This window comes from Eleutherodactylus coqui, chromosome 4 (genome assembly GCF_035609145.1).
Source record: "Eleutherodactylus coqui strain aEleCoq1 chromosome 4, aEleCoq1.hap1, whole genome shotgun sequence".
NCBI classification, from domain to species: domain Eukaryota; kingdom Metazoa; phylum Chordata; class Amphibia; order Anura; family Eleutherodactylidae; genus Eleutherodactylus; species Eleutherodactylus coqui.
Genome location: NC_089840.1, coordinates 23,567,832 through 23,639,920, shown reverse-complemented (window position 1 = coordinate 23,639,920; position 72,089 = coordinate 23,567,832).

Genomic DNA, 72,089 nt, shown 5'->3' with positions numbered 1-72,089 from the left:
AGTCATAACTTTATGATATTGTTTTTAAAACAAGCAGCACATCTGCTATCTTGCATAGCAAAAGCCTTGGTAGCTCTACAGCTATTCCTTGAAGCAGGCCCGTGCTGGAGTGTTGTCTTCACCTGACATAATTTTCACTTGTACAATTTATGACATTACTTTTAAAGCAAGCATCACACCTGTTGTCTTGATCTAGGAGACCTTATGTGGGCCTTCTCTTGTTTTCAGTGACAACCTTGTGCCATGATTGACCCCTACAAGACTGTACACTATTTTGACCATTTTTGGGGAGGAGCATAATGTTCCATAGATATGTTGCTGTATTCCTATGTAACTTGGAGGGCTTTGACTGAATTGGGTACCTTTATGAAGGGCAAATTAGTGAACCTGATTTTTACTCCCATTGACTTTAATGGGAGTCGGAATCGACCGTCCTGATTCACAGTGACTCTCATGGAATCAGCCTGATCCAGACACAAACCGATTATTCCACTAATCACTCATCACTAGTGTCAAGGGGCCACTGATATGTCTTTGGCTTTGACTACAAAAAATGGACATAAAACAATGAAATTTCACAGTTATTCTACATAGTCCCCTCGGATATCAGTGCACTTCTGACTGTAATGTTGCAACTTTTTCAACCAATCTAGAAACTATTCATTTGCATGGACAGCAAACCTGGCATCAGCCGCTGCAATTAGAAATGAGAAAATAGCTGATAGTTTGAGGGTGTCAGATCCGGTTAATAAGGAGGATGATCCCATACCTTGAAGCCTAGTCAGCCAGTTTGCTGTAGATGATGGCCGCTGTGTGGAACGAGGCATTGTCATGCAAGAACACGACACCCTGGGTCAACTTTCTGCATCTTTTTTACTTCAATGCCTCCTTCAATTTATCCAGAAGTGTTGTGTAATACAATAGTAGACCCCTTTGGAATATAGTCCACAGAAAGTATCCCATCTTTATCCCAATAGACAAACACCATCACATTGGATGATGACTGCTCTCTGAACTTCTTTGAACGTAGGGAATCACTATGTCTCCGTTCCTTTGACTGTTCCTTTGACTCAGGATCGTACATAAAAATCCTCATCTTATCCATTGTCACCAGTCAGGACAAGACAGCATCAACATTCTGCTGAACATGCTGCAGAATTCCCCAGCAGGCTTGCTCTCAGGCACGCTTTTAATCTGCTGACAAACATTGGCACTTGGTAGACACCTTCATCTTGTCCAAATGATTGTGAATTACGAACCCAACCCCTTTCTTGAAATGTTCAGAGCCTTGGCTATCGTCTTAGCAGAAATTCAGCAGTCCTACAGAATCACTTTATGGATAGCATCTATGATTTCTAGATTGGTCACTACTGGAGGTAGTGAATACTCTTCATCATTGAATGACCGGTTTTAAATTTGGTACCCAGTTTTTCACTGTGGAGTATGAAGAGCACCTGTTGCCTAATGGTTGTACCATGTCACCATGAATGTCTTTGACCAATATCCATTTCAGAAGCAGGAACTTCATTGATGTGTCTACCCTGTGCCAGTCACCATACAGATACCTTCACTCTGTACCAGTCCCTACCCTCTCCGCAGTGCTGCACCGCTCCATATCTCCCCCTTTATCTCCATCACCATACTCTCCTTGTTTTGCTAATAATTTCAGACTAAATTCCTCTGTAATCCGGACTTCATACTCCCACTCTCCAAGACTTATCCCAAGCTGCACCAGTTCTTTGGAATACGCTACCCTAGACAATCGGGTTAATCTCCAATATCCATAGTTTTTGTGAGCTCTAACAACACATCTCTCTAGGGAGGTGTATGACACCCCCTAATCTAAGTCTTCTCCATTTACCTTTTTTCTACATTCTCCCTCAGAACACAACCCCCTCATTCAGCAGTATCCCCCACACCTCATACACCTTAGTACACCTTATATCTGTACATGCACAGATTTATATAAATTACACCTATTTATAGAAAATATGGCCAACCATTGTACAGAAGAAGCACTGATACCTCTTATCTACCCATATTTCCGCATAGATTATAAACTCTTGTGTTAATTTTATATCCTCATAGACTGTAAGCTCTTGTGCCCCCCTATTTCCTCATAGACTGTAAGCTCTTGTGTCCCCTATTTCCTCATAGACTGTAAGCTCTTGTGCCTCCTATTTCCTCATAGACTGTAAGCTCTTGTGTCCCCCTATTTCCTCATAGATTGTAAGCTCTTGTGTCAACTATATATCCTCATAGACTGTAAGCTCTTGTGCCCCCCCCTATTTCTTCATAGACTGTAAGCTCTTGTGTCTCCTCTATTTCCTCATAGATTGTAAGCTCTTGTGTCCCCCTATTTTCCCATAGACTGTAAGCTCTTGTGTCCCCCTATTTCCTCATAGATTGTAAGCTCTTGTGTCAACTATATATCCTCATAGACTGTAAGCTCTTGTGCCCCCCCTATTTCTTCATAGACTGTAAGCTCTTGTGTCCCCCTATTTCCTCATAGACTATAAGCTCTTGTGTCTCCTCTATTTCCTCATGGATTGTAAGCTCTTGTGTCCCCCTATTTCCTCATAGACTGTAAGCTCTTGTGCCCCCCTTTTTCCTCATAGATTGTAAGCTCTTGTGTCCCCCTATCTTCTCATAGACTGTAATCACTTGTGCCCCCCTATTTCCTCATAGAGTGTAAGCTCTTGTGTCCCCCCCCTCTTCCCTCATAGAGTGTAAGCTATTGTGTCATCTCTATTCTCTCATAGAATATATACTCTTGCCCCCCCCCTATTTCTTCATAGACTGTAAGCTCTTGTATCACCTCTATTTCTTCATAGACTGTAAACTCTTGTGTCCCCCTATTTCCTCATTGATTAATAACTCTTGTGTTCCCCTTTTTTCCTCATAGACTGTAAGCTCTTGTGTCCCTCTATCTTCTCACAGATTATTTCTTGTGCCCTCCTATTTCTCATAGAGTGTAAGCTCTTGTGTCATCTCTATTCCCTCATAGAATATATGCTCTTGCCCCCCCTATTTTTTCATAGATTGTAAGCTCTTGTGTCTCCTCTATGTCTTTATAGACTGTAAGCTCTTGTGTCCCCCTATTTCCTCATAGATGGTAAGCTCTTATGTCCCCCTATTTCCTCATAGATTGTAAGCTCTTATGTCCCCTATTTACTCATAGATTGTAAGCTCTTATGTCCCCCTATTTCTTCATAGATTGTAAGCTCTTATGTCCCCCTATTTCCTCATAGATTGTAAGCTCTTATGTCCCCCTATTTCCTCATAGATTGTAAGCTCTTATGTCCCCCTATTTCTTCATAAATTGTAAGCTCTTATGTTCCCCTATTTCCTCATAGATTGTAAGCTCTTGTGTCTCCTCTATGTCTTTATAAACTGTAAGCTTTTGTGTCCCCCTATTTCCTCATGGATGGTAAGCTCTTGTGTCCCCCTATTTCCTCATAGATGGTAAGCTCTTATGTCCCCCTATTTCCTCATAGACTGTAAGCTCTTATGTCCCCCTATTTCCTCATAGATGGTAAGCTCTTATGTCCCCCTATTTCCTCATAGATTGTAAGCTCTTCTGAGCAGGGCCCTCACTTCTAATGATCCCTGTCATATGGAGAATATTAAAATCCCAGAACTTTCTATACAATCCCCTTCCCTTAACTAATGATGGAAATTGAAATGGATATTTTAGCCCCATTCAAGCAGAGTTAGTGACCCTCCTCCACTTAATGCAGTGCACTTATGAAAAATGCATGGTCCAGGGTTGCGCCAATGTCAGAGAATTATTTATTTTTTCCCTAAAACAAAAGCCCCCGCTGCTTGCGTTAATTAAGGACGGCTGCAGTCTCCTTTGTGATATGTTTATCCTCGCAATAGAAAAGTCTTCAGTGACTTCTTTCTAACACTCTTCTTTCATCTTTATACAATGTATCGCTCGCTACACTGAATGCTAAATACTACTTTTTTTTCATATGACTGATGGCGGAGAAGTCGTGGCATTAGCAGTTGAATATATGTCTTTAAGCTTATGATTTCCAGCAGAAATTGTATTTTCTTCGTCCCCGATTCTATAGAAGACTCTCCCTACCCCCTTTCAGAAAAAAAGATGCTCGGCTTTGTACTGCTTTGCAATTCTATGAGAGCCAGGAGGCAGTAGGACCCGGTATCCTATCACAGGCACTGAGCAAGCTGCTGCATGGCTCTATTTGTATTCAATGGCTTGTGCTCTCTGCATTAATAGTAATACAGATAACGGGTCACAATTCTGCACCGAAGAAAGGATTTGAATTCGGCTGGACAGATACCGGGAAGAAACCTCTTTACTGATCTCCTAACAAAGTCTCGAACCTCCGGTGCTGTCATTTTGTCCCTAAAGCCAAAAAAAAAAGAGAGAAAGGTCTTGCTGTGTGCGAAAGTTGCATGCGTTTCCATGTGAATAATGGAACTGACAGACTTGTGAAAGCAATATCATCTCGCAAGGTAAGTTCCCGGACAGACAAGTGTTTGATTTATGTGCACACACCTGAGGTTATGGGATCGTCAACATTTCATTGCAACTACTTTCATAGCCTTAGGGAAGGAAATCCACTCTAATGTTAGAATAATTTTGTTTTCGCCGTCTACTTGTGTCAAATTGTTGAATTGTCTTTGATAGAAATCAAGTTGGATCGCAAGAAAAATAGCGTGTTTTGTACCTGGATTGGAGGTTTCGCTTTGGTGGCGTTTAACTTTTGCCATGCATGTGCTTTATCTTCCTATGATTTGTTTGTGCATCAAGTACAGATGTAGCAAACATTAACTTGACACAGAATGTGCTATAACTTACCTGCAATGTGCTACAATGTTGCAACATGAGTTTAGATTTGCAGTCACGTTAGGGATTGCTTCATCTGTGTATCGTATTATGTTTACAAACAGTCTTATGTAAAACAACAAGTAACACATCAGTGGAGTGTTCTGCTTGATACTTTGTTACATCTCACATGGTTATATCTAACCTGCATAGGAGAAGAACTTTGGACAGCTCTATAGAGAGAGCTTACAACCTCCTTGTTTATTGTATCAGCCCAAGTACAATGAGCTTTGTCAGATGCAGCAGACCTGAGTTTGTCATTTTGCACAACTTGTAAGGGACTTTTCACACAAAGGTGCAGCTTAATCTACTGCTCCATAGACTGTAATGTATAAATGAAGATTTTGGTGCAGAATTTTCTGCGTCTTTAAGTGCGTCTTGCAGAGATGTTCCGCACGTGTGAAAGGTCCCTTACCATCTTACGCTTCTAAGATTTTTGCAAAGGGCTGCAAGGAAAATCTACTGCATCATCACTAATCCAGCCTGGTAGAGATACAGTAGATGAGCAAATTCAGCTCAGCTACATCTGTATGTCAAGAAGCGTCTTGATGCATTGATCATGGCATTGATCTAGTTAAGAGCAGTCGCCTCCCACCATTGTATTTTTGGTAATGGGTCTTCTAAGCAGTAAATGCCCTTACAATTGATATACTCCACCAGTTTATTAAGAAGATCTATAGAGAGCTCCTTATTTAAAGGGGACTGCATAGCAATGAGATATCCAGTCTTCTATTAGGGCTCATTCACACGAGTATATGTGTTTTCATTCCGTTACATACACAGTGTTTTTCCTGCATGCGTATTTGGCGCATATGTTTTTTTGTGGGTTTTTTTGTGCATGTATTCACTGCCTCTTTTTTCATTTTCGTTAAAAAAAAAAAGCGCGAGAAGGCCGAGCATGCAAAAAAAAACACAGTACATACACATGCAACTGCATATTTGCTGCATTTTTATGCAATCCATTGATTTTAATTGACAATTTCAGTCCGTGATGCCGACCAAAATAAAGCATGCAGAGATTTTAAATTTTTTTTACGTGCGTAAAAGTGCATGTCTGAATACCCCAATGCAAATCGACGGGATTTATGGTATTTTTTAGGGCTCCCTCAGACAACCATATTTGCGCGCGCATAATTTTCCTATGCAATACGCAGAGACTAGAACCCATTGATTTCAATAGGCTCATTCTCATTGCCATATTATGCACAGACATTTATCAAGCCCGGAAAAAAATAGGACCTGCTCTATTTTCCTGCACATCCAGGGCCCCGTAGAAGTCTGTGGGTGGTGCACAAATACATGCGCAACATGTAAGAACATGTGCAATATGCTGTGCAATTCAGTGAAAAAAAGAACATTAGGATCTCATTAGGCTAAATAGCCTTTTAAATGAGGGGGGGGGGAGGGAGTCACGCAAATACGAACAGGCCTGGCTTGTGCAAAAAGTACAATATTATGCGCCGATACGCGTGCAAATCAAAGTCGTTCTCTGTGTAAATATGTTGTGCTGAAGTGAGCGTAATTGCACATTCAGTCATCTGAAGCCGCCTTTACATGTATAATATGGATCGAAACTCCACCCGTGTGAATGAGCCCCAGGGTTCCCTTCCACATGCAGTAAAAGCTGCAGAAATCTCCATAGCGTTCAAAGTACAAACCATGTAGAGTAGATTTCAGAAATCTCCTTCACAAGGTACAGAAATTTGCGCAAAAATTTCTGCGATGAATCTGCAGCGTTTTTTAAAAATGCTGCAGATTCTAAATCCACGGCCTGTCTACTCATGTTGTGGATTTCTGCTGCAGCATTCAACCCTTGAAGTAAAAGGACAGAACTTCGCAGCTGTTCCACAAATTCTATACGTGGCCAAATTTGCACCATTTTTCTCGCACGTAGTATTGATGCGTGAGACTCCTGAAAGTGAAAACAAAACTATTGAACTCAATGGTTTAGTTTCATCCCGTTTGGTGACCGTGATTTACACGGACACAAAACGGGACAAAATCACGCCCTTGTGTTAGGGACCTTAATAGGATTGCGCCAATACGCAGTGGGGGCTTCTTCACATGGGCATGCTTCAGTCCCGTTGTTGCGGCCACATCACGGGACAAAACAAAGCCATTGATTTCAATGGTTTCATTTTTATTAGTAGTAATCTTGCCCATTCATAGTATGGCCGAGAAAAGATAGGACTTGCCGTAAGATAAGGGAGGACCTATTTTACCGCAGTTTTTTTTTCAAACTTGTCTGAAGCTGCTTTAATATGGGTGCCGGAGAGACCGCAACTGGGGCCAGATACGCCAAGAGTAAGCACAGTTTTGGGGCTCCTGCAGACAAGCACAGGCGTAGATACGCTCGCAATAGCGCTGTGAAGGAAGCAATATCACACACGTATCCACGCATTTTGCTGCACTTTTCTGTGCTATGGGGCCCATTCACATCGGCATGGAACACAGTCACGCCACCGTGATTGAAAAGGTTGTGCAGCCCAATTAGTCGCCGGTGTTAGCGAATAAGCCGACGAAATCGCACAGTTCAGGTTACAATTTCGTGCGATGGTGCCTTGGGTGCGCAGAAAAGTACAGTAAAATGCGCGAAAACAGCGCAAAAACGCAGAACATCAGGAAACCCATTGAAATCAATGGGATCTAGTCTATGCCTTTTGCGCAAGTGATTTTGTGCGCGCAAAAACTCGTAAAATCGCTTATCTGCAGAACCCTAGGTCTGTGATAACTCTGCGCAAACTACACACGCCTGTGTGAATGAGCCCTCAGACCTGTTCCTACAGATGTAGCAGAGCTAACATTTATGAGCATGGTTTGTACATCACAGCACCCGACTGAATGCAGTAGGTTGACCTGCAGTCCTATGTAAAAGGAAAAGTGACAGACCATGGGGTTGTTCCACGTGACAAACTCAGCTCGAGTGACAATATTTTCTCAGCTACACCTGCATTGCAAGAGTATTTGCTACCATTTAAATAGGAGCGGCGATTAGACGAGCGGTGATTAAACATTAAAATCGATGTGGCGTAGTGGCTCGCCAATCTACGCTTTTTTAGCACTGAGGTTGTGTCGCTTTGTATTCAGAGAGGGAAGCAGCTGCATTGTTAAAATGATTTTGCAAAAAAAAAAAAAAAAGAATGAAAGACTGAACATTAAGGAGAGGAGATTCTGTGTGCAGTGCTTAGAATACCAACTGTGCAATTATCTGCAGTGCTCTCTGGCAGAATGTGAGGCTAACAGGAGACTGCACCTCCTCAACTGTTCTTCATGTCTACTGAGGGAGTCAATAGGAACTCTGCAAGACTTTCATGGTGTACGAATGGATCAGGAGACCTTTGCAGCTCTCTGCGGGGATCTGGACAAGTAGAAAGGGTAATAGAGGCACTCTAGGAATCATTGGTACCTGTAGCTAGGAGATTTTAACCTCTGCAATAATCAGCTGAGACTGTTGGCTTAGAAAATCCTCCTGCTGAGTCTGGATAATGGATCCATCCGGTAGGAGATGGTCAGCGTGATTTTTGCAGAACTCAACTCCTATTTTCTTCGAGCCTCTAGCAGCATGATTAATGGAGAGAGATTGTCTTTAGAAGCCAGGACTCCATACATATCATTGAAAACAAATGTAGCAGAGCTGGGTTTATTTATACTTATTTATTTATTTGTTTTTTTTGTAGATTGAAACCTGCTACATTGTTTCTAAATGTTTTATCATTGGTTTTGCATAGGATTAAGGCAGCTTTCAAACGGATGACAAAATTGCGTGGTTTTCTCGCAATGCGACTATGCTACAAATCGCATGTATGTGATGCCCATGGTTTCCAATGGGTCCCTTCGCATTAGCGATGTTTTGTAGGCTGCTACATTGCGAGGGGAAAAAAATCAAGGCATGCTCTATACAGTTGCGATTTGTGATGTTTTGCAGCCCATGTTTTCCTATAGAGCCTTCCTTTGTGTTGCATCATGTTGCACGAAATTGCGGTTTTTGTGCGGTGTGATGCAAGTCCTAATGTTTCCCTTAAAATAAATCCTAGTTTTTAAAAAAAAACAAAAAGCAATAAAAATACATTACCTAAAAGGCTCTGCTGCTCCACCGCACTACTCCTCCTGAAGTTCCTCCGAACTTGTTTGCAGTCTTCAGCCACTGCTTCCTGGTTAGGGAGTTCATAAAACCCACCTCCAGGAAGCACTGGCTATAATTGGTTCTTGAACGCTAGCCAAGCATTTAATGTCTGCGATTGGTTCATCGAACGCTGCAGTGATTGGCTGAGCCGTGGCATTTGAGAACCAATCAGAGCCAGTGCTTCCTGGAGGCTGGATTTATGAACCCCCTAACCAGGAAGCGGCGGCTGAAGACTGCAAACAAGTATGCTGGAGTTTCAGGAGAAGTGCGGCAGAGCGGACAGAGCCTACTGGGTAACGTATTGGGGTTTTTTTTTTGTTAAATACAGCTAGGACTTATTTTCGGGGTAGGGCTTAAATTTCAAAATCCCCCGAAAATCTCGCTAAAAGACCGCTACAAAGATGTGTGACTTTGTAGTGCGCTAAAATTGCGATATCACCGCGAGAAAGCACAGCCATATCGCACAGAAATCATGGGAACACAGCTGTGATTTTCTTATGGCAATATCGCTGTCGCTGTGTGAAAGAGGCCTAAAGGTAAATCTACTATCTATCCCAGGGTTGTCAAACTCATATTCACAGAAGTTCACATCAGCATTATGGTTGTCTTCAAAGGGCTATTTGTAATTGTAGGACTGTATTTTAAGAGATATATTAAAAAAAAGAGGGGAGAGCAGATGGACCACAGCAAGGTTCTAGTTCAGAAAAATTGGGGCACAAGTCCCCCAACACGGACTTGTTGCTCTCGTAGTCAAAGAAAAGGGAAAATTCTGTGAGTTAGCAGAACCTTCCCAAAACATTCCTTAGGCAGAGTCCTTACTCCCTGGGTTAAGCAGCAACATAACACAGCATCCTTTCCGATCTATGCAGCAGACTCACAGAATATGGACAGGCAGGCTGGAACAGCCTGTCCTCTGCAGGATGGTAGAGGGGAGTAGCCAGGTTGTCCCCTCATGGTCTGAGCCCCACAAGCAGCGATGTACTGCTGCATAGGCTCAGCAGGAGAAGCAAATAGGGGAGTGCACAAGAAAGGCTCTGAGGGCTGCAGTAACAGCCACAGCGCCCAGTCTGCATGTACCTGATGTCACAGTGTAGGGCTAGAGTAGCGCCACGATCCCAGTACCCAGCAGCTGGCCGCAAGAGAGTCCACAGTTTGCCAGAGGGTCTTCCCATCACAGTTCAGAGAGGCTCTCCCACTTCTAGCTGTTTTCAAACAGCTCCGTACATTGCACTGTGGCACACACTGGTACTGCAGGCTGAATCCTATTGAAGTGAATGGGACTCAGCCTGCAGTACAACCTGCATGTATTGAGCTGCCTGAACACAGCCAGAAGTGGGATAACTTCTTTAAGCACCTGATCTTTGTCCTAGCGATAATACAGAGTCCTCTGTAAGTAACAAATAATACCAAGTTTTTTACTAAGTTTAATAGATATTTTTCTTTTTCTTTCAATGTAAATAAACAATCCGTAAATTCCCTAAACTGGTAAATTCAACAACTTTGATATTATTGGGGTTGAGACAAAGGACTCAAACAATTATTATAAAGAATATGATACATCCCTGAGGAGTTAAAGGACAAATTCAGCTCTGCTACATCTAATTAATCTTGTTGTCAGGAATAAACTGTTGAATGTAGTTACTTTAAAGGGTTTGTGCCAGGAGGTACAACTCCTACCAGAATGAGGAGCCTGGGACAAATAGCTGACCCAGAGGCGTAACGTGAAGCTTCTGGGCCTCAATGCAAAACCTGTAACAGGTCTTGAACTATAATGCTTTATTCATAATACTGGACTCCCTATATGGAGAAGAGAGGCCTTATGGGCCCCCTAAGGCTGCTGGGCCCGGGTGCAACCGCATCCCCTGCATCCTCTATAGTTAAGCCCCTAAGCTGATCTCCTTGGTAGCTCTGAACTCTTGGAACCCCAGGCAATCTGTTGATTTTGCCAAGGGAAGCCACAGCTAGATGCACATATCTCTGTAGCAGCCCCTGCAGGGAGATTATAGTATTACAGGACAGGCATTCCTAAATCCGCCCTGTGGGAAGGTACCCTTACTGACTATCCATTCTAGGTCATAGAAGGTGGTCCCAAGAGGAGGACCCTGCTCAATGATGTTTATATTCCCTAATAGTACATATGAACAGCAAAAGCCATTTTGGCCCAACCCTTTAATAAAGAATATGAATTATCTAGAAATCTGTGCTTGTAGGGAAAAGTGTGCATGTCACCCTGCTGAACTAACAGCTGATCTGCCTGGGTTTTGGCTCTTGGCACCACATCAATCAGCTGAGGGAAGCTGTGGCAGGACGCTTATTTCGATTGCAGCGACCTCTGCCAGGGAAATGCAGTATTACAGGAGCAGACATTCACACAAATAAATGCCCGGTAATACCAGGACGGTGGAAGGTCTACCAAAACTGGAGCCGCTCTTACTTGAGTCTTGTTCCATTCTGGGTCACAGATGGGAGTCTACGGGGGGTGATATTAGTATGAATAGGAGAAGCCATCCTGGCACAACCCTTTCAATAAAACATGGAATTTACCAAAAATCTGAGTTGTGTGTGTCGCCATGATGAACAAACAACTAATCTCCCTGGGTTGCAGCTCTCAAGACCCCCAGCAATCAGCTGACTTGGTTGAGGGAAGCCTTAGCCGGATGCACATGTCCCTTGCAGCAGCCTCTACAGGGAAAATGCAATATTACAGGACGGACATTCACAGGATGGCAGAAGGTCCACCAGAACGGGAGGCACACTTATTGAGCTGCTCTTTGTTCTGGGTCATAAAGAGAGGCTCAAGCAGAGGACTCAGCTCTTTCTAATTTGGCATGTGAACAGGAAATGCCATCTTGGCACAACCCTTTCAATAAAAAATAGGTATTATCCATAAATCTAGCTTTATAGTGACAAATGTGCGGGTCGCCATGATGAACTAACAGTTGATCTGCCTGGGTTCCAACTCTTGGCACCCAAAGCTATCAGCTGATTTCATTGAGGGAAGCCGCACCCAAAAGCCTATCTCCCACATGGGAAATGTAGCATTACAGGATAACCATATAGGGCAACCGTTCACATGAATGGTATCCAGTGATATCAGGACAGCAGAAGGTCCATCAGAACAGGAGTCGCTCTTACTGAGCCCCACTCCATTCTGGGCCAAGTGGAGGACCCTGCTCCATGACAGCAATATGCCCTAATAGGCCATATGGACAGGGGAAGCCTTCTTGGCAAAACCCCTTCAATAAAAAATAGGAATTATCCAGAAATCTGGGCTTGCAGTGAAAGCTTGTGTCGCCATGATGAACACACAGCTGATCTTCCCAGCTCTTGGCATCCCCAGCTATCAGCTGATTTTGTCAAGGGAAGCAATGGCTGGATGCACATTTCCCTTGCAGCGGTCCCTGTAGGGGAAATGCAGTACTCCAGGATGGGCATTCACATGAATAGACGCCCTGAATTACCAGGACTACAGAAGAACAGGAGCTTCTCATACGGAGTCGCTCGCCAGTCTGGGTCATAGAAGGGAGTCCCAAGTGGAGGACCCCACTCCATGATGTTCATATTCCCTATTAGGCTAAATGAACCCCTTCAATTAAAACTAAGAATTATCCAGAATTCTGGGCATGTAATGAAAAGCATGCGTGCCGCAACAATTTGTACAAAGTTTGATCTCATGTGGTTGGTACTGTTGCAGGGATAAGGTGCCCTCGTCGATAGACTCTATAGACAAGCAGGCTGGGAGAGAGACAATCTACTTAATTTCAGTTTGTAAATCACCCTGAGGTTTCCAGCTGGATGAGCAGAGGTGCAATGCAGCAGAGGAGAGAATAGTGCTGAGCATACAGCACTCCGCTACATGGAAACTTGACAGAGGAAGGACTGTGATAATCTGTCCTTTACTCTGGGAACCCAAAGTGTCCGCCTGCAATCAGCTCCTGATCTGTCCGCCACACAAGAGATATTGAAGCAATGAAATGCAAGTGAAGAGTACATTTTCCTCTTCTTTGTTTGCATTTGATTAGAATGACTCCTCCGGATCACCTTGTCTTCATCTCAAGACCTTGGCTCAGGCTTCACAAAACAATGGATACAAAGTGTCTGGTGATGCAGCGCCCTTCTGACATTAGATACAATAGAGGAAGTGAATGAGATAATTACAGCATATCAGGAGGTTTTGTCTACATTAGTAGGAATCCATCAGTGATTATGATTGTGTCTAGTGATCATGTTTTTAAAGGCGCCCCCACATCTAATGATAATAGTAATGGTTAAAGGGAATGTATCACCTAGACTTATATTTTACTAATTAAAACCAGACAGTGAAAGCTTTTTCATTTTTCTAATCTGTTTTTATTTCCTTATTGTAGATTATTTTATTCTACGTCTTTACGGGACTATGGGGGCGGCCATCTTGCCAGAGCTGCAGTTAAAGGGGTATTTCAGTTACAATAACCAGGATAGAGGGTAACTAGGTGATCGTTGAGGGTCTGACCTCTGTGACTCAAACTGATCCCGTTTTCGCCACTTCTGGGGACTTCTGCATCGCTGCTCCGACCAGAGTTAAGTCACTTCCAATGGATTACTGGCCAGGCATACAGGAGACATTCCATTAATTTCAATGGGACTGATGGAAATTGAGGAATGCTATAGTCTCCGCTATTTTCATAAACACCATTGACATTAATGGAATGGCAACGCGCATGCACAGCCGGCACCTAGTTCCTTCTAATTGGAGCAGCAATGCTGCTGTGACTGGAAGTGGGGCACATAGGATCCCTGTTCCTGGGATTCTAAATCTATCAATTAGTTTTCACCCATCCAGTGGTTAAAATGTGAAGAAATTCCATTTACTGGAATTTCCCTTTAACAGCATTTAGAAATATATGTTTACAGCCGCCGATAAATGCACAGAGGCAGAAATATTGACTTCTATGGTAGAATGTGGTGGACATGCTATGCAGGGAGGGGGAGGAGGGGAGCTGTGACATCACCTGTTGTGGATGGTGGATCCTGTGTTATCTATGTATAGGTGTCACCTCTTATTGCAATCCTGCCTGTGATGATAATGAAATGACAGCTGAGAAGTTTTCTCTACAGAACAGGAAGTGTCAGACTATTATAATTCTAGTAGGCTTAGTGGTCAGTGTGAGAACTGCAAGATTTTGGATTAAAAAAAAAATACTGACAACAAAAAATCATTATAAATTCTTAAACAATTGTTTAACATAAAAAAATGATTTATAGAAGAAATCATTTTTCATAACACTTTGGTGGCATAACTGCCTTGGGCGTCCCAACCAATGTTCTCTTCTCAAACGTCCCTGTGGCTTGTAACAAGTCAACAAAAAAGTTGAAACTCCTTTGATATTACATCTATTATATATTCTTTAACCCTATTTTACTTATTTTGCGAATGTGAACATCCCATTAAACATGTGGTTTAGGCACCTAAGTATTAAAGGAGTAGTTCAATTGTAAACTGCTGATGGCATATTCTCAGGGTAGATCATCAGCAGGGGTCTACCACCTGGGACCCCCGCTGACTAACTGTTTTCTGGACCAGTGCATTCATGTACGGAGCTGATTTATGCAGGAAGCAGACAGCTCCATTCTCGCTACAGCGGCCAGGCTTGGTATTGCTGCCCAAGCTCCTATTGAAATGAATCAGAACTGTAGTACCAAGCTGAGCCACAGGTGTAAGAACAGAACTGTCTGTTTTCTACAGAAATCACATTGGTCCAGAGAACAACTAATGAGTGGGAAACACTGGCAATGTACCTCCGCTGATCTACTATTGATGACCTATCCTGAGGATAGACCATCACTAGTTTACAACTGGACAACCCCTTGAAAAGTGTGTGTCCAAGTATAAACCATTGATGGCCTAGATTTAGGATAGAACATTGGTGGCGAAGGAATGCAGCTTGGGATCCCCAAAGATCAGTTGCTCACCATGGTGGTGCACTCATGCACTAAGCTGATTTCTGCAGGAAGCAGACAGCTCCATTCTCACTGCAGTGGCCATGCTTGGTATTACAGGCAAAGTTTCCATTAGCTTCAATAGGAACGTTTCCTGTAAGACCAAGCCTGGACCCTTCAGTGCAAGGTGAATTTTACGCAAAAACGTATTGCTGTGCTGTGAAAATTGCACGTTTATAAGTGCAATATCGGGACAATGTTTATGGCACCAATCTCACACTCAGTTGTGAGAATGTAGCCTGAAAGTGATGATAAAGCCATTTGTACCCCAGAATGGTACCAATAAAAGCTACAGCTCGTCATGCAAAGAAACAGGCCCTCACAAAGCTTTGTTTATACAAACATCAATAAGCCGTGGGACTTTTAATGCAGCGATGCAAAGAAAAATAATAATTGTATTTAGAAAAGGGTTTTTATTGTGCAAAAGTGGAAAAACCTAAAAAAATCTATATATTATTTTAGTATTGTCATAATTGTAGTTGTGTGCATTTTCCTAGAATAGTAAGAATGTTTTCAAAAAAGGCATTTCTTATGTGCGCGATACTGTTTGTTCGATAGAGGCTGAGCTTACAGCCTGCTGGATATGTCTTATCCATCGCAGCAAGAAGTAATCAATAAACTCCATGCAGAAAGTGCTGGGAGCCTCGAGGCGCCATCTGAGCGCGAGCATTGGAGAGGCAAATAATACACAACATCCCTGTCCATCCCCTCTGTATTCTTATGTGTAATGTAAGCTCTTTCTTCGGTGGATACATCCTTCTTATACTATTATACCAAATCATCAACATGCATCTAGCCCAATGCTGGTATATACACTCAGTGGACGTTTTATTAGAGCCCCGATCCTCTCATGATTGGAGCTTCCCTGTATGGTAATTCTCCCTGTGACCCCGGAGTGCAGGATAAAACCACGTTTCAGTATTAGATGGGAAAATCCAGCGATCTGAGTGATTTCCAACGAGGCCGGGTCATTGGTGGTAGACTAGCCGGGCCGGGATGTCACTGCCAACCATGGGGGGTTTTCTTATGTAACGGCGTTGAGTGTATACCGAGAATGATGTGATCAAGGGAGAACATCCAGTAAAGGGGATCCTGTGGATGGAAACAACTCATTACTGAAAGGGTTCAGAGGGGGATGTCAGGAATCGCTCTGATAACCAGGTGCTGCACAGGCAGTCAGATTCACGAAGAATACAATCCTGGTGAGCCAACTAACGTGTCCAAATGCACGACTCGCTGTTCCTTAGCACAGATGCGCTATAACAGTAGATGACCAGTTCCTGCGCCATTGTGTCTAAGAGTAACAGAAAGGCGAGAATCTGGAGAGCAAAAAAGTGCAAAAATTGTATCACTGAGCAGTAGAGAAACATCCCTATGTCAGATGAGTCCAAATTTCTGTTGCATGATGCTGATGGGAGGTCAGAATACGGTCCAAGCAGCATGAATTCATGACCCCTTCCTGATAGCTGTTCAGAACATGTCAGGACCTCCATCTAATTTGTTTTCCGAAGCTTCCTGTAGAGCAGTTTAATCAAGTAGGGGATCTATGCTACAATAGATTGCTGCAGTTCTGAAGGTCAAAACAGGTCCAACGTGCAACCAGATGGGGGTCTATGATAAAGTGGCAATACTGGTGGTCTTATTGAAATAACAATAGCATACTGGAATAGGAAGGTATGAATGTGCTACATGATGGTATGTTGCACGGGGTCCTTGGGGCCCCGGAAAAGGAATTTTAATTTGGTGTTGTGGCCCTTGTAAGAGATATAGAGTAAAACCCAATTGCAAAGTTGAAGACTGGCATGTGAGAAGCAGAAATCCGCTAAGTCATAGCAGCCGTTCCACTGCATTTAGAGAGAAGTGAAAAGTGGATTTCTGCTTCTCACATGCTACTCCTCAACTTTACAATTGGGTTTTACTCTCTAGCTCTTACAGGGGCCACAATACAAAACTTAAATCCATGTTCCGGGGCCCCCAGGTTCTCCATACCATCATGTAGCCCATCCATGCCTTCATATTCAAGTAAACTATTGTTCTTTCAATACAGGACACCAGTAGTGAGATATAGCGCTGGATTAGTCTTTTTGACTGCACCCTGTATAAGACATAACACACATGAAGTCCGGACTTGTGGCTGGCAAGCCGTTGTCCATCCAAATGTTCACCTCTCTACTGTTCCTCAATAATCCCCAACATGTATAGCTGCATAATTAACATGGTATAAAAAATGTATCAGAAAAAAAATCCAATTATCCCACCCTGAAGCTCGGAGAGGTTCCGTCGTGGTGGTGGCCTGGGATTAAATGGGATTTGCCACACAAACCTGCTGTGCTCACGGTTAAAGAGGTCATTAATTTGGTCCATGGTGCTGAATCTCCTTTCCAAAAAATATGCATAAACCACGGGGTGTCCACAAAATCCTCTACACTGTAAAAATGTGCGGGATCCTGCCTTCAGTCATTATTACATGTAAGTAGACGATTGGAATGCTTTTAATGTTCGTTCGCTTTATGATTTGAGGAAATTGCTAACTTTACACATTACTACCCGCAAGTTACATGATCAGTCTCTGGGGGCCCAAAGAAAGAGATTAGATAGATAGATAGATAGATAGATAGATAGATAGATAGATAGATAGATAGATAGGAGATGGATAGATATGAGATAGATAGATAGATAGATATGAGAAACATAGATTTTTCATAGATAGATAGATAGATAGATAGATAGGAGATGGATAGATATAAGATACATGGATAGATAGATGGATAAATATGAGATAGATAGATATTAGATAGATAAATAGATAGATATGAGATGGATATGAGATAGATAGATATTGGATGGATGGATGGATAGATGGATAGATAGATATGAGATAGATAGATATTAGATAGATAAATAGATAGATATGAGATGGATAGATAGATAAATAGATATGAGAAAGATAGATAGATATGAGATAGATAGATAAATAGATATGAGATGGATATGAGATAGATAGATATTGGATGGATGGATGGATAGATAGATATGAGATAGATAGATAGATAGATAGATAGATAGATATGAGATAGACAGATAGGAGATAGATAGATAGATAGATAGATAGATATGAGGTAGATGGATAGATAGATAGATATGAGATAGATAAAAAGATAGATAAATAAATAGATATGAGATGGATAGATAGATATGAGATAGATAGATAGATAGATAAATAGATATGAGATAGATAGATATGGGATGGATAGATATGAGATAGATAAATAGATAGATATGTGATAGATAGATAGATAGATAGATAGATAGATAGATAGATAGATAGATAGATAGATATTAGATAGATAGATAGATAGATAGATAGATAGATATGAGGTGGATAGATATGAGTTAAATAAATAGATAGATATGAGATGGATATGCCATAGATAGAGAGATAGATATGAGATGGATAGATAGATAGACAGATAGATGTACCATCAGGGGTCACAATGGTGACCTGGCCCCTGTGGTGAGGGGGTCTAGAGGTGGGTCTCCGCCATATACATATGCACGTTCAGTGCATTACCAGCCGGTCGTACTGTCGGCTGGACCGCTGGTAGTGCACTGAATGTGCATATGTATATGAAGCCTAAAACTGGCTCTTTCATCAGGTCAAAGAGCAGATGAAGAAGCCAGTTTTAGGCTTTGTAACGCATAGGGTTGTTTTTGGCGGAGGCGGCCATTGTAGCAAGTCATGTGATGTCACACTTTAGCCCGCAGTTTGTTTCACACCACTGCTTCTCCTCTCTTCAGGGGGACAAACTGGAACAACACCACCATACAGGACTTCTCTGGAAGGCATCTCCCTGCTGACTAACAGGCTTCCTTGTACTCATGGTGTGTGCCGGCAGGCCACCAGCTGCTGATACGTATATATATACTGCTCTGTTTTGACGCATACAATGGGGATGCTTTCTGATTACTAGTTAAGATGGTGTGTTTTTTGCATACTTAACAACATGGTTTCCATTCGTTTTGCTGTGCAAAGTTTTACCAATAGAGTTTTTTGCGCATCGCTGTCTCGTACGATTTTCAGTCACTGATGGTATTTATAGGCCAGGGTAGCAGTCTATACACGGTTACTGCATTAAACACGAGACACTTGGTGTGGAGTCCTCATTTATTTCAAGATTGCAACTCTATTTGGTGGGTGTTTATGATTCTTGATACATGACCAAGCTTAATCTCCATGCTTTTGTGGCGACCAGCATAGTCTTCTCACCATCTACACTAGAGGAGTGGTGGTGGCAGTTATGGTAGATGGACTTCTAGGGCGTCTCTACTCCTGCATTAGATAGATAGATAGATAGATAGATAGATAGATAGATAGATAGATAGATAGATAGATAGATAGATATAAGATAGATAGATATGAGATAAATAGATATTAGATAGATAGATAGAGAGATATGAGATAGAGAGATATGAGATAGATAGATAGATAGATATTAGATAGATAAATAGATAGATAGATAGATAGATAGATAGATAGATAGATAGATAGATAGATAGATAGATAGATAGATATGAGATAGATAGATAGATATGAGATAGATAGATAGATAGATAGATAGATAGATAGATAGATAGATAGATATTAGATAGATGGATATGAGATAGATAGATAGATAGATAGATAGATAGATAGATAGATAGGAGATAGATAGATAGATAAATAGATATTAGATAGATATATAGAGAGATATGAGATAGATAGATAGTAAGATAGAGAGATATGAGATAGATAGATAGATAGATAGATGTGAGATAGATAGATAGATATGAGATAAATAGATAGATAGATAGATAGATAGATACATAGGGGCAAATTGCTTCCAGAAATAAAGTGCTAGTGTTACATACAGTAACTACAGGCACCTTTTTACACCTTTTATATCCAAATGATACTTGGAATCAGTCTGCTTGCAAGGGTTAAACCTCAGTTCTTCCTTGTATTCCTCTTTTTTCAGGAATCTATTAGTATTTGTATTGATTTGTTAACAATGAAATTTAAAAATTCCCAATTAAAATACAAACTAGAACCCAAAGTCACCTTTTATTAATACGTTTCCTTCCCTCCAATCTTGCTGGTAACGTGCCATTAAAACCTCATCATACTAAGACTTCTGTCAGTACCTAATTACTATTGTTTAGATTTGCATTGTGCTTTATACCAGGCAGATCTGGAATATTTCCAATGAGTATCAGTGAGCAGAGGATCTTTTTGATTTCCGCAGTGTTTGACATGCGCTCGCGACTGCAATATCTCTCTAATTAAATGAGTGAAGTTCAAGCGCAGTGTTAAATTGTTCAGAGAAGTCCGGGTCTCACCACTTTCCTGTAATTAGTTTCTATTAAGAGTATATAAGGGGAGGGAATGTGTGTGATGACTTGAATATTGTTATGCCTTTGCCTAAAACATCTGGTTGTGGAGTGAAGATATAACGATCGGCAATCAATGGGATGACAGCAAATACATTGTAAAGGGATAATTCTGTCTTAAAATATTACCGCCAAGTCAGAGTTCAACCAATAGGACATTGTCTGATGGCAAAAATGAAGTGCTTAACCCCCTGGTGACCACCCTATAGATTTTTTACGTCCTGCTTTGCTGGGCTTTAATCCCCAGGGCCGTAAAAACATGCTATCCCTGGGGATTAAAGCCCTGCAGGCTGTAGATGTGACACATCCATGAGGGGAGATGAAAATACTCCCCTAAAGACCCCGAAGCCTCCAATACTGCCGGGCACCACGCTGATCTGCGCATGTGCCGACAAAATGGCGGCACATGCGCAGTACAAACAAACGTCAAAGTACCTTTGGCATAGTAACCAGCAGGGACCATAGTGATTGGTCCCTGCTAACATGGATGGCTGTGATATACCTATCCCAGCCATCCATGCCATATGTTTATAAATACGGCACAGGATTAGTCCTGTCTATCTCTCTCCCCTCACTGAGAGAGATTTGTGAGAGGAGAGAGATAGCCGTGAAAAATCCTGTGCCGTATAGAGAGCCCCCCCCCCCAAAAAAAAAACACAAATCACCCCTTCATCATCGCACCCAATACTCATGTCAGACCGCTCCACCCAAAAAGTGAAGAACATCCCCGTCCGTTTTTTGGAGGGGTATAATTTTTTTTTTCTTTGGGGTCTACGTCCATAATTGTTTTTTTTCTAAATTGGAGCGTAGATGTCACAGCTGGCTCTCTATGAACCAATCACAGCCATTCAGTGATGTCATTCACTGAATGACTGTGAATGATCGAGCGCCGACTCTGATTGGCTGGCGTTTGATCCAATCACAGCGCTCACTTGCTGAAGCCGGGGGAGTTCAAAGCCCCGTTTACCAGAGAGAGAATCTTCTGACAGCAAGGAGGATTACACAGCAGCCTGCCACTTTCAGCGAGGAGGCCATCGTGGGGGACACAGACGCCGGCTGCAAGGTGAGTATTGTGGGGGGGGGGGGGGGGTGTCCACCTAGTGTAGCCAGGGCTTATTTTCAAAGGAGGGCTTATATTTCAAGCCCACCTTGAAAATCAGGGTAGGGTTTAATATCGGGGTATGTCTTATTTTCGGGGAAACACAATAGTAGTTTAGGTAGCGATATCGAAATTGCATCGGAAGAAGGGCTATATTCCGACAGCGACGACTCTATCGCTAGCCCTATGGAGGTTGATTAGGGGATTGGAGCAGCAGGGCCGAGCAGTGAGGTGCCTCCCACAATATAGAGTTCTGCTAATTTATTTTCACCCCAATTTACTGGGCGTTAATGTAGATGACACTAATTTTGCCGGCTTTAATTTTTTAAATTTATTAATTTGTGACAGCGTCCTGGAATTAATTGTCCAGCAAACCAACACTAATGCTGGACAATTTATTACACAGCACCCCACCTCTGTATATTCTAGGATGGGTACCGCCGCAAATGTCCCAGAGCTAAAAAAGTTTTTGGGATTTGTCCTATTAAAAGGACTAGTAAAAAACTAGGACTAGGACTAGTAAAAAACTCATCCATACGGTCCTACTGGTTCACTAGTGCTGTTCACGCGACCCCTGTATATGCGTCATTTCGCCAATTCGTACCATCTAAATGCGCCAGGCATGGCGTTAAGTTGTACAAAGTTTGCGAGAGCACAACAGAGTATACATGTGATTTTTTTTTTAATGTATGAGTGCAGGGACCGCCACCTAAATCCTCTTAACTGTCCTGAAAATATCGGCACAAATGGAAAAATCGTTTGGGAGCTCATGGGCCTATTTTTACATAAAGGGTACCATGTGTATACCGATTATTATACTAGTCCTCCACTTTATAAAGCCCTACATGATGCAAATACAGCGGCCTGCGGAACAGTACGCAAAAATAGGGTGGTGTTACCACAACCCCTGATGTGCAGGCACGTAGAAAGGTGGGCATCATATACACTGGCAAGTGACCCCCTGCTTGCCATACAGTGGCAAGACAGGAAAGATATCTATATGATATCGAGAGAGAGAGAGGCGGGGCTGAAACGGAGAAAAGAAAACCTGTCTAGGTCATGGATTACAATACATTTATGAGGGCTGTAGACTGGTGAAACATAAGACCAGGGCCGGGTATAAAAATGTAGCAATCTACCTGATACAGAACGTTACATATAATGCCTACATCATTTATAAGACATCCCCACCAATCAGAGCTCACACGCTGGGCGCCATGATGCCAAGTGTTCCAAACAGTGATGCTGTGATCATGTCCAGGGGGTAATAAGCTGCTCTCCAAACAGTAAATCCATTAAACACCGATAAAGCAAGGCATTGAGGGCAATAAACAGTATAAGAGAATGGCATTAATTCGATATAATAGAACATTTATTTCACATATCCTATTATTTGGGTGGATTGAGCAGGAGAATCAATCAGGCACATTAAGAGATGAGGAACAGAACATACATTACATGGACAAAAGTACTTGGAAACTGCAGAAAATCTGCAAATATGCAAATACGGAGTTTGCCGAACGGCATGCTGGGAAGGGCATGGGTAACACAAAAAGCTGCTCATTTTGTAATAACTATTCATTCATCTGATCAAGCGCTTGTGGGACGAACTGGAGTGATGGGTACGACACCGCCACCCGCGCCCATCTTCACAATTTTCTCTTCTCACAGCCTGGCACGAGGAATGGCGAGCTACTCCTGCCCAGACTTACAGAGAACTTGTGGAAAGTCTGCCTCGACGTGTAATACAAGCAAAAGGAGGGCCGACACGTTACTAAATAGAATAATAAAGCACTTTTTCTGAAAAAACATGCAGAGTCCAAATACTTTTGACCATATAGTGTATGTATAAACATACTTACAGTATAACCCTAAACAAACAGTATCACTGTATGTAAAAACCTAGGGAAGTATCACACCCCAATGAAAGATACAGCAAAGGGGAATGTTTAAGACATAGATGTTATTTGGTTAATTAGTCTTACAAAGTGTATCTAGGAAGGACCCATCTGCTCCACGTAGACAGGAATCTGTCCTTAGTATGATTTTCCCATGTTAAAGGCTTCTCAAATCTGTGTAGTTGTTCCACCTTGTCCATCCACTGATGTGTGCCAGGGCGGCTCCTGTGAGCGTCAATGGAGGGGAATTAAGAGTCTAGCATCCGTCAGCACCCAAGTCAGCAGGTCATGTCTAGAATGTGTAAAATTATTCATGGGAACCCAGAGGAGTATCAGCTCTGGGACAGATGAATCTTCCGTTAGGCAGACTTTCCTAATTATTCATTTCACTTGGCTCTAGAAGGTTTTACGTTTCAGGTATGAAAGCCATAGGTGTGATAGGGTGAGTGGGGCTGACTGGCATCTCCAACATAGATCCGAAAGGAGAGATGTGCTCCTTTGGGGTAGATAGATATCTTGTACCATCTCAAAGTCAGCGTAAAGGAAATTTCCTGAAAACTGCGGGAATGTTCAAACTATTAACAATACAAATCTGTCCACAACCTGTCCCTTCCATACATCTCTGACCTAATCCTCTGATACCTCCCACATGTAATTTCCTATGGATAGTTTATCCCCTCCATACATTTCTGACCTAATGCCCTTAAACCTCCTCACATCTAATCTCCTATCCTCTCCATTCATCTCAGAACTAGAGTCCCAATACGTCCTAACATTACATCTGTGGTCCACAAGCTATCCTCTCCATACACCTCTGAATTAATCTTCTGATACCTCCACATGCATAATCTCCAGTCCTTGCAAGTCCTCCTTCTCTGCTCTTTTCTAGTTGGCTCCTCAGCCAATGGTATCCAAGATTTCTCCTGTCCATCCACTATACTCTGAAACTTTCTAGTCCAACACATTAGACTCTCCTCCACCTTCAAAAAAAACCTGAAAACCCACCTCTTCAAAAACGTTTATATCCTACAGTAAACCCTACAGCCACCAGACTATCATATGCACAGCTTCTATTACCACCTACTGTCTCCTTCCACCTTCCATCGTGGATTGTAAGTCCTCGCTGGGTCCTCTCTCTTCTATACTAGTCTGTAGTGTTGAGTAAAGTGACACAGTTAAACCCAGGTCAAACTTTGGTAAAAGTTCAGTTTGACGCAAATCCATAACTCTGGTGGTTTATCTTGGCTGAATAGACTAAAGGAATGTGGTGTTGGACCCCCAATGTGACTTAGTAGTGGTGGGACACCATGTACATGGAGTTTGTATGTTCTCCCTGTGTTTGTGTTTCTTCTTCTCAATAAATGTATGCACTATATAAGGTGATTAATATTATGAAGAAACTCACAATAACACAGAGAGAACCTACAAACTCCATGCAGAGGTTGTCCTTGGTCAGATTTGAACCTAGGACCCCAGCAGTGCTAACCACTGAGCCACATTGGACACCGCCATCTTCTTGTAGACAGTGTTATACACTAGTTTTAGGGTATTGGTGAACTAATTCGAACTGAACAGAACCTTTTGCTAAATTTCAGCAAAATAGCAGAACAGAACTCTTTCCTACTAGTCTGTCACTCATTTAGTTTATGTTTATTGTACTGTTCTTTTTGTTATCTTCTACAATATTGTTAAACCATCGCTTCCATATGTACAGGGCCCTGCAATTAATGGCGCTCTAAAATAAATAATAATAATTATAGATGAGCGAGTATACTCGCTAAAGGCAATTGCTCGAGTGAGCATTGCCTTTAGCGAGTATCTCCCCCGCTCGAGACTGCTGGTTCGGGTGTCGGCAGCGGGCACGGAGCTGAGGAGGAGAGCGGGGCGGAACGGAGGGGAGATCTCTCTCTCCCTCTCTCCCCCCCTGCTCCCTCCTGCTGACTGCCGCTACTCACCGCTCCCCCGCGCCGACACCGGAACCCGCAGTCTCGAGCGGGGAGATACTCGCTAAAGGCAATGCTCGCTCGAGCAATTGCCTTTAGCGAGTATACTCGCTCATCTCTAATAATGCCTATGGTGGCATGCCTGCACTCAATAGACACGGCATAGCTCATAGGCATGAATGCATAATCAATGACGATAACCTCAAATTAAACCAACTGCAACATGAGTGCCTCCTTGTGACCCGGACAGCAGACTTTTTGCCCTGGCCTATTGATTCCACCGAAAGCCGGCACCCATGTCATGCTCTTGAGTCAGCATCCCTAACCTTATTGTAGCAGATCTCTCATACTGTTTGTGGTCTGAAGAGTCACCATTTGGCACTTTAACAGTGAATTAGAAAGAATGAGTCAACCACAGCAACTACTGTGCTTTTGGCTCATGTTTAGTGTCTGTGACTGATGACTCACGCTTCGGATACATTGTAGGCAAATGAAATTGTAAAAAGCTTAAAAATGTTCCATCAGCCAACAAAACATATTGGCAGGGGGCAGGTACAACAGCAGTTGCTACACAGTGTCATACAATTCACTTGTATCATGGTGCGGACCTATAAGTGTTTACAGAAAGCACAATTCCAAGAGGGAAGGAAGAGATTTTAGAATGTTTAGCAAGTCCTGGTTGTTGCTGAAGCACTGAGCTGCTATCTTATTGTATGTCCTGCTCTTCCCCGGGCAGTCTTTAATCTTATGAATGATGCAGGACATTGAGCTTATCTATCATGTCAAGGTACTGGTACATAAGTAATAACTTCCTCCTTATATAAATTAGGCTCTGTGACCAGGTATTTTGATTTCCTATGCAGATTAGGCAAATTGCACTCCCTTTAAAGGGGGTGTCCAGTTTTAAACTATCAATGGCCTACACTTAGGATAAGTCATCAATAGTATATCAGCGTGGGTCTGTCATCAGGAACCTCTGCCAATCGGCTGTCCTTGGGGCTGGAGTGCTTATTCGCTGAGCAGATTTCTTCAAGAATTGGGAAGCTCCATTCCCCCTGCAGTGGTCAGGCTTGGTATTGCAGGCCAAGCTCACATTGAGGTGAATGGAAACTTTGCATGTAATATCAATCTTAGCCACTGCAGTGAGAACGGAGCTGTCTGCTTTCTGAAAGAAATGGGCTCAGGGCATGAGCACACCAGCCCTGTGAACAGCTGATCTGTGGAGGTCCCGTGCGACAGACCCACGCTGATCTACTTTTGATGACTTTTTCTGAGTGTGGGCCATCAGTAGCTTACAACTAAACAACCCGGTTAAAACGATTAAAAATTACCTTACTTGCTAATAGAAGGGCTGTGAAACATTTTATAAGACACAGATACTGGCAGACAATGCGTTTCAGGATCATACTGTGCTCTTCGTCAAGTAAGGCTCGAGCCTCTTAATATATTTGTGCCAGGAGCACCGGTGCATAGTTTACTTAGACCGGAGTATGAAATGCCAATCTGGGTAAATATGTCCCAAAGTCTATAGCTAAATTGGAAATGGCTTAACCCCTTCCCGCTGCAGGGCGTAAGTTTACGTCCTGGCAGCCTGGTACTTCCCGCAACAGGACGTAAACTTGCGTTCTGGGGATAGCGCGGGATCACATATGATCCCGCGCTATCCCGCAGCGGGAGCCGGCTGTCAGTCACAGCCCGTGTCCCGCTGCAACAGCGGGGGGGGGGGGGGATCGGAGATGCGTCCCCCGCTGTTAACCCCTTCCTGCCTAGATCGCGGCAGGAAAGAGTTCACAGAGGGAGCGCGCTCCCTCTGTGTCTCTGGCCGGCCCGCCTGTCATAATGGCAACAGGACACCAGACACTGGCGTCCTGTATTGCCTATGCCTATGATCGCTGTATAAACAGGGCAGTGTTGTAAGTCCATCAGAGGGACACAAATTGTGTAAAAAAAACAAAGATTAAAAAAATGAATTAAAAAAAATGTAAAAAAAGAGTAAAAAAAACATTTTTTATGCTTTTTCTCAGATCAGCATAAAAAATGGTAAAAAAAAAATAAAACCCCACATATTTGGTATTGTCACGTTCGTAACGATGCATACAATAAGTTGCACATGCTTTTGACTGTGCATGGAAAAAACGCTAAAAAAAACGCTAAAAAACTGAGGCAAAATGCTAATTTTTAGCATTTTGCCTCACTAAAAACGCAATAAAAGTGATCAAAAAAGCCGTATGTACCCCAAAATGGTACCAGTAAAAACGACAGCTCGTCTCGCAAAAAATAAGCCCTCATAGAGCGCCGTACATCGAAAAATGAAAAAGTTACAGGACTTTGAATGCAGCAATTTAGAATAGAAAAAAGATTTTAAAAAAAAAAAGGGTTTTTATTGCAGAAAAAAGTTATGACTTTTGATAAACGGAGAAGAAAATCCGCCAAAAATTGTTGCGTCCTTAAGCCCAAAATAGGCCGTGTCATGAAGGGGTGCCTCTACAGCGCCACCTATTGGGATATAACTTCCTTATAAGCCAATGCCTAACTTTACACCATCTATCATTTGCATGCTGAATTTCCCGGAGGTGCATTGCATGGCCTATAAGTCTTCTTACACTTACTTGGCGGACTTGACAAGGAGAAACAGAACTCCTCTGCAAACAAACTGCAATCATTTTATTATCATCTTCAAGACAAGGGCTTAGCGGCTAAATTCTGATGGCTTTTCATAAGAATGATAGAGCTTAAAAGTCAAAGTGCCCTTTAATAATGACGGCTTGGTAAACCAGTGCACTAACACCGTGTATCACGTCTTACTGCTCTGGAAGGTTTTTCACACAACGGGGCACAGGTGCATCATTTGATGCAGTAACATTGATTCTCTGCCAATAGACGCTGTAACGCTGTCAAAATCAGTCCAGCAACCAGGAAATTTGGATCAAACTTACTTTAACAGCAATTCCATTTTCTCAACATCAAGCAACGGTCTCTGAACAAGTTGTCAGCAAGCTGTGAAGTTATAGCAGATTGCTTTATCTCTAAAACACACAAAAATGTTTTACAACTCCGGGATACACAGAGCCCACGCTCACATCCATCTATGTAGGTGGATGAAAGAAGAAATAAATATCCTCCCCAGCCTGTTGTGTGATGCAGCACTATGGTTTATTGAGAAATATGAATTCTAGACATGAACTATTGAGCATCATTGGCTTCGGTATCCAGAGACCTTCTCTGGATGAGATTACTTTACATCCATGTGATGTGATTAGTGTTGAGCAAAGCAAACCAGTAAAATCCAATTTCGAGTCAAACTTGGTTAAATGTTCAGCTTTTAGCCTAGTTGTACCCAAAATAGGGTTCTCCTGGTTCATCTCACTCAACACTGGTCCTTAACACTTTGTCCTCAGGAGCCTCCAACATAGGGAGCACGCAAGGCAGAAGTCAGTGGACGAACCAGCGGCGGCCATATAATAGTTAATGCTTAAAACATTTTTAATGCAAAAAAATGAACAGTCCAATTCAGGGAGAGTGTTAATCCTTTCCAGTCCACTGTCTGACCTCTGAAGACATTGTGATTTAAGGCTGTACAGCTCCGATGTTGGAAGACGTCTGTCAGGGTTCTCTTACTGTATATTGCCAGCCTCTCTGCTGTCGGAGCCTATCCAACGTGTCACCTCATGCAGTACTGGCTTTAGCCAGCATATAGCGCCGTTGTATAACAGCAGAAAGAGTAAGCCCCCTAGGAAAACCAGGATACAAATTGGATTGGAAAGGGTTAATCCTTACTCACATCACAGAGTCAGGAAACACATAGTCCAATGCAATTGAGACTTAACAGCAGGTCATCAGCATCAAAGTGTGATCTCTGGAGGCAGTGTAAACGGGAGTAAGCAGTCTTCTGGATCACCGAGCAGCGCCCTCAGAGAGGTGTCCGAGTCCCCTTTGTCATTGCTGAAGCCTGGTGTTGGGCAGTGCAAGTGGAACATGGTGCAGAGTATCTGTGTAGGTCTAACCCCTGTACATTCTGCTACAGAGTCTGTCTCCATCTGCGTCTCCTTTTACTCTGGCCTTAGGCCTTTCCTCTGGAAGAGGAAGAAGTGGAGTGCTTAACTCAGACCTCGCACCTGATTTCTTAAAATGGCCAGAAGATCAATATACAAAAAATGGTATAACAACAATAAAAATAAAATAAAGGAAATAGAGTTAGCACAGTAGAAAAAAATGGAAGTACCCCATTACGCAAAGACTTAGTTTACTTCCTATAATTAGTAGAGATGAGCGAGCATACTCGTCTGAGCTTGATGCTCGTTCGAGCATTAGGGTGCTTGAGATGCTCGTTACTCGAGACGAGCACCACGCGGTACTCGTCTCGAGTAAACGAGCACTGACTATTGAATTCAATGGAGCCGGCAATACAGCCGGCTCTATTGAAAGCAATGGGCTGCCAGCGATTGCGGGATGAATTGTCAAGAAGGGGTAAAATATATAATCCCTTCCCTGCAATTCATCTAGAAATGTGTAAAAATAAAAAATATATATATACTCACCTGGTCCCGGCAGAACGATGTTAGCCCATTGAATTCAATGGAGCCGGCAATACAGCCGACTCCATTGAAAGCAATGGGCTGCCGGCGATCGCGGGATGAATTGTCGGGAAGGGGTTAAATATATAAGCCCTTCCCTGCAATTCATCTAGAAATGTGTAAAAATAAAAAATATATATATACTCACCTGGTCCCGGCAGAACGATATTAGCCCATTGAATTCAATGGAGCCGGCAATACAGCCGACTCCATTGAAAGCAATGGGCTGCCGGCGATCACGGGATGAATTGTCGGGAAGGGGTTAAATATATAAGCCCTTCCCTGCAATTCATCCAGAAATGTGTAAAAATAAAAAATATATACATACTCACCTGGTCCCGGCAGACGGAGTTCAGCACGGCAGGCTGCAGTTCTCCTGAACTGCTCTGAACAGCTGTGAGTAGTATTCAGCAGCCGGGGATTTAAAATCCCCGCCTGCTGAATGAGATGCCTCTGATTGGTCACAGCCTGACCAATCAGAGGCATCCCTCACTCACACCCGGCTGCTGAATACTACTCACAGCTGTTCAGAGCAGTTCAGGAGAACTGCAGCCTGCCGTGCTGAACTCCGTCTGCCGGGACCAGGTGAGTATGTATATATTTTTTATTTTTACACATTTCTGGATGAATTGCAGGGAAGGGCTTATATATTTAACCCTTTCCCGACAATTCATCCCGCGATCGCCGGCAGCCCATTGCTTTCAATGGAGTCGGCTGTATTGCCGGCTCCATTGAATTCAATGGGCTAACATCGTTCTGCCGGGACCAGGTGAGTATATATATATTTTTTATTTTTACACATTTCTAGATGAATTGCAGGGAAGGGCTTATATATTTAACCCCTTCCCGACAATTCATCCCGCGATCGCCGGCAGCCCATTGCTTTCAATGGAGTCGGCTGTATTGCCGGCTCCATTGAATTCAATAGGCTAACATCGTTCTTTTCTGCCACAGCTGTTACAGCTGTGGCAGAGGAGAACGGTCTTTACGCTGACAGTGGGGGGGGAGGGGTCTCACTCTTGCCGCTATTGTGGCTTAATAGTGGGACCTGGGAACTTGAGATGCAGCCCAAAATGTAGCCCCTCGCCTGCCCTATTCGTTTTTGTGTCGTTTCCATCACTTTCTTGTGTTTTGCAGATTTTCACAAATGAAAACCTTAGCAAGCATCGGCGATATACAAAAATGCTCGAGTCGCCCATTGACTTCAATGGGGTTCGTTACTCGAAACGAACTCTCGAGCATCACTGAAAGTTCAACTCGAGTAACGAGCACTCGAGCATTTTGGTGCTCGCTCATCTCTAATAATTAGGCATCTTGGCCAAGAGGTGCCTGTAGTCACCCACAATTGGCACCACGGCATGTGTCCCAGATCAAAAGGATAATTTATTGCAGAAAACTTCAGCACAGAAGATTCACAGATAGTTGCAGCACACCAGAAAAAATAGGAGATATACTCACTAGAGCCAAAATAAAGATTTGTTGATGCAGCGCTGAAATCGGACGCAGTCCCTTCGTCCAAATGGTATCCAAATCACCAGTCAGTGTGTCAGCAGCATCAGGGTTTTTTTCAAGTAGATAGATCAGATGCATTGGCTTGACAAAGGCTGTCAGGAGTACAGCCGAAACGTTGCCGTTGTTTTATGCGAAACAAATAAAGGTGAAGTTTTAAAGCTCATCATCTGATCTATCTACTTGAAAAAACCCCTGATACTGCTGACACACTGACTGGTTATTGCAGAAAACTGACCTCTTGAAGGGAGGCTCTAGTACTATGTTGTACCACCTCTAGCTTGCATACAAGATATGATATGGGTGAACATTGAGGCTCTAGTACCCTGCTGGGCCTCCTCTAACTAGGATACAAGATGTGATATAGGCAGGCATGAAGGCTCTAGTACCCTGTTATACTGTCTCAGCTAAGATACAAGATGTGATACAGGCATGGAGGCTCTAGTACCCTATTGGGCTGTCTCTAACTAGGATACAAGATGTGATACAGGCGGACATGGAGGCTCTAGTACCCTGTTATACTGTCTCAGCTAAGATACAAGATGTGATACAGGCATGGAGGCTCTAGTACCCTGTGGGGCCATCTCTAGCTTGGATACAAGATGTGATACAGGTGGGCATGGAGGCTCTAGTACCCTGTTGTACTGTCTCTAGCTAAGATACAAGATGTGATACAGGCATGGAGGCTCTAGTACCCTGTGGGGCTATCTCTAGCTTGGATACAAGATGAAATACAGACGGGCATGAAGGCTCTAGCACCATGTTGGGCCATCTCTAACTTGGATACAAGATGTGATACTGGAACTCATGGATGCTCTGTATGGTATCCTGTGGCTTATCACCCCTACTTTTGCTATATCTGAGCCTCCAGATCGTGAAAACCCGTAGGCTGTCAAAGTTGGCATCCCAGAGGGTTCCATACATGTTCTGTTGGCAATAGGAAGTATGACAATGTTGTGGAGACAATCCTGGGACACCCTTGTGTGAGGCTGAGCATTATTCTGCAGGAAGTGCCTCTTGGAAGTAACCATGAGAGACAACACATGTGGCTGCAGGATGTGCTTGATGTTTCTTGACAATGAGTGTATGATGATAGTAGAATGTTTTAGCCTCGGACATTGGTAGGTTATAGTATTTGGAAGGATAGCTGTAATGTGATTATAGATTCTTAACTAATTGTGTAAGTCCAAAAGATTGATATCTTCTTCTGTGTTTCTGCTAAACCCAAGGAAATTGGTTCCACTCCTCTGAAAATGTTCTCTGATCTATTTAAATAGTATTACTTTTCCTCAATTGCAATTATTGTGATCTTCATATTGATAATGAATCCACTAGGATGACAATAGGTATTTTTATTTAAACTTTTGTCAAAATTGATTCTCTATCAGGAAAATTACTGATAGCTTTTCATGTATAATAGTTATCAAGTGATTTAACCAATACTGAATAAATGTCAGCCCATTCAAGCAATTGGTAGGGTATCCTTAGGTCTATGTTCACCTTAAAGGGGTTATTCCAAAATAGACTTTTAGCACCTATTCACAAAACAGGTGATACAAGTTTGATCAGTGGGGGTCTCACTGCTGAGATTCCCACTGATCCCAAGAACGGGGGTTCCATATTCCCTCACTTTCATCATTGTGGGCTTGCTGTACCATCTGCAGTGATGTCAGAAGCGCAGCTCTATTCCATTCATTTCATTGGAGCTGACAGAGATAGCGAAATACAACTACTTGGCTATCTTCGTCAACTGGATTGAGGATTAATGGATGGGCAGTGCATGGGTTGGTTGTTTAAAGCCCACAGTGAAGAGGAAGGGGGAAATGGTACCCTCATTCTCGGCATCAGTGAGGGTCTCAGTTGCAAGACTCCCATCAATCAGATTTTTTTCACCTCTCCTAAGGAGAAGGCGATGCAAATAAATTGTAGTCCATCAATTTAAAGGAACTGTGTCAGCAAAATGACCTAATATATCAATCAAGTTTTTATGTTAAACATATCTTTTTACAAATGTTGATGCTTTTTTTAAATTTTTGATATCACAATCAAAAATCCTAAATCCTGCAGTTCTCACACTGACCACTAAGCCTAATAATACTCTGACACTTCCTGTTCTGTAGGGAAAACTTCTCAGCCATCATCTCATTATTATCACAGGTAGGATTACACTGACAGGCAGCAGCTTTATATAGATAACACAGGACCCAGCCAGTGATGTTCAACCATAGGTGATAGTCACAGCTCACCTCCTCCATCTCCCTGCACAAGTCACTCACCCTGCCCACAACACTCTCCTGTCTATTGTGTCTATAGCCTATGAGGCTGCTGTAAATAATATAAACAAATGCTGGTTACTGCAGCTCAGGCAAGATCGCTGCTCCCCTAGTCACATATAAACAATGGAATGAAAAAATGTGTAAAGAAAAAATAAAAAAAGATTATAAAAATGGAAAAGGTTTTATTATCTGGTTTTAATGAGTAAAAAGATAATGTATAGCTGATACATTCCCTTTAACACAACCCATTCAACCTGAGAATTCTTAGCGCTGATCTTGATGAACGTAAACCAGACGTCATATCTGGAAGGTTTCCCCTTTGCTGGGCTTCCTCAACCATGTTATATAGCGTTCAGCAGAATGCAGGTCTGCAGTTGGCTCAATTTGAGGTGAGCCTCAAAAACAGACATAGTCAACCTCTATACCCAACTGTTCACTCTATATTTCATATCTTGGCCTAGACAGTTAATAGTCTAATCTCCATCTCAGTGTGTGGCACCACCATAACCTCCATCTCAGTATGTGGCACCACCATAACTCCTAGACAACATGCCTGCTGCCTTGGGGTCATATTCAATTCTGATCTCTCTTTTACTCCCTACATCCAATCTCTCGCCCGAACATGTCAGCTGCACCTCAAGAACATCGCAAGAATCCGCTCTTTTCTCACTGTGGACACGTTAAAAACGCTTACTGTTGCCCTGATCCACTCACGGCTCGATTATTGCTACTCGATGCTGATCGGCCTCCCCTGCACCAGACTCTACCCTCTCCAATCCATCCTAATTGCGGCAGCCAGGCTCATCTTCCTGTCCAGCCGCTACTCGGACGCCTCTGCCTGTGCCAGTCACTGCACTGGCTGCCCGTTAAATACAGAATTCAATTTAAACTCGCTACCTTCATCCACAAAGCCCTCCACAGCGCAGCGCCACCCTATATCGCCTCCCTCATCTCAATCCATCAACCAGCCCGGGCTCTCCGCTCTGCTAACGAAACCAAACTGAGCGCCCCTTTAATTCGAACTTCTCATTCCCGCCTCCAAGACTTCTCCAGAGCAGCACCGGTCTTCTGGAACGCACTACCAAAGGATACCCGAGCAATCCAGGACTCGCAGAACTTCAGGCGTGCTCTAAAAACGCCACTCTTCAGGGAGGCATACCGCATTCCCTAATCAAACCCCTCTGTACTCCACCTGATAACATGCTCCCTGACCTACTGACTGCAATCCCTGCTAGCCATCATAAACCGCTCCTGCTAGCCATACCGTTTCTGCCGTCACACGGCTAAATGTCTGACCATTGTCTATGTATATAACATCCCTCACTGTCCACCTCCCCATACCGCGCACATCTCCAGCCCTTTACTTTCTGTATCACCCCACTATTCGTAGTATGTAAGCTCGTTGGAGCAGGATCCGCACCCCTATTGTTTCCATCAACTGATTACTATGTAACCGTGGTTCTGTAATGCTTGTATTGTCTTTCTGTATCCCCCCTGTCTATGTAAGCGCTGCGGAATATGTTGGCGCTATATAAATAAAGTTTATTATTAGTATTATTATTAATAGTTGATATAGAACTATGAGATGGATTCTGTACCAGCTGATATACCCGGCTTCGCCCGAGTTAATTTGATACAGTTTTTTTTCTTGTTGTTTGCATGGAAAATTTTATGAAGTCACGGTTACTTCAGAGGAACCGCGGAATAATATATGTTCACCATCTTGTATGGTTCTTTGCGTTACCCAGGAAACACCACGTGGAGGTGACCGTGCAACGTTTCCTTTCAATAAAATGAAAAAAAAAAAAAAAACATTTGTGAAAAGCAAACAACAAAATGCTTGTATTTTAAAATGAAATAACTAAAAAAATCAAACTAAAAGTAGGATTTTCTTGTAAGATAACAAAAATAACTGTAAAATAATAAACCCAGGAATGTCATTTTCACACAATTTTTCATGCTTAGAATTGAAAATTGAAGTTGCGACCCCTTCATTTTCCTATTTATTACGTAAAGAATGGTTGTGCCGAATTTCAAGTTTGTGCAGTATAGATGTGCGTTATTAGGTACATTACATAGGGGTGCACTTACTTTTGCACTTAAAATTGAATAATCAAGTTGCCATTAGAGATGAGCGAACGTACTCGTCCGAGCTTGATGCTCGTTCGAGTATTAGCGTGTTCGAGATGCTCGTTACTCGTGACGAGTACCACGCGATGTTCGAGTTACTTTCACTTTCATCTCTGAGACGTTAGCGCGCTTTTCTGGCCAATAGAAAGACAGGGAAGGCATTACAACTTCCCCCTGCGACGTTCAAGCCCTATACCACCCCCCTGCAGTGAGTGGCTGGCCAAATCAGGTGTCACCCGGGTATATATATCGGCCCCTCCCGCGGCTCGCCACAGATGCGTTCTGACATAGCTCAGGGAAAGTGCTGCTGATCCTGGAGCTGCTATAGGGAGAGTGTTAGGAGTGATTTTAGGCTTCAAGAACCCCAACGGTCCTTCTTAGGGCCACATCTGACCGTGTGCAGTACTGCTTTTTGCAGTGTTGCACTTTTTTTTTTTTTTGTATATCGGCCGTACAGAGCATTGCGTCCTCAGTTTGCAGTAATTTTACATAGTATAGGGCCAGTAGTGCTGAGGCAGGGACAGTGAAAAACGTGAAAGACATATACTGTCTATATAGGCAGTGGGCTTTTCCAAAAAAATTTGGGACAAAAAAATATATTTGGGCTGCCTGTGACTGTCCTGACTGTACTGTGTCTCTGCTGGGGGTAGTAGTCCTAATTAATACGCAGCCAGCTAAGTGTTACAGCGGGCTTGCGCAAAATTCTTTCCTGGCTCTGCGTTGCACGTTACATCATTGCTGTCATCCTGTCCAGAGGGAAACAGTCTGCAGTAATTTTACATAGTATAGGGCCAGTAGTGCTGATGCAGGGACAGTGAAAAACGTGAAAGACATATACTGTCTATATAGGCAGTGGGCTTTTCCAAAAAAATTTGGGACAAAAAAATATATTTGGGCTGCCTGTGACCGTCCTGACTGTACTGCATCTCGGCTGGGGGTAGTAGTCCTAATTAATACGCAGCCAGCTAAGTGTTACAGTGGGCTTGCGCAAAATTCTTTCCTGGCTCTGCTGTGCGTTCCGTAAGCGAAGTCAGCCTCCAACCACAGGCCAATAAGCCGCACATTTAATTACAGCGTTCTGTTTCTGCACTACTGGTAATACACCATGCTGAGGGGTAGGGGTAGGCCTAGAGGACGTGGACGCGGGCCAGGACGCGGAGGCCCAAGTCAGGGTGTGGGCACAGGCCGAGCTCCTGATCCAGGTGTATCGCAGCCAACTGCTGCGGGATTAGGAGAAAGGCACGTTTCTGGCGTCCCCACATTCATCTCACAATTAATGGGTCCACGCGGTAGACCTTTATTAGAAAATGAGCAGCGTGAGCAGGTTCTGTCGTGGATGGCAGAAAGTGCATCCAGCAATCTATCGACTACCCAGAGTTCTGCGCCGTCCACTGCTGCAACTCTGAATCCTCTGGCTGCTGCTCCTTCTTCCTCCCAGCCTCCTCACTCCATTACAATGACACATTCTGAGGAGCAGGCAGACTCCCAGGAACTGTTCTCGGGCCCCTGCCCAGAATGGGCAGCAATGGTTCCTCTCCCACCGGAGGAGTTTGTCGTGACCGATGCCCAACCTTTGGAAAGTTCCCGGGGTCCGGGAGATGAGGCTGGGGACTTCCGGCAACTGTCTCAAGAGCTTTCAGTGGGTGAGGAGGACGATGACGATGAGACACAGTTGTCTATCACTCAGGTAGTAGTAATTGCAGTAAGTCCGAGGGAGGAGCGCACAGAGGATTCGGAGGAAGAGCAGCAGGACGATGAGGTGACTGACCCCACCTGGTTTGCTAAGCCTACTGAGGACAGGTCTTCAGAGGGGGAGGCAAGTGCAGCAGCAGGGCAGGTTGGAAGAGCCAGTGCGGTGGCCAGGAGTAGAGGCAGGGCCAGACCGAATAATCCACCAACTGTTTCCCAAAGCGCCCCCTCACGCCATGCCACCCTGCAGAGGCCGTTTTTCAGTTTTTCACTGAGAGTGCAGACGACCGACGAAAAGTGGTGTGCAACCTTTGTCGCGCCAAGATCAGCCGGGGAGCCACCACCACCAGCCTCACCACCACCAGCATGCGCAGACATATGATGGCCAAGCACCCCACAAGGTGGGATGAAGGCCGTTCACCGCTTCCGGTTTGCACCACTGCCTCTCCCCCTGTGCCCCAAACTGCCACTGAGATCCAACCCCCCTCTCAGGACACAGGCACTACCGTCTCCTGGCCTGCACCCACACCCTCACCTCTGCTGTCCTCGGCCCCATCCACCAATGTCTCTCAGCGCACCGTCCAGCCGTCGCTAGCGCAAGTGTTTGAGCGCAAGCGCAAGTACGCTGCCATGCACCCGCACGCTCAAGCGTTAAACGTGCACATAGCCAAATTGATCAGCCTGGAGATGCTGCCATACAGGCTTATGGAAACGGAGGCTTTCAAAAGCATGATGGCGGCAGCGGCCTCGCGCTACTCGGTTCCCAGTCACCACTACTTTTCCCAATGTGCCGTCCCAGCCCTGCAAGACCACGTCTCCCGCAACATTGTACGCGCCCTCACCAACGCGGTTACTGCCAAGGTCCACTTAACAACGGACACGTGGACAAGCACAGGCGGGCAGGGTCACTATATCTCCCTGACGGCACATTGGGTGAATTTAGTGGAGGCTGGGACAGAGTCAGAGCCTGGGACCGCTCACGTCCTACCCACCCCCAGAATTGCGGGCCCCAGCTCGGTGGTGGTATCTGCGGCGGTGTATGCTTCCTCCACTAAACCACCCTCCTCCTCCTCCAACGCAACCTCTGTCTCGCAATCAAGCTGTGTCAGCAGCAGCACGTCGCCAGCAGTCGGTGTCGCGCGGCGTGGCAGCACAGCGGTGGGCAAGCGTCAGCAGGCCGTGCTGAAACTACTCAGCTTAGGAGAGAAGAGGCACACGGCCCACGAACTGCTGCAGGGTCTGACAGAGCAGTCCGACAGCTGGCTTGCGCCGCTGAGCCTCCAACCGGGCATGGTCGTGTGTGACAACGGCCGTAACCTGGTGGCAGCTCTGCAGCCTCACGCACGTGCCATGCCTGGCCCATATCTTTAATTTGGTGGTTCAGCGCTTTCTGAAAAGCTACCCACGCTTGTCAGACCTGCTCGGAAAGGTGCGCCGGCTCTGCGCACATTTCCGCAAGTCCCACATGGACGCTGCCACCCTGCAACATCGGCTTAATCTGCCAGTGCACCGACTGCTGTGCGACGTGCCCACACGGTGGAACTCTACGCTCCACATGTTGGCCAGGCTCTATGAGCAGCGTAGAGCTATAGTGGAATACCAACTCCAACATGGGCGGCGCAGTGGGAGTCAGCCTCCTCAATTCTTTACAGAAGAGTGGGCCTGGTTGGCAGACATCTGCCAGGTCCTTGGAAACTTTGAGGAGTCTACCCAGATGGTGAGCGGCGATGCTGCAATCATTAGCGTCACCATTCCTCTGTTATGCCTCTTGAGAAGTTCCCTGCAAAGCATAAAGGCAGATGCTTTGCGCTCGGAAACGGAGGCGGGGGAAGACAGTATGTCGCTGGATAGTCAGAGCACCCTCCTGTCTATATCTCAGCACATTGAGGAGGAGGAGAAGGGGGAGGAGCATGAGGAGGAGGGGGAAGAGACAGCTTGGCCCACTGCTGAGGGTACCCATGCTGCTTGCCTGTCATCCTTTCAGCATGTATGGCCGGAGGAGGAGGAGGAGGATCCTGAAAGTGATCTTCCTAGTGAGGACAGCCATGTGTTGCGTACAGGTACCCTGGCACACATGGCTGACTTCATGTTAGGATGCCTTTCTCGTGACCCTCGCGTTACACGCATTCTGGCCACTACGGATTACTGGGTGTACACACTGCTCGACCCACGGTATAAGGAGAACCTTTCCACTCTCATACCCGAAGAGGAAAGGGGTTCGAGAGTGATGCTATACCACAGGACCCTGGCGGACAAGCTGATGGTAAATTCCCATCCGACAGCGCTAGTGGCAGAAGGCGCAGTTCCGAGGGCCAGGTAGCAGGGGAGGCGTGGAGATCAGGCAGCATGTACAGCACAGGCAGGGAACACTCTCTAAGGCCTTTGACAGCTTTCTGGCTCCCCAGCAAGACTGTGTCACCGCTTCCCAGTCAAGGCTGAGTCGGCGGGAGCACTGTAAAAGGATGGTGAGGGAGTACGTAGCCGATCGCACGACCGTCCTCGGTGACGCCTCTGCCCCCTACAACTACTGGGTATCGAAGCTGGACACATGGCCTGAACTCGCGCTCTATGCCCTGGAGGTGCTTGCTTGTCCTGCGGCTAGCGTCTTGTCAGAGAGGGTGTTTAGTGCGGCTGGGGGAATCATCACGGATAAGCGTACCCGCCTGTCAACAGACAGTGCCGACAGGCTTACACTCATTAAGATGAACAAAGCCTGGATTTCCCCAGACTTTTCTTCTCCACCAGCGGACAGCAGCGATACCTAAACAATACGTAGGCTGCACCCGCGGATGGAAGCATCCTTCTCTATCACCATCAAAAACAGGGACCTTTTAGCTTCATCAATCTGTGAATAATCATCCTCCTCCTCCTGCTCCTCCTCCTGAAACCTCACGTAATCACGCCGAACGGGCAATTTTTCTTAGGCCCACAAGGCTCAGTCATATAATTTTTCTAAACAATTTTTATACGTTTCAATGCTCATTAAAGCGTTGAAACTTGCACCTGAACCAATTTTTATTTTAACTGGGCTGCCTACAGGCCTAGTTACAAATTAAGCCACATTAACCAAAGCGATTAATGGGTTTCACCTGCCCTCTTGGTTGGGCATGGGCAATTTTTCTGAGGTACATTAGTACTTTTGGTACACCAATTTTTTGGGGCCCTCGCCTACAGTGTAATCCAATTAATTTTTTGCCCACCTGCATTAAAGCTGAAGTTACATCAGCTGTGCTGGGCACTGCAATGGGATATATTTATGTACTGCCGTTGGCTTCCTGGCACCCACCCATGCTGTCGGTCCACACGGAGTTGTAACTGCATGTGTCCACTTCTAAAGAATCCCTGTCTAACTGGGGCATGCAGTGTGGGCCGAAGCCCACCTTCATTTAACATGACATTACATCAGCTGTGCTGGGCACTGCAATGGGATATATTTATGTACCGCCGGTGGGTTCCAGGGAGCCACCCATGCTGTGGGTCCACAGGGAGTTGTAACTGCATGTGTCTACTTCTACAGAACCCCAGTCTGACTGGGGCATGCAGTGTGGGCCGAAGACCACCTGCATTTAACATGACATTACCTCAGCTGTGATGGGCAATGCAATGGGATATATTCATGTACCGCCGGTGGCTTCCTGGCACCCACCCATGCTGTCGGTCCACACGGAGTTGTAACTGCATGTGTCCACTTCTAAAGAACCCCAGTCTGACTGGGGCATGCAGTGTGGGCCGAAGCCCACCTGCATTTAACATGACAGTAGCTCAGCTGTGATGGGCAATGCAATGGGATATATTTATGTACCGCCGGTGGGTTCCAGGGAGCCACCCATGCTGTGGGTGCACACGGAATACCTATTGCGGAGTTGTACCTGCCTGTGACTATTTATAAAAAAACGCGGTCTGACTGGGGCATGCAGACACCTTGACAGAATGAGTGTGGCACATATGTTTCCCATTGCTATGCCCACGTGTGCAGCTCCAGATTGAGGTGGCACAGGATTGGATTTCTCATAGCTTCTGTACAGCATTGTGGGCTATCGCCCCACCCCTTTTAAAGAGGGTCGCTGCCTAGCCGTGCCAACCCTCTGCAGTGTGTGCCTGCGGTTCCTCCTCATGGCAGACGCACTTATAAATAGACATGAGGGTGGTGTGGCATGAGGGCAGCTGAAGGCAGCGCAGGGACAATTTGGTGTGCGCTGTGGACACTGGGTCGTGCAGGGGGGGGGGGTTGGGCAGCATGTAACCCAGGAGAAGTGGCAGCGGAGTGTCATGCAGGCAGTGATAGTGCTTTGTTGGAGGTAGTGTGGTGCTTAGCTAAGGTATGCATTGCTAATGAGGGCTTTTCAGAAGTAAAAATTGTTGGGAGGGGGGGGGGGCACTCTTGCCGCTATTGTGGCTTAATAGTGGGACCTGGGAACTTGAGATGCAGCCCAACATGTAGCCCCTCGCCTGCCCTATCCGTTTCTGTGTCGTTCCCATCACTTTCTTGAATTGCCCAGATTTTCACAAATGGAAACCTTAGCGAGCATTGGCGATATACAAAAATGCTCGAGTCGCCCAATGACTTCAATGGGGTTCGTTATTCGAAACGAACCCTCGAGCATCACGAAAATTTCGTCCCGAGTAACGAGCACCCGAGCATTTTGGTGCTCGCTCATCCCTAGTTGCCATCCCTTTACTTTTCCTATTTAGGATCCAAAGAATAGTTGTGCCAAATTTCACGTTTGTATGACACCAGGAAGTTAGAGAATTAGTGGTGAGGCAGTCAGTCAGTGAGGACTTTCATCTTTACATATATAGATGTAGCTGAGAAGCTGTAAGAGAGAAACTGTACTGCTGTTGCCAATCATTTCTTGATTTTTTTTAAGTTTGACAACCAGACTGGTATGTTAGCTTCTGTTACTTTTAAGAGTGAAAGGGAGCGCAGCAAGCTGGTCTCTGAGCCGGAACAGGAAGTGAAGGAGGGTGTGTATGAGCAAGGAGGAGGAAGTACAGCAATGCTGTTAGATCTGAAATGGGGGATATTCCCAGAGGATTCATATGGGGATGGCTGCAGCCCTACAGGCATAGAGCTCCTGGATGATAAAGCTAAGCCTGCAGTGATCACAGCAGGAGGCACATAGGAAAGTACAACCGTGCAGAGACCTGTTTTGCTCTGCTCCCCTCTCTCCATCAAGCCTTTCAGGTATTTACATAAACGGAGGAAACTGCAATTATACTGAACCAAAAACCCGGATAACGAGAAGGAGACTTTATAACCAATGACTCCCAGCAAATTGCATATCTGCAGACTTAATGTTCACTCAACGGGCCTAATTGCATCCTCGTAAAAGAGAAGGGGAGCCTCGTGTGGTGCAGAGTGTTAGGGCAGCAGAAATGCAGTCCTAAACTCTTGCTCACGACCTGAAGGTTGCGGGTTTAATCCCTGTGTCGTTCAGGTGGCCGACTCAAGGTTGACTCAGCCATGCTTCCAAGGTTGGTAAAATGAGTACCTAGCTTGCTGGGGGGTAAAAGATGACTGGGTAGGGCTATGGCAAACCACCCCGCAAAAACAGTCTACCAAGAAACCGTCACAATGTGAAGTCAACCTAAGAGTCAATCATGACTTGATGCTTGCACCACGGGACTTCACCTTTACCTAAAAGAGAAGGACTTTGTTGTACATATTTTTGGACTCTAGTTGCTTGTTTGATAACATCTGGGAATGTTGACTGTTAAAGAAAACTTTTTAAGGACCCCGACATACGGTTATTTGAAGGACATTTACCGGCCCGAGCACAAGCAGCATTGTGTCCGGTAATTAGAGCTTTCCTAGATGACTGCGGTGGACTCAAGCACCTACAGGGGACAGAGGAGTACTGCTGCCTTCACGGCGGTCCATCCCTTCACAACCTCTGGGATGGGCGGGTTATGCTTTATACTGCAGGATATCATAACCCTTTATGTGAACTGCAGTAAAAGATGCTTTGTCACAATTCTTTACAACTGGTATCATCCAATACAAAGAGCCACGTGGTCGCCCGCAGCTTTCATTCCTTCATTGAGTCATATAAGCGTGCATGTCTGAAGAGCGAGATTGTAATCTACTGCAGAACTATAGGCAATTCTGCATGATTAGAGGCTCCCAGAATGAACCACACATGGAAGTCAGGATGTTACCATCTGATAAAGGAAGAAGGAATTATACAGTAAGGACAGTCTGCGGGGAACGGACTCTGCGGAAGATTTTGCTCTGCGAACTCCCAGAAGATTTTGCTACGGATTATCTGCGGAAATCTGCTTCCCAATCCACAGCTACTTTTATCGATTTGCTACGGATTTTTTTTCAGATTTCAGCCCCTCCATTGAAGTCTATGGCAGAGATGCAAAGTTTCCTACAGCAAATGTGCTGCTAAAAATCACTTGCCGTGGATTTAAATCCTGCAACACACGTCAACTTCCATGCTGATTAAGGCCGGCTTCACAAGGCCCGTATTTACACAAGTATGTCTGCACTCAAAATTTACACGCACAATACGCAGAGAATAGAAGCCATTCATTTCAATAGGTTCGTTCTCATAAGCACATTTTTCCTGCGCATTTTGGTTGCGCAAAACAAACTGCAGCATTCTCTACATTTCTGCGCCTTTGCATTCCAAAGTCCCTCATAGAAGTCAATAGCGATACACAAATGTGCGCACAATACGCAGGTAGATGTATAATATGCTGCGTAATTCCGCTGGCAAAATTAACACTTCTGGAACTCATTAAACGAGTTGGCCAATCGGTGCGTCTTTGTTTGCAACACGCAAATCAGCATGCCTTGTGGGCGCAAAAAGTACGAAAAAATATGCTGATAAATCATAGTTCATTCGCTATGGTCATGCGCACGCACAAATGCTTACGCTCAAGGGAATGTGGCCTAAGTGTGAACATGGCTTTACGAGAATAGTTTACTATTGTGTTAGCCAGTAGAGCAAAGTGTGCAGGACTACAAGATCCCTGGGATATTCTCATGTTCTTCATCCAATGTTGTGTCACTGATCCGGTCCTGTTGGGGGCCTTTATGTTGGAGAAACAGGACAAAATCTGAAAGTGAGGATGAGATCACATCGCCACACGATTAAAGAGAGAATGACAGAATTATCTGTGGCCGAGCATTTGTCACGGACACAACATAGAACATATGGAAGTTATTATACTTAAAGGCAATTTTAAGTCCCAACGTCACAGAGGAATTTGGGAATATAAGTTGATAACAATCTTTGATACTATCGGAAACGGTATAAATCTCAGAGGGGGAGTTTTACACCAGTGGAAATTGTGAGATATGAGAAACCCACAGCGGAGATGACAGGTTGGCCCAGTGTTGACCCCCTAACAGCAATGTAGAAAATGTAGAAACTATAAACTATAAATTTTCACATTCCTTGTCACTGGCAAATTATTTACTGTTTTGCTCATCCCTCCTTGCTATTTATCTGAGTGCTATTAATCACAATGTCTGTGCCCTCTCATCCTGTCTCTGGTATTTATCTAGTGCAAATTAAGTTCACCTCCCATGTGATCATGTATATATGTTTTAATATAAATACGTCTGTAGATTTATTCCATTTCGTCTGTAGATTTGTTCCATTTCGCCTGAAGAAGAACCCACAGTAGGTTCGAAAGCTTGCAATATCAGCGTGTAATTTAGTTGGCCATTAAAAAGTATCATATCTGCAAGATTGCTTGTTTTCTCTTACTGAGAACAATCACAACATAGCCTTAGACACGATGGCACCGGAACTGGTCATCTGCTGTTACAGCCCATCTGTGTTGAGGAAAGGCGAGTTGTGCTTTCATACATGTTATTTGGAGCACCAGCATTATATTCAGCTGCTCTGGACTGTGCAGAGCCTGTTGGTCAGAACTATTCTTGACGTGCTCCTCTTACCCCTTTCAGCAAGAAGTTCTTTCCATCTGTAGGATGCCCTTTCGCTGGATGTTTTTTCTCTATCACACCATTATCAGTATACACACCACACTGTTATGCCTCGTTCACACGAGCGTGATTTAAGCGCAGAATAGGCGTGTGAAAAGATTGCGTCTAATAGAACCAATGCTTTCCTATAGAAATGTTCAGATGAATGAATGACAGACGAGAGCTGCCTGTGATTGGCTGAGCACCTCAACCAATCAAAAGCAGCTCTTTCAGCAGGCGGGGATTTTAATTGCCCGCCTGCTGAAAGAACTTCATTGCAGAGTCGGACAGAGCAGAGAGGACACGACTGAGCCCCAGCAGCTGAATAAAGGTGAGTATGTTTGCTTTTTTAATTATTTTTTACACCAGTTTGGTTTGTTTTTCAGGGAAGGGTTTATATTTAAAGCCCTTCCCTGAAAAACAATTAAGGGGTGCCAGCAGCTGGATCCTTCACTGCAGCTGTCATCTGTGACTGGTGCAGCAGAGAATCCTTTATTCCCTGCAGTGGTGGACAGGTAAGTGTGTGTGTGTGTGTATATATATATATAAAAATGTTTTATTTTTTTTCTTTACACTAAAATGGAAGATGATTTTCAGGGAAGAGCTTGTATTTACAGCTCTTCCCTGAAAAACAAATACCGGATGCTGGCAAGCGATTGCCTTCAATGGAGCCGCCGACAGCAGCCGCAGCTCCATTGAAGGCAATGCAAGGACCTTCACACACGCGTGTTTTTGCGCATACAGGGGTGCGCATCTATGTATGCACCTATGTATGCACACACTCGTGTGAAGCCACCCTTAGCTCTGCAGATCCAAAGGACGTCAAACATGGCAGCTGTTATGCAGATTTTAATGTATTGTTCTCCTATCTATCACGGATACAAGTGTCATAAAAGATGAATATGCAATACGGGCTACATAATGGAGCACCCTGCATGCTTGATGTTCGACAACCTTGAAAAGAGGACGCAAGATGGGAGTCAATTGACTTGAACAATATATATAAAAATAATTGATAGAAAGGTAAATTGAAAATGAGCCCCACAGAGTTACCTGCGACATCAAGGCATTACTAACTTATCAGAGTCGATAAAACTAAATTCTGTCTGTCAGTAATTTCTTTCAGAAATGCAAATCTTCTTTCCAGAGAATTTTCGAACCTGCTGATATGATATGTAGATTTATACGGCATAATGTAGTGTTAATTATTTATAAAGGCACTCGTATTATTATAATTTACTTAGAAAAGGCAGCGCAAGAAATAAGTGAAGGGTGGATAATTCCTGACAGGAACAAAGGTCAATCACTGGCAGAGAATAATTACAGATTGTACTGGCATATATTGTTTTTGTGTGTTCTCAATGTCAGGCAGCAGAAGGAAAGGCTAATTGAATGTTACCGAAGTAAAGTATTAAGCTACATTAACTGATGCATACTCAATCAGTCATGAAAAAATATATTAATAGAAGTGAGAGAAGATTCACGGTTTCAGACATATACTACCAACAGATTTCGTTAATCAGTTCTTCTGTGTCTCTTTGTCTACAAATGTAGCCAAATATAACTTGACTTACTAACTTTGTGCAACTAGTTATCTTAAAGCGTACCTGAGTTTTCAACAAGCTTTCTACAATATGCCATGTTCTCCTTGCCCTCATCTGCTGCTGTTTGCACCCTGTTTCATGTCTTTAGATTCTAATTTTCAGGTGGTCTTCCCCATTTTTCTGTTGTTCTGCTGTTTGCAATCTACTTTTAGGGAGGGGGTGTGTAGGAAGCCTGGCAATCTGCAAGTAGTTCACTGTCTTGTACTTCCTTACCCTGACTTCCCATGTTGCACTGCACCATCTCTGCCTCTGGGGAGGCAGTATCTGAATGTCCGCCCCCCTGCTCTCCCAGGACGGACATGCATTCAGAGACATTCTGGCAAAATGGTTACTAAACCCACAATAATGTGTGAACACATGCAGTCACACACACACACACACACACATATGCTATATATAACAACAGGAAGAGGCAGAGACTGTGGAGATTGTTATCACAGTGTGTGCATATCTGTCAGGCTACAGCCTCAGGGTGCACAAAAGCCACCTGTGAAGATAGCCCCTTCCTCTGTTGCTAGGAAAATTGTCCCTGTGTCTTTGTTACTACAGAAGCTCGGTACCTAACAACAGGGATAGATTGCAGAGAAGCTAGAAGGGAGACCCCTAGTGGCAGCTACTTCAAACACGATTTACAGTGGCAGAGCAACAACATTTTGAGTGCAGGTATATTACAGAAACAATTAGACTGATGGCCCTTTTAGACAGGCCAACAGTCATTTAAAGGACTGTTCAACCGCTGGCGTCACCGTTAAGGTCAGCGACGCTCATGCAAGAGCATTAGACTGAAAGGCATCGCTGGCTTCTCGCTTAGCGCTTCACCTTCTATGTGAAGCACTGAGCGAGGAGCGTTTACGCAGAATGAGAAGCCAATGATCCAGCAATAGTTGTTTTGCTGACGCTCAGTACGGTAAACAGCCGCAAAGGAATAGTGAGCAATATTTTCCCATTTACACTAGACTATTATCATTCAAATTTGTTAGTTTGAATGAATTTTGAGTGATAATCATTGCATGTAAATGGGCCATTACACAAGCTAGTAACTAAGCATAAAGGTCTTTTTACACACAAAGATAATCTTTCAAACGGCCGAAAGATTGAAAGATTAAAGGTGCATTTACACTACGAAGATGATCGCTCAAAAGATGGCTTTTCAGCGATCTTTTTGCATAAACTAGTACTTGGTACTAATGCCTATTAGTACCAAGTAGTAGCCTGTGAACCGCTGGGAACTGTATTCAGGGAACAGACCACCCACTGTTCGCTGAATACATTCCCTTTGATTGATTCAATGCAATCGACTGTAATCAGCACTCCCCGGGCAGAGCAAAGCATACGGTCCTGCCTATCAGCTGTTCTGATACCACTGGAGCAGAACTGAAATTCATTGTTCGGCAGAAAACTGAAAGATGCGCACATTTACACCCAACAATTATCGCTCAAAAGATAGCTTTTTGAGCGATAATCGTTGTGCCTAAATGGGTCTTTAGCAATGTATTTACATAAAGTGTTAATAGATTTAATGGCCATTAACACTTTAATCTCTTCATTTGCATGTAAAAGATCCTTTAATCACCTTTTTTCCTCCAGGAGGTGTTTGTTGAGCTGTGTGTGTGTTAAACATACACCCAGCTGTGTAAACATCTGCCAGCAGATTTCATTGTTCTCCTCCCAGCACTGTACACAGTGTACTCGTTATGTATGACAATCAAAACACAAGAGTACATGGTTATCCTGCAATCTTTAGAAAGATGAGCAAAATGCATTCAAATGGAATGTATTTGCTTAGCCTTTCAGCTGCTGAATGATGGGTTTTATGCGGAGCTAAAATCTATCAGTCAAACGAAAAGTGTGCAATGCCCACGTTTACATGTAACGATGATCTCTTATTTTCGTCCGTTTGGATACATTTTGATTGATAATCATTGCATGTAAAAGGGCCTTAAGTTATCTGAAAACTTAGTGCCTCTTTTAGCTATTGGAAATCTATTGTTCTCTTATCTTAACGCAACAAAACCCATTGTTAAGCAATTAAAAGGCTAAATAAACTGTAACACAGACAGTTATCATAACGCATTAAAGGTCAAGTGAAATTTGAATGTATCTGTGCTTGGGAGAAACAACATGGGAGTTAGGCCCCCTGCTATGGAAAGCGCCGGCCCCTGTCCACGAGTGGAGAATCATTGCGATTCTCCGCTCACTGTGAGCAATTCGCAGCATGCTGTGAATTGCCCCGATTCTCCGCGGCAAGGCTATCTATCAGATTCGACAGCGGCTCCGGCCGCGGAGATGTGCCGCGGGACTTCGCAACGCCCGTGGACAGGGGGCCTTATTTATCAATATTAGTGCACCATTATTTTGGTACAAATATTCCTTGCAGAACTGTTTTTTGACCGTTTTCCCCATATATGAATCAATGGCTTATTTTTTTGCTTTTATTGCACCTTCCACATCAATCAGTGAGTAAAACATTTGCTTGTTGCAACTTTGGAGGAAAGTTGCAAAATTGGTTGCAACTTTATTCCACGTAGGAGGTGAAGAACAAACCTACCAAGCACATAATTACCACACAGCTTGTAACAGTTGCGGCTCGCCGGCTGTTTCGAATCGAGACCAGGGTGATGTTATGGTGTCAGCCCTGGTCTACATGCGGATGCATACTCAATGTCATTTCAACATTAAGCGCGAACATGAGCACTCCTCTGCTGATGTGGGGATGGATTTCTATGCTGTGGGGGGTGACCTGTCCTTTACGTCAAGAGGAAAGGTTTCTGCACCAACATTGAAGGGGGTTCTTTACTGTAAGAGCAGTGAGACTGTGAAACTCTCTGCCTGAGGACGTGGTGATGGTGAACTCACTAAAAGAGTACAAGAGGGACCTGAAGACCTTTCTTGTGTAATAATAATATCACAAGTTACAAGATATTACAGTATTAGCGGCCCCGAACTTAGTGTAAGGTTCCCTTTAATTGTATAATATGGTAATTTATTCCAATGTCATAAATCTAGATGTGCACCAGGAAGAGAGTTTATTTCTTTTGGTCTCCTTACAAAATGCATACAAAGCAGAATTCCTGATACACTCATCGCTTCAGTGCATGAAGCCCAGTCTACAAAAACCTCTTACTGCCTCAAACACAAGAGAAGGAGTTAAATAAGAAGAGGCTGCAACCTGCCTCGCTCCATCTGGACTTCCACTTCCACAACAGCTGAAAAGCCACAGGTCGCCATAGCCTGAGTTAAACGCATCTACATGGCCTAATAATGAGAATTACCAGCCCACAGGCCCAGAGCGGCATAATGGATCTAAGTATCCAAAAAGGAGAACACAATACGTTGCATGACAAGCCATAGAAACTGCCGTCTTCTTAAAGGGGTTGTCCGGCCACGCAGGGGGACATTTTTTTTAATAATAATACTGCTTTCTTTTCACTAACCATTTTATAACACAGCATACAGGGGTTTAAAGCGCCGGGCATATTATCTGCTCTGTCTTTTTCTTACTTTCTAAACTTATGTTGCAAGCAGATTTCAAAAATGGCGCCATAGGGTTGCAATCCCACAATGCCCTGCTCCACCCCCCTGCACGCTCCCAATGACGGCAGGACGCATTGAACTCATGGACAGTCTCTCCTGGCCCCGCCCAGCTCCTCTCTAATTTTACACTATAGTATGGGATGTTCTCCTGCTCCCTCCCAGCTCCCACGCATTCTACTTTCCACTGAATTGGATGTTCTCTCGCCCATTCTAGTTTCACTGTGCTGACTGTATGCTCAGCTGTGCATCTAAACCGCTCAGGTGTGATGCAGCATCTCAGCAGACATTATCACACCTGACAGACATAGATAAACTAGCCCCCCTACCTGGATTAGATACTTTACCCCCCACTCAGATTAGATACAATACAGCAGCTCAGCAGGCGTATCACACATGATTGACTTACATACATCTACTTAGCTGACATATCCCATGATTGCATTAGATACATCTGCTCAGCAGGCGTATCACACTGGATCTGCTTAGATGCAGCAGCTCAGCAGAAGTATCACACAGGATTGGCTTGGATGTATCACACAGTATCGGCTTAGATACAGCGTCTCAGCAGATGTATCACACAGGATTGGCTTAGATACAGCAGCTCAGCAGACGTATCACACAAGATCGGCTTAGATACAGCAGCTCAGCATAGTGGCCACGGTAGTAATACATACCCCCTCATAGTTGCCCCAGTAGTAATGCTAATCCCATAGTGGCCATGGCAGTAATACACCCCCCCCCCAATAGTTTCCCCAGTGGTAATGCAGACCCCCAATAGTTGCCCCAGTAGTAATACAGACCCCCCAATAGTTGCACCAGTAGTAATACAGACCCCCCAATAGTTGCCCCAGTAGTAATACAGACCCCCCAATAGTTGCACCAGTAGTAATACAGACCCCCCAATAGTTGCACCAGTAGTAATAGAGACCCCCAATAGTTGCCCTAGTAGTAATACAGGCCCCCTAATAGTTGCCCCAGTAGTAATACAGGCCCCTTAATAGGTGTCCCAGTAGTAAAACAGACCCCAATAGTTGCTCCAGTAGTGATAGTGACCCCAAATAGTTGCCCTAGTAGTTATACAGACCCCAAATAGTTGCCACAGTAGTAATAGAGACCCCAATAGTTGCCACAGTAATAATACAGACCCCTTAATAGTTGCCCCCATTGTAATACAGGCCCCTCAATAGTTGGCCCAGTAGTAATACAGACCCCCAATAGTTGCCCCAGTAGTAACAGTGACCCCCAATAGTTGCCCTAGTAGTAATAGTAGAACCAATCAATGCAGCTCTGGATGAACTAATCACAGCCACCTCATTGGTTCATCCAGCGCTGCATTGATTGGCTGAACAGCGGTTGATAAACGAATCACAGTCATCACTTCCTGGAGGCTGGATTTATGAATTCCGTGACCAGGAAGTAATGTTGCACGACTGTTGAGGACTGCGGGGGAAAATATTACTTTTTTATTTTTAACATTTTTATACATTTTATTTATCTTAAAGGGGTTGTCCCGCGCCGAAACGGTTTTTTTTTTTTTAAACCCCCCCCCCCCCCCCCCGTTCGGCGCGAGACAACCCCGATGCAGGGGTTAAAAAAACAACCCGCACAGCGCTTACCTGAATCCCGGCGGTCCGGCGTCTTCATACTTACCTGCTGAAGATGGCCGCCGGGATCCTCTGTCTCCGTGGACCGCAGGGCTTCTGTGCGGTCCATTGCCGATTCCAGCCTCCTGATTGGCTGGAATCGGCACGTGACGGGGCGGAGCTACACGGAGTCGGCATTCTACACGAGCGGCCCCATAGAAGACTGCAGAAGACCCGGACTGCGCAAGCGCGGCTAATTTGGCCATCGGAGGGCGAAAATTAGTCGGCTCCATGGGAACGAGGACGCCAGCAACGGAGCAGGTAAGTATAAAACTTTTTATAACTTCTGTATGGCTCATAATTAATGCACAATGTACATTACAAAGTGCATTAATATGGCCATACAGAAGTGTGTAGACCCACTTGCTGCCGCGGGACAACCCCTTTAAGGTTACATTTTTTCTAGTCCTCTTGGGGAACTTTAACTTCTGATCAGTTGATCATTTCTTCAATATGCTGCAATACTTTACCATTGCGGTATATTGTATTTTAAGTGTTCACTGGCATGACTTAATACATGGCAGCCTGAGAACCTTCCCTAGGCCCATAGGCCCAAGGCTACCAGCTACTGATACTGGCTACAATGACTACATATTGAAGATCAATAGTGAGGTGCAGGGGGACCCCCTCTTCCAGCTGATGGCTTATATGCCTCGATCAGGATTAACAGTGTGTGTAAGCTGTCAAATAACTGTGATTGCAGCTACCTCTGACCACAGCTGATTGAGGTAGGGGTCAACTAATTCAAACAGCCGACAACCATTGTGTACGCAGCTTCATACCTAAGGGTGCTTTTAGACAGAACGATTATCGTTCAGCCCAAATGCGAGCCAATGACCATGCAATAAACAAGAATCACCCCCTTCTCATTCGTCATTCAGATTCTGCAAGACTAGAAGATCGTTGTTGGCTCGTTCACTTGTCATTACATTTAAACACTTCTGGTTCAGAGTTTCACATAGGAATGTAAACACTGAATGAGAAGTGAATGAGAAGAGAAGGATTCTCATTGAATGAGTCAACAATGAATTTGCCTGCCTAAACAGGCTGCACAAGCTCAAAACAGCTAGTGATGACATCACCACCTTGTGCAAACGAGGATCGTGCCGTGTAAAAGGACCCTTAGAAGCACCTGCGTGTCACAGAGGATGAACATTTAAAACCTTTCAGATGCTCGCTAAGGACAATTGCTCGGCGAGTACCTGCCCGCTCGAAAGAAAAGATTCGGCTGCGGGGAGCGGCGGGGAGCGGGGAGGAACGTAGGGGAGATCTCTCTCTCCCTCTCTCCCCCCCGCTCCCCCCTGCTCATGGCCGCAACTCACCTCTCACCTGCGCGGGCAGCCGAACCTTTTCTTCCGAGCGGGCAGGTACTCGCTAAGGACAATGCTCGATCAAGTAATTGTCCTTAGCGAGTATGCTCGCTCATCTCTAAATATCTCCCTTTTGCTCTGTTTTTTCTAGGATGTCATGATTTTTAAGCAAATTTTTAGAAAATTACAGCAAAAACAGTAACAAGACTGCGTCATGCGAATAAACCATTAAACTATCGGTGACATATTCTTTGTTATTGGCTGTCAGCTATTAAATAGATATAGAACGGCACGTCTCTTTTCTTGAAATATCACTATTATTGATGGACTGATAGTCAAATACTCGGGGTAGACACCTAGTAATTTTCCCGTCCGAGCTTCCCTCGCTTATTTTAGAACATCATTTCATTTTGCTCCTCTTCAGATATTTCCATCTCTGCATTTACAGACTGTCTCATCTGTCATTTTTCTTACTTAAATGTTAACTTCAGATGTCTACACAGATCTGTCTCTTCTGTGACATGTGAAGCAGTTTAGAACGCAGGTGAATGTAGGTCAGTGCCATTTTTTTTTACTGTTAAATAAGGAATATGGAGCATAGCTTCCCCTGTAGTAAACTAAGAGTGAACCTGCGCTTGTAGCTAGTTATGAGCGATTAGTGGAATAATCGGTTCGTCTCGGCATTGTAGTACCCCAGAGTTGGGTACTCCAGCATGTTCGGGGTCCATTATACCCTTGCAATCAGGTCTTGAGGTTATGTTGAATATTTGTGAAATGTTATTAGGTTATTGCTCGCATTCCTCCATTCTTTTGGGGTTTATGTGACTTTAAATAGTCAATTATGGGTTAATAGAAAGCGTTCCTACAACCTAAGGCTTCTTTCCCATGAGCGCATATCGGCCGGCGTTTTCACGGCCAGCCGATATGCGCTGTGATCTGATGCATTGGATTCCAATGCATCAGATCACATGGGCATATTCGTGAGACGTAAACACGCCCGGCCAAGCCAATATAGCGCCGGGCGCTTTTATGTCAGAGCCAAAACATAGTTCTGGAACTATGATTTGGCTGGAATATGTCCAGCCACTGCACAGCCACCTATGGGAGCCCATGGCAGCGGCCGTAGGTGGGAGGGAGTTTAGCAGCTCCCTCCCACTGTTCTCCCCCCACCCATGCAGGCTCACCTGTCTTCCTCCTCTCTCATTCTGTGCAATGGGAGGGGGTGGGACAGGGGTGGAGCTAAGCACCGGTCTGCTCCTCCTCCTCCCATTGATGCTATGGTCAAGGGGTAGGATGGGGCAGAGCTAAGTGCCCACCCTCTCCCCGCCCCTTGTTCATAGCCATCAATGGGAGGAGGCGGGCCGGACCAGTGCTTAGCTCCATCCCACCTCACCCCTCTTATTGCACAGAATGAGGAAGAGAGGTGAGCCTGCGATGGGGAGGGAGGTGAACTGGGCGATGGCCTGGTGAGCTCAGCACATCTGTGCTGGCCTCACCAGGCCATATGAATGGGCACACAAACATTTGATTTGTACACCTGTTCACCAAATCTTTCACTAACAACATAGCGTATATCAGCCAACTGTGAAAACAGACAGCCGATATGCGCTCATGTGAAAGAAGCCTAACTTTGCATTATTTTGCAGAACACACCCTAAGCTGCTCCTAGCCCTGCCAATCACCCCTCGCTAGTTCTGGGATTCGATAGTCAGTTTTCCCCTAACTCAGGATTGGATGAGGGAGAGTGTATAAAAGGAGAGCAGTGGGCGTAATTAGTGGTCCTTTTTCAGATCTTTTTTCCTCAGGGTTTTCTTCCTGGGGCTCTTTTCTCAGGGTCTGACCCTATGGTTGGATTTAAGAGTCTTCCAAGTATAGAGCTAAGCACCAACTTTAGAGAGGCTGGGAAGGAACAGAAGAAAAGCCAGTGTGGTGGGAAGCTAGGACATCTGAAGTGTGAGTACTCAAAGTAAAGTCATTCTGAAGTGTCAGCAAAGAAGAGAGAAAGAAAAGGGGAGACAAGAGCAAAGCTCAGTGGAAGAAGAGTCAGAAGTCAGAGTCAGTGTACAGAAGCATGTCAGTAACAAGTTAACCCTTCCCAGTCCGAATCAGATAACTAACTCTATAGTGTATGATGCTTGTGGAGTTTGTGTTCAAATAACGCCTTTCATGATCTACTCCAATTTAAAGTGAATGAAATTCAAATATGTAACTGCTACCAAGAAAAGAACTCTCAATGAAACTGTTAAACTGTTTTCACCATACCAGTCTGGTTCCTGCAGTGCTTCCCACCATCCATAATACCTGCACTGAGGTACCACACTACACCCACAGCATAGCCCAATTTTTGTTTAGTTCTCCAATTTTTTTGTATTTATTGTTTTGCTCAGAATGGGTCCCTACCCGTATGTGGGCTGGCGTCATGGCACGCAATAAGAACTGCCAATCTAATTTTACAACTGCTGTTATACCAGACCCAGATCTCATTTACCATCTGGTCAGAGGGAGCAGTAGAGCCACCGTGACTACCATCTTAATCTCCCCTTGCTGCTTTAAGCCTCCTAGTTCTGGGGTGCTGCAGCATCAGACCAAATTCAAGAAAATTATTGTGAATCAGGACGGATGATTCCGACTGCCATTACAGTCAATGGGAGTAAAGATCAGGTTCATTAATTTGCCCTCCAGAAGGTCCCCGGGGCAGCCAAGTCGGGTTTCCTAGATCAAACATTTCGCTACGCAAGACAGCAGGTGTGCTGCTTATTGTAAAAACAATGTCATAAAGTTTGAAAGGGACACATTCTACCAGGTGTACAGGACAGCAAAGCATGGGCCTCCTCCAAGAAAAAGCTATAGAGCTAAAGCTGTTGAGGAGTGATGTTCATGGCAGAATGCTATAGTGTTGTGAGCCGCTTGAAGTGCCAACTTAGCCTGTCCTCCACGCCATCTCCATCACTATGTCCCCTAACCCTTGCCTTCTTCATGTTTCCTTTTTATTTATTTTTTTTACTTAGTCCTTATTTCTGGCTTACTTTTTAGTGTAGTTTTATGTAGCTTTTCAGCTAATTCGTAGTGGGCTGACTTGTGACTGAACAACGTCTGAGGACGCTGACACGCACTGTGTGTATTTGCTGTTACTCTATTTGGTTTATTTTTACTTTTATATTAAGACAAAACATCATTTCCAACTAAATAAACTGTAATCCTTGGGTGCCACGATACGTGAGAACAGAAGGCCACACAGTACCTCTTGTGTATTTGTGCACTATCCCTGTTTGGCACAGCATAATTAAATTTCCCAAACCCCACTGCTTGCTGCGTAAGGCTTGCAGAAAATTCATAGTGGCTGGGCTGGCGATTTTGAACAAACAGAGAACAGCCGTATTCCCCATACCAAAGCGTAGTTTTTCTGCCTGCCTTGATGCTTAACCCTTTCCAATCCAATTTGTATCCTGGTTTTCCTAGGGGGCTTACTCTTTTTCTGCTGTTATACAATGGCGCTATCTGCTGGCTAAAGCCAGTACTGCATGAGGTGACACATTGGATAGGCTCCGACAGCAGAGAGGCTGGCAATATACAGTAAGAGAACCCTGATGGACGTCTTCCAACATCGGAGCTGTACAGCCTTAAATCATAATGTCTTCAGAGGTCAGACAGTGGATTGGAAAAGGTTAATACTTTCACAGCTGCCTAAATATCCCCTCTCCCAATGTACAGACCACATTTCATATAGGCATATAAGTGTGGTGCAGCTTCTTTCTCTGCTCCCTCCAATATAACCCCCGGGATACAAGCTTCCATAACAACAGCAATATATTATCTTTAGAATATCTGTCCCTATTAATAACAGACCACATTTTATATAGGCATATAAATGTGATGCAGCTTCTCTGTCCTGCGCTCAACTGTAAAATGAATGCTGGTCACACTGTGCCTATGTTATATATGGATAGATCATGTGATGCTGGCATCCAGTTAAATTACTTCCAATATGTAAGATGGCGAACACTTTTGGTGGCACCATCAGGTGCCCTGGCTGCTAATTTGGCTTCACGCTGACCTCTGTAGCAGGTATTATGGGAAATTTGATTTCTCTTCAAATTTTGCCAAAAATTGGGTCGGACTCACCCAATTTGATTTAGCTAAAATCGGGGTGACGTTATTGCCCAGCCGATCAAGATGAGTAACATTACTTGCAACCATATAGGCAAGTGATAACCCAGTTAGTGACTGAACTGGGTAACTTTATTTCCTGTGATGGAATCATATTCCTGCCTATGAATCCCTTTTTTTACAGGGATTCTCTCAGCAGCAATCCCCCCCTTTCAGTGGGATCAGCTGACAATGTATTGTGTATGGGGCCACCTAGCTCAAAGGGAAATAACTGGATATGTTGGATTTCAACATGTCCAGTCCTTAATTCCCGTGGGTGATAAGCAGCCTCTTCCCTCCCTCCATTGAAAAAAATATGGAACTATATTTACTTCATTTAGGTTAATGGAGACTTAAAGGGAATTTGTGAGCAGTAGTAAGGAGCGAACTGAAACAGTTGAACCCAGTTTCAAGTCAAACTCTGCTAAAGTTCAGTTCAGCCCGAAACTCAGACAGTTCATCTTGGCCAAATGCACTAAAATAGTCTTCTTCTTTTCTTTCTACTCCTCTTCTTTTTCTTCTTCTCTTTTCTTTTCATTAACTTTGCCTTAAAAATAGCTCAAAAGTACATAAATACACTCATAGGTGACCGAAGAGTAATATATGGTACTTTATGGCTCTTAGACAGTGTTATACAACAGTTTTTGGTGTTTTCATGAAGTTACAATTCGGTTGAAACTAATTCAGACCGAACCAAAATTTTTGGCCAAATGTGGTGAGCCAGTCTTTTGAAAAGTTCGCTAATCACTAGTCATAATTTTTGATAATGAAAACCTGCCTATAGCACTACTTAGAAGCCGGAGAGAGGATTGTAAAGGTACCTCTGTCAATGCTTTCAGTGTTTCGAACATGTCAGAAAACCAACATTAATGCTGCCATTACAGGTGAGACCAGTGAGTCTTCAACCAAGAGAATGTTACAGTTGTTAGTCAGAGCTGTGGAGCAACTGAGGAGAGCACTTCAGTAAGGTCTGTTTTTAGAGCACTTGCAACGGTGACATTAAAGATAGTTTTCTGTGTGCTGTGGACCCCAAAAACATCCATGGGCGCACTGCTGCATTCAATTCAATGACAATATCAGAGATTACCCAAGCACTTGAACACGGTAATCTCCAGGGCTGTTGTTGAAATGAATGGAGCAGTTGGGTGCCTATGTGATCCCACTCCATTCACTTGGGGACCAATCGAACCCTTGTTCTTGAAATTAATGGGAATCCCAATGGTAGGATACCTTTATTCGTAAGAGCACCTTTAGTAACCTGGGCAATATAGGGGCTGATGTGTTGCCAGAAGCATACAGCTCTGTGTACACTACAGTGGCCAGTGACAGTATTGTAGGCACAGTTCTTATCCAAGTGAATTGTGCTTGCAATACCATACCAGGCCACTGCAGTGTGTATGGGGCTCTTCTTTGCCGGCAACACATCAGCTCCATATGTCCCAGTTGGTAGTAGACGACACAGAGCTCAGGATATGAGGTGAACACCAGACTTACAAAATATATATTTCTATTATAATAGTTGAACTTGAAGAATGAAAAAGCAATAAAGGCTTTTAACCACTTTAAAAGATATTTATGGCTTCTATGAAAACGTCTGACAACCTGTCTCTATCTAAAAGCAGAAATGGCTTTAGTACATGTGAAATGCTATAACAGTCTATTGTTAATAATACACTTCAGCAAGGGAACAGGATTGTATTGCCACAAAACATATTAACCTTGTAAAGTGCGCTTTACTGCACACAGTCCGAGAATTGTGTCTGCAAGTTACGAATGCGTGGTCTTGCCACAAAGATCCAAAAAGTTCCTGGATCTACTCCAGTATATGCTCAAGCTCAAATATCCTAATTAGCAGGCCTGTGTATAGGTCTCTATCTTCGTTTACACATCGGGTTTTCCTGAGGACCCACCTAACTTACGTATCTCTAGCATATTTGATAAGGGATGTGCCTTTGGACATATGTTGGGGGTACCCTGATCCACAGAACTGTAAGACGATGCACCACTCTTTGTAGTGGTCTCAACAGCAGTCCCTGGATGTAGTCCCTGTAGCTTCGCTGGTCTCAGCTGACGTTCAGGCAACATCATGCAACTCACCCAAATTCCATAGGCTGTCCCTCTGTAGCAAGTACAGAGTACTTCAGTAGAGTCCTCAGCGGCTCTTTCCACCATCTCTCTCACTTGACACATATCAACACTACCCCATCCTCAGAAAGATTCAGCTCATTCTAGGGGTGGAGTAACATTTTGGGCATCAAAACATTCGCCAGTGCGAATAAATGCTCACCCTTCAGATTGCTTGTGCGAATACATATTTGCCCGGGTACATGAATGTTCATTAATGCCCTCACATGGACCCCCTTACAAATGCACTAACACAAATCTGGTGTAACAGGGTGTTGTGCAATGTTATTATTTTACCAAGTGTGCTATAATACTCAATGTTTTACATTAGCAATGTAATATAAAGAAAGTAGAGTCGTGGAAGAAGATGGTCTGAATCTTGGGCAAGGGAGCAGCAAATGATGCTGCACAAATGTGTTTCAAGGGAGCTGGCTCCAGGATGTAAAGAAGGAGTTTATACAAGAACATGCATCCCCGCACCGTGAGTGTAGTATGCAAGTATTGCAGAAATAGTAAGGAGAGAAGATAGTGAGGAGAGTTGGAAGCCGTGTTGACAGGCTGCCAATTCAATTACTGTCTCACACAAGGGCTATCATTTCCTCCAGTGTGCTCCAGGTTGTATCACTCTGTGTGCTGAGGTTAAAGTGTACAACTTTCAATCAGCATTTCCATGTGGTGTGCAGCGTGCCCGATGCTGGTGTATTCCATGATCACCATGCAGCCTTGCAACTGGGCTTTCTTTCAAAAACACAGCCTAGGGTCTCCACCTACGATGACGGTTCCTACTGAAGCCTCTATCCTCCGCTCTAGGTAAGTCCACAAAAAAGACTTGCTGAACGAATCTGCTTCTTCTGGGCCTCCACTTACATTGGATAACCTCCTTAATTTCCTAGGAAGCCATAAACCAAAGTTTGTTTTTTGAAGTATGGTGAGAAAACCAATGTTCCTGGAGAAACCATATAGAAATGTGGGAAGAACATGCCTCCATCTATCAAAACTTCTGAAATGTCCCTTTGGTAGGCCAAAAGTATTATGAAACAGTGATACTACTGATTTTAGTGATATGCTAAAGGAATTCCGGGATTGAACTATAGGTCATCAATAGTTGATCAAGGGGGTCTACCACCTGGAACCACTACTAATCAGCTGATCACCAAGTTGTAAGGTGCCCATCTGTTGCTGGAAATATACTGCAGTAGCCTGTGATGGCATCGCCGGCATGATTAAAGTGAAGATTGCCTGCAATACCACCCCTGGCTACTGCAATGTGAACAAACACACATTGGCTCAGTATGCTAACACAGTGCGATCAGGTGATCGGCAGGGGTCCTGTGCGGCAAGCAGTCATTGATCAAATACTAATGATCTATCTTAAGGACAGAGTATCAATAGTTGAGTCCTGGAAAACCATTTTAATGGTTAACTATTGGTCATCAATTTAACTATAGGTCATCAATAGTTGATCAAGGGGGTCTACCACCTGGAACCACTACTAATCAGCTGATCACCAAGTTGTAGGGTGCCAATCTGTTGTCGGAAATACACTGCAGTAGCCTGTGATGGTATTGCCGGCACAATTAAGTGAAACTTTGCCTACAATACCACCCCTGGCTACTGCAATGTGAACAGACAAAACATTTTCAATGGTTGAGTCCTAGAAAACCATTTTAATTTTACGGAAAGCCAGTAAACCAAACCATGTGTTTTTGGAGTACCGTGGGATAACCAAAGTTCTTAGCGATAACCCACAAGAACAAGGGGAGAACATGCAATGTCGCTCTAGATTGATCCAAGCACCGGAGCCCAGTGGAAGCGTTCAATGAAACAAAAGGCCTTTGAAATTCAGAAGATACTAAGCTATTAATGCAGACGATGCATCTATACTGCACGCTAAGCTAAACTCGTATACTTTACTGCTGCACATTTAAAGGCAACTAAACCCAATTTATTAATAGAGCCATTTTTCCCCTCTAAATGGTTTTCTCGAAAGCGACTACCGCCAGGGAATTTTCGACACAATGTCAAACAACTTGATGACCTTATTAGTTATTTATTTCACTCACATTTACAATTCATACTTTCCATTGGAACATAAATCAGATGGGTAATGAAACCAAGAGATACGCACAGACAAGCCATAAAATTCTCAAAATATATTACATCTCTTAAATAAAAAAAAAATCGTACCGTGCGATTCTCTATGGAAATCGGGACAAATAATTGATAGGCATTTTACAGCAAAGTAAGATTATTGCAATGCTAACATCCATATCCTATTACTCGGAGTATAAATGTGCCCACAGACCTTCTTATTATAGTCTAACTGGAGGGCTGGTGAATAATCTCAGCATGGTTGAGCAGCAAATGTTGGAGGATAATTGGATCTGCAGGCTAAGGTAGTACAAATGAAAGGATTTTGGGTTGCAGATTGATAGGCAGTTATTTTACATTGTAGCTTGAAAACTATTTTTCCTGCTGCCAGTCTCCCATATCACACAATAAAATAGAATTACTTAAAGCCTATTGTTCCTCTATCATCAAGATCCGTCTACGAAGGCCTTAATGTTATGGGCGAAAAAAAATCGAAAGCTATCAGTGGGCTGGAATAAGTGTGATAGATGGAATATAAACAGCGGTGGTGCGTCTATTGAATTAGAGGATGTCACATCATTCTAAGTTTCTCTAAGTTCCTAGCCAAGACTTTTGAAATATGCTGTGACTTAGCAAATTCTGAGATTTCATTCTATCTTTGATTTGTGGAAATGCACTGTGTTTAAAAGAGTTGTGCCAAGAGCGAAAGCCCTGTTTTATGCTGCATTAGGGAGCAAGAATGTCATAGATTAGGGTCCTCTGTTCGGGACTCCCCTCTTGACCTAGTACACAAACATGCTCTGGGGGACCTTGTATCATCCTGTTATTATAGGACGTCCATTTATGCATTTGACTGCTATATGGGAGATGTAAGTACAGCCCAGCAATAGTGGCTATTACATGACTGTTAATAGTTATAGCACGCTTAAGGTCCTTTAACACGGACCAAAGATCACAAACAAACATTCATTAGAACACTCATTACTAGAGATGAGCGAGCGTACTCGTCCGAGCTTGATGCTCGTTCGAGTATTAGCGTGTTCGGGATGCTCGTTACTCGTGACGAGTACCACGCGATGTTCGAGTTACTTTCACTTTCATCTCTGAGACATTTGCGCGCTTTTTTGGCCAATAGAAAGACATGGAAGGCATTACAACTTCCCCCTGCGACGTTCCAGCCCTATACCACCCCCCTGCAGTGAGTGGCTGGGGAGATCAGGTGTCACCCCAGTATAAAAATCGGCCCCGCCCGCGGCTCGCCACAGATGCATGCTGACATAGATCAGGGAAAGTGCTGCTGATGCTGCTGCTGCTATAGGGAGAGTGTTAGGTGTTATATTAGGCTTCAAGAACCCCAACGGTCCTTCTTAGGGCCACATCTAACCGTGTGCAGTACTGTTGAGGCTGCTTTTAGCAGTGTTGCACAATTTTTATTTTTTTTGTATATCGGGCGTGCAGACCATTGCGTCCTCAGTCTGCAGTCATTGTACAGAGTATAGGGCCAGTACTGGTGAGGCAGGGACAGTGGGAAAGGTGAAAGAGATATACTGTCTATATAGGCAGTGGGCTTTTTCAAAAAAAATTGGGGAAAAATACTATATTTGGGCTGCCTGTGACCGTCTTCAGTGTACCGCGTGTCTGCTGGGGGTAGTAGTCCTAATTAATACGCAGCTAAGCGTTACAGCAGGCATGTACAAAATTGTTTCCTGGCTCTGCTGTGCCCGTTACATCATCGCCGTCATAGCGCCAGAGGGAAACAGTATACATAATATACGCTGCATACAGTATCTGTCTGGTGTTTCAGCCCACCATTTAAAAAAATAGAAGCAAAATACTTAAGGCCTACTAGTGGCCTTTGGACACTTGACTGCTTCTGCGCTGTGAATTCCACTAGCTCAGTCATACGCACCTACGTCTCACTACAGGCGTGCGCAAATTTGTTTCCTGGCTCTGCTGTGCGTTCCGTAAGCGAAGTCAGCCTCCAACCACAGGCCAATAAGCGGCACATTTAATTACAGCGTTTTGTTTCTGCTCTACTCGTAATACACCATGCTGAGGGGTAGGGGTAGGCCTAGAGGACGTGGACGAGGGCGAGGACGCGGAGGCCCAAGTCAGGGTGTGGGCACGGGCCGAGCTCCTGATCCAGGTGTATCGCAGCCGACTGCTGCGGGATTAGGAGAGAGGCACGTTTCTGGTGTCCCCAGATTCATCTCACAATTAATGGGTCCACGCGGTAGACCTTTATTAGAAAATTAGCAGTGTGAGCAGGTCCTGTCGTGGATGGCAGAAAGTGCATCCAGCAATCTATCGACCACCCAGACTTCTACGCCGTCCACTGCTGCAACTCTGAATCCTCTGGCTGCTGCTCCTCCTTCCTCCCAGCCTCCTCACTCCATTACAATGACACATTCTGAGGAGCAGGCAGACTCCCAGGAACTGTTCTCGGGCCCCTGCCCAGAATGGGCAGCAATGGTTCCTCTCCCACCGGAGGAGTTTGTCGTGACCGATGCCCAACCTTTCGAAAGTTCCCGGGGTCCGGGGGATGAGGCTGGGGACCTCCGGCAACTGTCTCAAGACCTTTCACTGGGTGAGGAGGAGGACGACGATGAGACACGGTTGTCTATCACTCAGGTAGTAGTAATTGCAGTAAGTCCAAGGGAGGAGCGCACAGAGGATTCGGAGGAAGAGCAGCTGGACGATGAGGTGACTGACCCCACCTGGTTTGCTAAGCCTACTGAGGACAGGTCTTCAGAGGGGGAGGCAAGTGCAGCAGCAGGGCAGGTTGGAAGAGGCAGTGCGTTGGCCAGGGGTAGAGGCAGGGCCAGACCGAATAATCCACCAACTGTTTCCCAAAGCGCCCCCTCGCGCCATGCCACCCTGCAGAGGCCGAGGTGCTCAAAGGTGTGGCAGTTTTTCACTGAGAGTGCAGACGACCGACGAACTGTGGTGTGCAAGGTTTGTCGCGCCAAGATCAGCCGGGGAGCCACCACCACCAGCCTCACCACCACCAGCATGCGCAGACATATGATGGCCAAGCACCCCACAAGGTAGGACGAAGGCCGTTCACCGCCTCCGGTTTGCACCACTGCCTCTCCCCCTGTGCCCCAACCTACCACTGACATCCAACCCCCCTCTGAGGACACAGGCAGTACCGTCTCTTGGCCTGCACCCACACGCTCACCTCCGCTGTCCTCGGCCCCATCCAGCAGTCTGTCAGCGCAGCGTCCAGCCGTCGCTAGCGCAACTGTTTGAGTGCAAGCGCAAGTACGCCGCCACGTGCCCGCACGCTCAAGCGGTAAATGTGCACATAGCCAAATTGATCAGCCTGGAGATGCTGCCGTATAGGCTCGTGGAAATGGAGGCTTTCAAAAACATGATGGCGGCGGCCCTGCGCTACTCAGTTCCCAGTCGCCACTACTTTTCCCGATGTGCCGTCCCAGCCCTGCACGACCACGTCTCCCGCAACATTGTACGCGCCCTCACCAATGCGGTTACTGCCAAGGTCTACTTAACAACGGACACGTGGACAAGCACAGGCGGGCAGGGTCACTATATCTCCCTGACGGCACATTGGGTGAATTTAGTGGAGGCTGGGACCGAGTCAGAGCCTGGGACCGCTCACGTCCTACCCACCCCCAGAATTGCGGGCCCCAGCTCGGAGCTGGTATCTGCGGTGGTGTATGCTTCCTCCACTAAACCACCCTCCTCCTCCTCCTCCTCCAACGCAACCTCTGTCTCGCAATCAAGATGTGTCAGCAGCAGCAGCACGTCACCAGCAGTCGGTGTCGCGCGGCGTGGCAACACAGCGGTGGGCAAGCGCCAGCAGGCCGTGCTGAAACTACTCAGCTTAGGAGAGAAGAGGCACACGGCCCACGAACTGCTGCAGGGTCTGACAGAGCGGACCGACCGCTGGCTTTCGCCGCTGAGCCTCCAACCGGGCATGGTTGTGTGTGACAACGGCCATAACCTGGTGGCGGCTCTGCAGCTTGGCAGTCCCACGCACGTGCCATGCCTGGCCCACATCTTTAATTTGGTGGTTCAGCGCTTTCTGAAAAGCTACCCACGCTTGTCAGACCTGCTCGGAAAGGTGCGCCGGCTCAGCGCACATTTCTGCAAGTCCAAGACGGACGCTGCCACACTGCGGACCCTGCAACATCGGTTTAATCTGCCAGTGCGACGTGCGACTGCGACTGCTGTGCGACGTGCCCACACGGTGGAACTCTACGCTCCACATGTTAGCCAGGCTCTATTAGCAGCGTAGAGCTATAGCGGAATACCAACTCCAACATGGGCGGCGTAGTGGGAGTCAGCCTCCTCAATTCTTTACAGAAGAGTGGGCCTGGTTGGCAGACATCTGCCAGGTCCTTGGAAACTTTGAGGAGTCTACCCAGATGGTGAGCGGTGATGCTGCAATCATTAGCGTCACCATTCCTCTGCTATGCCTCTTGAGAAGTTCCCTGCAAAGCATAAAGGCAGACGCTTTGCGCTCGGAAACGGAGGCGGTGGAAGACAGAATGTCGCTGGATAGTCAGAGCACCCTCATGTCTATATCTCAGCGTGTTGAGGAGGAGGAGGAGGGGGAGGGGCATGAGGAGGAGGGGGAAGAGACAGCTTGGCCCACTGCTGAGGGTACCCATGCTGCTTGCCTGTCATCCTTTCAGCATGTATGGCCTGAGGAGGAGAAGGAGGAGGATCCTGAAAGTGATCTTCCTAGTGAGGACAGCCATGTGTTCCGTACAGGTACAGGTACCCTGGCACACATGGCTGACTTCATGTTAGGATGCCTTTCTCGTGACCCTCGCGTTACACGCATTCTGGCCACTATGGATTACTGGGTGTACACACTGCTTGACCCACGGTATAAGAACCTTTCCACTCTTAGGTTCGAGAGTGATGCTATACCACAGGACCCTGGCGGACAAACTGATGGTAAAATTCCCATCCGACAGCGCTAGTGGCCGAAGGCGCAGTTCCGAGGGCAAGGTAGCAGGGGAGGCGCAGAGATCAGGCAGCATGTACAGCACAGGCAGGGGAACACTCTCTAAGGCCTTTGACAGCTTTCTGGCTCCCCAGCAAGACTGTGTCACGGTTGACAAAGGCTTTTGCCGAAACGCGTTCAGCGTGCACTTGTGAGCTGTATGCTTTATTTTATTCAATAAAGAAGGACATTTTAACGGTAGCAGCTCCCCTCCATCTCTATTTTCTGCTTACATGGAACCTGGCCGTTTGCCGTCGGCTACTTGAGGATGGAGCTCCTGTTAGATCCCAGATCTTCCTGCAACATTGAAAGTTACTGCTGGTGAGGTGAGCCCACATCTCTCTTTTTTGGCTTGTGTCACGGCTCCCCAGTCAAGGCTGAGTCGGCGGGAGCACTGTAAAAGGATGGTGAGGGAATACGTAGCCGATCGCACGACCGTCCTCCGTGACGCCTCTGCCCCCTACAACTACTGGGTGTCGAAGCTGGACACGTGGCCTGAACTTGCGCTGTATGCCCTGGAGGTGCTTGCTTGTCCTGCGGCTAGCGTCTTGTCAGAGAGGGTGTTTAGTTCGGCTGGGGGAATCATCACAGATAAGCGTACCCGCCTGTCAACCGACAGTGCCGACAGGCTTACACTCATCAAGATGAACAAAGCCTGGATTTCCCCAGACTTCTCTTCTCCACCAGCGGATAGCAGCGGTACCTAAACAATACGTAGGCTGCACTCGCGGATGGAAGCATCGTTCTCTATTACCATCAAAAACGGGGACCTTTTAGCTTCATCAATCTGTGTATTATATTCATCCTCCTCCTCCTGCTCCTCCTCCTGAAACCTCACGTAATCACGCCGAACGGGCAATTTTTCTTAGGCCCACAAGGCTCAGTCATATTACTTTAGTAAACAATGTTTATACGTTTCAATTCTCATTAAAGCGTTGAAACTTGCACCTGAACCAATTTTTATTTTAACTGGGCTGCCTACAGGCCTAGTTACAAATTAAGCCACATTAACCAAAGCGATTAATGGGTTTCACCTGCCCTCTTGGTTGGGCATGGGCAATTTTTCTGAGGTACATTAGTACTGTTGGTACACCAATTTGTTTGGGCCCTCGCCTACAGTGTAATCCTAGTAATTTTTATGGGCTTCGCCTGCACTCATGGTACAGCAAGGTGTGTGGGGTTGGCCTACACTTTTGCTACATAAATGTAACTGGGGCCTTGTCTATACTGCAACTACTGAAATGTGAAAGAGACTGTTATCTCCCTAAACTGCTGCAACGGGAATGTTACTGTGGCCTGTCTTGACTGCTACTACTACTGAAATGGAACTAATACTGTGCTCCCCCTATACTGCTGCTTCGGAATTGTTACTGGGGCCTGTCTGGACTACTACTACTACTGAAATGGAACTAATACTGTGCTCCCCCTATAATGCTGCTAGTGATATGTTACTGGGGCCTGTCCCTAATACTACCCCTGAAATGTTACTAATTCTGGGCTCTACCTATACCGCTGCTAATGCTATGTCACTGGGGTGTGGAAACGGAGGCTTACCAAAGACATGATGGTGGCGAGGCCATTTCCCACCAACGCGGTTACTGTTAAGGTGCATATAACCACGGACATGTGGAGAGGACACGTAGTGCCTAAAAAACATCCCCCTCCTCCTCCAACAATGAAAACATTCTTGGCAAATACCTTTGCATTGGTCCGTCTGGTGGCAGTCCAAGAATTTCACCTTTACCGACACAACAAGAGAGCCCCCCCACCATCCCCCCGCCACGGCCCACTTAATCCTGGCCACATTCTGAAAACCAACTAAATAAAACCGCGCTACTAGGTCCGCAGTCGCCACTACATTCCCACCAACGTGGTTACTGTTAAGGTACATATTACCACTCTGACTGCGGCATGCACTGTGGCCCGAAGCACACCTGTATTGTATGTGACGTTAGCTCTGCTGTGCAGGGCACTGCAATGGGATACATTTATGTACTGCCGATGGGTTTCAGGGAGCCACCCATGCTGTGGGTCCACAGGGAATTCACATTAGGGATTTGTACCTGCCAGTGTCTATGTATTAAAAACCCCGGTCAGACCGGGGCATGCAATGTGGGCCGAAGACCACCTGCATTTAATCGGACGTTACCTCAGCTGTGATGGGCAATGCAATGGGATATATTTATGTGGCTTCCTGGGACCCACCCATGCTGTCGGTCCACACGGAGTTGTAACTGCATGTGTCCACTTCTAAAGAACCCCAGTCTGACTGGGGCATGCAGTGTGGGCCGAAGCCCACCTGCATTAAACCTGACGTTACTTCAGCTGTGCTGGGCACTGCAATGGGATTTATTTATGTACCGCCGGTGGGTTCCAGGGAGCCACCCATGCTGTGGGTCCACAGGGACTTCACAATAGGGAGTTGTACCTGCCTGTGTCTACTTATAAAAAACCCCAGTGTGACTGGGGCATGCAGTGTGGGCCTAAGTCCACCTGCATTTAATCTGACGTTAGCTCTGCTTTCCAGGGCACTGCAATGGGATACATTTATGTACAGCCGGTGGGTTCCAGGGAGCCACCCATGCTGTGGGTGCACACGGAATTCCCATTGCGGAGTTGTACCTGCCTGTGACTATTTATAAAAAACCCCGGTCTGACTGGGGCATGCAGACACCTTGACAGAATGAATAGCGTGTGGCACATGGGTTACCCATTGCTATGCCCACGTGTGCAGCTCCTGATGGAGGTGGCGCAGGATTGGATTTCTCATTGCTTCTGTACAGCATTGTGCGCTATAGCCCCGCCCCTTTTAAAGAGGGTCACTGCCTGGCTGTGCCAACCCTCTGCAGTGTGTGCCTGCGGTTCCTCCTCATGGCAGATGCACTTATAAATAGACATGAGGGTGGTGTGGCTATGAGGCCAGCGTGTGGCATGAGGGCAGCTGAAGGCTGCGCAGGGACACTTTGGTGTGCGCTGCGGATGCAGATTCGTGCGAGAGGGGGGGGGGGGGGGTTGGGCAGCTTGTAACTCAGGAGAAGTGGCAGCGGAGTGTCATGCAGGCAGTGATTGTGCTTTGTTGGAGGTAGTGTGGGGCTTAGCTAAGGTATACCTTGCCAATGAGGGTTTTTCAGAAGTAAAAATTGTTGGGAGGGGGGGGGGCACTTTTGCCGCTATTGTGGCTTAATAGTGGGACCTGAGAACTTGAGATGTAGCCCAACATGTAGCCCCTCGCCTGCCCTATCCGTTTCTGTGTCGTTCCCATCACTTTCTTGAATTTCCCAGATTTTCACAAATGAAAACCTTAGCAAGCATCGGCGATATACAAAAGTGCTCGGGTCGCCCATTGACTTCAATGGGGTTCGTTACTCGAAACGAACCCTCAAGCATCGCGAAAAGTTCATCTCGAGTAACGAGCACCCGAGCATTTTGGTGCTCGCTCATCTCTACTCATTACCCAATTATTTCACCAGTTATGCCATGGTCAGCTGACAAATGTGCAAATGCTTGTTTGTTGGCTAATTACACCTTTTGTGCAGCCAGAATAAAGATTGTTCTTAGCAGCACATCTCATCATGTGAACAGGGGCTGTGCTGCCGACAGCAAACATACTTTATTGAGGGGATGAACAATTATACATACAATCGTTTAAAGGGGTTGTCCCGCGAAAGCAAGTGGGGTTATACACTTCTGTATGGCCATACTAATGCACTTTGTAATGTACATTGTGCATTAAATATGAGCCAAACAGAAGTTATTCACTTACCTGTTCCGTTGCTAGCGTCCTCGTCTCCATGGTGCCGTCTAATTTTCAGCGTCTAATCGCCCGATTAGATGTGCTTGCGCAGTCCGGTCTTCTTCTTTTCTCAATGGGGCCGCTCGTGCCGGAGAGCGGCTCCTCGTAGCTCCGCCCCGTCACGTGCCGATTCCAGCCAATCAGGAGGCTGGAATCGGCAATGGACCGCACAGAAGACCTGCGGTCCACCGAGGGTGAAGATCCCGGCGGCCATCTTCACCAGGTAAGTAAGAAGTCACCGGAGCGCGGGGATTCAGGTAAGCACTGTCCGGTTTTTATTTTTAACGGGGGGGCTATTGAAAAAAAAAAAAACCGTTTTGGCGCGGGACAACCCCTTTAACTCTGGTTGGGTCTGATTTGGCATGTCTAATGGCCAAGTAATTGAGCACTGATTTTGTCACACCCTAAAGGGCGGTAACATGATTTACCAAGATTAACTTTCATCACCTATCTACAGTATTTATTATAAAAGTCTGATTAGTTGGGGTGTCACCACTAAAACCCCCATTGATTGCTAGAAAGGGGGTCCTGTGTACCCCTTTATCATCACTGTGGGCTCACTGCACTCCCTGCAGTGAGCAGGAGATTGAATGGATATTTTGCTGCAAGGAGCAAGACTTATGTCCCACTTACATGTAACGATTATCGCTCAAAATTCGTTCAAACAAATTAATTTGAGCAATAATCGTTCAGTGTGAATGCAAAAAATTTGCTCATTTGTCGTTCGTGGTTCTTCGCTGACTTACAGTAAAAAACTATCACTGGATCGCTGGCTGCTCATTACGCGTAAAGTCTCCGCACTCAGCGCTTCACATAGAAGGTGAAGTGCTGAGAGAGAAACCAGCGGGAAGCCTGCAATCCAGCAAGAAGTCTTTCAGTCTAAATGCTCTGCAAAAGCGCTGATGACAATAGCGGTGACGTCAGCGCTCGTGCAGTCAATTAAATAACTGTCGTCCCGTGTAAAAGTGCTATTAGGTTTGGAAACGGCTTTAAAGAAAGTAAGACAATAAGAAAGGTTTAACTATAATAGTTTATTCAGATTAAGTGATAATCAAGCATAGTGATGAATAATTGTCCTTCTTTTGTAAATTATTATATCTATATACAAAGCATAATATCTATATACAAATGAAGAAGATTGCAACTTACATCACATCACAAAGTATAAATATAGCAAATCACACTACATCATTATCTAAATATAAAGGCTACAACTTGCATTGCCTCACTGGAAGGTAGCAACATCTGACTTGTATAACAGCAGCCGGAGAAGCCCACTTTCAAACTGCACCAAGATAGAGAAATTTTCTCCACAAAACTGACCAACTAGTAGGGCATCCCCTCACTTGTCTGAATGGCTTCTGTCTTAGTTCCAAAAAGGGGGAAAAAAAAAAAAACAGGAGTCAACTCATGATAAAG